At 41.8% G+C, this 60,948-nt stretch overlaps 1 protein-coding gene across 1 annotated transcript; it reads right to left on the bottom strand.

Annotated features, from left to right (window-relative positions):
* Positions 1–700: 700 nt before the first annotated feature.
* On the bottom strand, positions 701–57,776 carry LOC135507826 (guanylate cyclase soluble subunit beta-1-like). The gene is made up of 13 exons (XM_064927507.1): positions 57,505–57,776; positions 57,104–57,177; positions 55,288–55,388; positions 54,977–55,095; positions 54,274–54,471; positions 52,285–52,515; positions 51,934–52,050; positions 51,533–51,666; positions 45,360–45,557; positions 35,744–35,981; positions 14,370–14,510; positions 5,061–5,215; positions 701–4,832 (listed from the first exon to the last, which is right to left on the bottom strand). The coding sequence occupies exons 1-13, from the start codon at positions 57,505–57,507 to the stop codon at positions 4,700–4,702; spliced, it is 1,842 nt and encodes a 613-aa protein (XP_064783579.1). The 5' UTR covers positions 57,508–57,776; the 3' UTR covers positions 701–4,699.
* Positions 57,777–60,948: the final 3,172 nt, after the last annotated feature.

Raw genomic sequence — 60,948 nt, 5'->3', positions numbered from 1 at the left:
ATATTGCACAGTGATAGTTTAGGCCCTAACAGATTACTTCTTGTGACGTCTTTACTGTCCTATAGGAGAAGAGCAGATGATATTTTCTCTTAAGATGCCCTCAGTTTAGGTGGTCACAATAAGAGCCAATGGGGAAATAATCTGACTGACGTGTAGGAGAACATTGGCTGTAATGAATGGATTGATGTTTGTGTGGCACTGGGTTGCTGTGTTTCTACTGTCCATTTCTACAAATTTGTGTAGCTTTCTTTAAAATGAAAATATAAGTTAATAGATAGAAAAATGATTCCCTGTCTCGCACCATTTCAAACTTGTATGCTACCTACAGTATGTCAGTTTCTTTCCAATAAAGAATTGTACCATATTCACCATGGTACACACTGATTTAGTCCAGAAGTCTCAAAATGAATGAATGAATTAACGAGTACTATACAATATGCAGACATGACACAACTGTCATCCTAAGAGATCCTTCTGGACACCGTTTGAAATTAGCAAACTTCACATGACCTTTACATACTCCTCAAATAAGCTGTTTTTGGAAGATACCTTTCTATTTTAGCTGTGGTGATGTAATCAATCAAGGGAACATTACTCAACAACGTAGATGTGGGAGGTTAATCATTAACAGCATTATACTCAGTAGTAGTGATAGGCATCAATAAGGAAAGGCCATATTGATTATGTGTAAATCATTTTAATAACTATTTCGATATCAAGCATCCAATTGCATTTGAGCACGACACATAAAAAGCTCAGAAGAAAGGCCAAGAGTACGCCACGTTGTCTAAGCTTGAATAAATAAGTCACACTAGCAAGAACAGCGTGCTGGTTTTTATTTTCTTTGAAGTTATCGAATTATTCTCATGAAAACCTGCAACGAGATAACTCAGAAGTGTGAGTGCTTTTATAAATTGTGAATCACAGCACAATAAAAGGACATTGAAACATAATAATACTTCATATGAATGTTTGTAAAGCTGATAAATGTGCACATCTGGTTTAAAACATTTTACTATTTTTTATTTAATTTAGTTGCTTATTGAGATATAACAGTTACAGGAGATGGTGAATGGAGAAAATACTAAGACCGATCCGATTGCGCTTTTTCGACAATGCACAATTTGAAAGGTAATTTCCAATTGAGCCAACATATGCAGAATTGACAGTGAATTTTGTCTCTGCAAACGCGGGAACATTGCCTTAAGGGTTAATTGTTGACAAGGAACAATCGGATTAAATCATGGCCTGAGTTACACTATAAAAGTATAATATCTTCCATCCTATTTGGTGTTGCTTATCTAAAGGCTAAGCAATATGACAGACCCCTCAGGTTATCTTTGGTGCTGATGGATAACACCAGAGACTCAACTTCAGGGTCACAACCTGAGTCACACATCAGGAGGGCAAAAATATGTGACTCATTTCATAAAGGCCTCCCTGTGCATTCGGAAAGTATTCAGACCCTTTGAAAGCCTTATTCTAATGGATTAAGGTACATGTCTTCCTCATCAATCTACACACAATACCCCGTAATAACAAAGCGAAATAAGTATTTATTTAAAAATTGCACCGAAAAAAAAAAACTTAATTACATAAGTTCAGACCCTTTACTATGAGACTCAAAATTGAGCTCAGGTGCATCCTGTTTCCACTGATCAACCTTGAAATGTTTCTACAACTTGATTGGAGTCCACCTGTGGTAAATTCAATTGATTGGACATTGGATTTGGAAAGGGACACACCTGTCTATATAAGGTCTCACAGTTGACAGTGCATGTCAGAGCAACAAAAAAAAAAGCCATGAGTTCGAAGGAATTGTCCGTAGAGTTCCGAGACAGGATTGTGTCGAGATCTGGGGAAGGTCTGGGGAAGGGTACCAAAAAATGTCTTCTGCATTGTAGGATCCCAAACACACAGTGGCCTCCTTCATTCTTAAATGGAAGAAGTTTGGAACCACTAAGACTGCTCTAGGAAGTGAGAAATCGGAGGAGGAAGGGCCTTGGTCAGGGAGGTGACATTCTGACAGAGCTTCAGAGTTCCTCTGAGTTCCTCTGTGGAGATGGAAGGACCTTCCAGAATTTGTATTATTTTATTTTTGCAAAAAGAGTAGAGTTTACTTCCAGCAGTTAGCTACACCACTACATGGCAAAGAATGTCATTAACTACTGAAAACACTACCTAGATTTTAATTTAGTTCAACTACCACCAAGCTACTGCAAAATGTAGTTGAATTACTAGTTGAACTACATGTAGTTCACAACTACACAACACTGCATATTGGTGTTAAAATGTATTTGGAAGGTTAAGTGAAATATTTAATGTGTTTAATACATAATACCAAAAGTTCAGTGTGTCCTACAGAATATGGAATTCACAGCTGAGATTATGATTTTGGCCTATACATGTATGTTACACCACAAATAAAAATAACAAAAACAATCTGTCATGTCTTGTTATGTCTGTTCCTGTCCTTTCTCTTCACTCTGTCTCTCTCTGCTGGTCTTTTTAGGTTACCTTCTCTGTCTCTCATTCTTCAGCTGTTCTACATTTCCCCTAACTAGCTCATTCACTCTTTCCCCACCTGTTCTCTCTTCCCCCTCTGATTAGGTCTCTATTTCTCTCTCTGTTCCTGCTACTTTCAGTGTCTGATTCTTGTTTGTGTTTTTGATACCAGAAGCAAGCTGTCGTCCCGTTTGCTTCCACCTTGTCCTATCCTGTCGGAGTCTGCCTGGCAGGTGCATCCTGCATTATACTATGTTCTTTTGTTCCATTGACTACGTTGGAAGAGGATTTATGCCATTCCTGTTTTTTTATTAAAGAACTCTGTTTTCTGTTAAAACCGCTTTTGGGTCCTCACTCAAGTACATAACACAATCCGTGCACAGATACAACATCAGTCAATAAATATATAGAAAACAGAATACTTTGAGTGTAAAATACTATTTCAAATGCTGGAATGGATAGAGAAAAAAATACATGACATTGTATTTCAATACCTGCCCTACAGGTATATCCATTAAAAAAAGGTTCTTCATCTGTGTCATATCACACTAAATTAAACCTATAAATGTACCTCATTTGTCACTTGAAACAAACAGAGTTGAAGTTGGAAGTTTACATACACCTTAGCCAAATGCATTTACATTTTTCACAATTCCTGACATTTAATCATATTAAAAATCCCCTGTCTTAGGTCAGTTAGGATCACCACTTTATTTTAAGAATGTGAAATGTCAGAATAATTAGTAGAGAGAATGATTTATTTCAGCTTTTATTTCTTTCATCACATTCCCAGTGGGTCAGAAGTTTACATACACTCGATTAGGTTTTGCATTAACTTTAAATTGTTTAACTTGGGTCAAACGTTCCAGGTAGCCTTCCACAAGCTTCCCACAATAAAGTGGGTGAATTTTGGCCCATTCCTCCTAACACGGACAGAGCTGGTGTAACTGAGTCAGGTTTGTAGGCCTCCTTGCTCGCACACGCTTTTTCTACGGGGTTGAGGTCAGGGCTTTGTGATGACCACTCCAATACCTTGACTTTGTTGTCCTTAAGCCATTTTGCCACAACTTTGGAAGTATGCTTGCGGTCATTGTCCCTTTGTAAGACCCATTTGTGACCACGCTTTAACCTGACTGATGTCTTGAGATGTTGCTTCAATATATCCACATAATTTTCCTACCTCATGATGCCATTTAGTTTGTGAAGTACACCAGTCCCTCCTGCAGCAAAGCACCCCCACAACATGATGCTGCCACCCCGTGCTTCACAGTTGGGATGGTGTTCATCGGCTTGCAAGTCTCCCCCTTTTTCCTCCAAACATAACGATAGTCATCTCTAGGAGACAGAATGTCTCATGGTGTTTATACTTGCGTACTATTGTTTGTACAGGCATTTGGAAATTGATCCCAAGGATGAACCAGATTTGTGGATGTCTACATTTTTTCTGATTGGCTGATTTATTTGGATTTTCCCATTTTCCCATGATGTCAAGCAAAGAGGCACTGAGTTTGAAGGTAGGACTTGAAATACATCCACAGGTACACCTCCAATTGACTCAAACTATGTCAATTGGCCTATCAGAAGCTTATAAAGCCATCATTTTCTGGAATTTTCCAAGCTGTTTAAAGGCACAGTCAACGTAGTGTATGTCAACTTCTGACCGACTGGAATTGTGATACAGTGAATTATAAGTTAAATAATCTGTCTGTAAACAATTGTTAGAAAATTTACTTGTGTCATACACAAAGTAGATGTACTAACTGACTTGCCAAAACTATAGTTTGTTAACAAGAAATGTGTGGACTGGTTGAAAAACTAGTTTTAATTACTCCAACCTAAGTGTATGGAAACTTCCAACTTCAACTGTACATACCAACAATAAGAATAAATGTTGGTGAAGGAGAGAACAAGGGATATTTCTAGATGGTAAAATTGTTATGTCTTCAGATAGAGCAGCTTCTTGAAACTGACAAGTGACCCAGAGAGCAAAACTGTTCAGGTGTACGTCATGGTCCGGTTTTATGCTGATTGTAAAACGTTTTTTAACATCTCTTTTTAGCGACCAGAAAATGACATCTACTCTTGGTTCTAATTTGGTTATCTGACATCTCTTCAACCCATAAAACCAAAGTAGAACCCCAAAATTACACCTTTATGCATTTTGCCCACTGGGGAAAGGGGAATGCTTTTATGATCAAACTATGCTTTCAGTACTTTTGCGCAACAGAAAGTACACATTCATGGGCTCCTTCTTGCCTTTCATGGTGATGGGTCCTCGGTACTCCAAACGAAACTGGGGGTCAGCATTCTCTGCTGACTGCAAACACCTGAAATCAAAATGTATTTCCCACATTTTCACAGAATTCAACAATATGTTGTTCCCAAAGGCTGCTTCAAAAGAAGGTGTTTTTTTCCCCTTTAGCCCAACCCCCAAGACGCACACATACAGGTGTCAGCAACAGTAATATAACATGCCATGCACAATCTTACAAAGGATGGTTCAGCACTTCACAACAATGTCTCATTCATCTAAATAAAGCTGTTATTTTCCTTACCTGTAAGTATATTCTGAAATGTTGATTTTTCCCTTCTCTCCCGTGGTTTCTGTACGACTGGTGAGGTTGACAGTATTTCCAAACAGGCAGTAGCGGGGCATCCTTTGACCTATGACCCCAGTTACCACCTCTCCTGTGTGGATCCCAATGGTTATCTAGGTAGAGAAGAGGATGCTCAAGAAAACAGGGTTTCCCATATAGAGCCACGGTCGAGTAAGTAACACTATGTGCAGGACAACAATCCTTGTCCCCATGAGTAGGGCAGACGGATCACATATCTCAGCTGAATGACTGATCTCAGTGAGACTGAGGTTGAAGAAGATAATTCCTCGTCTCCCAAGGACAAAGACGGAGTGAATGAAACATTGGAGTTGGTACCTGGCGAGCCAGAGTCTGCAACAGTGACCTCTCATTCCGAGAAAAATAAGGAAAATTGCTAAAAAAATTAAGCAAGGAGAGTAGCTACTGAGACCAGTGACAATCATGACCCAATAGAAAATCTTGAGGTTAATAAGGGACCCCGAAGAAAGCGCAACTCTTTGGGGAATACAATAGAAGGCAGTCAAACATCAATGCTGGCAAACAATCCGGAATCAACATACACCCAAGCGGCATATCATGCTCAAGAAAAGCACCTCCAAGATAACAAGGGCAGTAACTAGAGGGGGTTGCGTTGTCCCTTTTCAACACAGTAAAATCGGCCAATCGGCCTTCTCTGTTAGAGCTACAGCATACTGGACTGCAATGCCCATGGACTTGAGAAGCTGCACTGATTATTGTACTTTTAAACTTTAATTGAAAACATGGCTAAAATCTATCCAAACCTGTACACAAGTTATCTGATGTTCCTCATATGTAAGACTACAGTTGATGATAGTGTAGTGTCTTTGTTAAGGGAATTTTTATCAATGATGACTAATTATGTATACATTTCAATCAGGACTGACTAGTCCAAATGCTATCATGTACTGTACATATATGAATTTTCTCTCTTGCTCCCATTCCCAATTGTATATAATATAGTCAGGAGTTTAGAACAGTGCCTTGGTACAAATGGATGAACTATCTCCAGATGGCAGGGACGGACTATCTCTAGACTGTCTAGAATGCTATCTACATGGACTGACCTTGGCTACAGGCGAGGAGGGAAGGCTCGAGAACTATAGGGCCTCTCTACCGGTGTCATGAAGAGATAGAACATTAGAAAACGCTGACGTTATTTTCAGTTTATAACCTGTGGAAAAATGTGTATATACCAGTACTCTCTTAAAATTAAACGCTGTTACCTGACTTTTAAGACCGGGGCTCTGTCCATTCTTATAAAATATATATAGGGTCTTACAAACCCTTAAATGCATTGACGGAGTATTTAATTCTGATTGGGAAACAATACAGAGGAATTTAGAATTCCACTAACAATTGGTCCTTCGAAGCCGGGATCTAAAAATCCATCTCTGCCATCTAGAGGTCGTACACTGGAAAGAATCGTGCACGTTATTAAAGACCTGGCCCCGGAATGGAGGTTAAAAACAGGCCTGTATACTCTCCAGATTGCAGATACGGTGACAGATCCAAACGAACAGTGCTTTTCCCAGTTGGCAGCAGGTCAGTAGCCTTTATTCTCGAATTTGGGAGGGATTATTTAGGATATTATTGATTAAAATGTTATAAAGGAGTTGAATTTGATAGGTGCTTGAATATTCTGAACAAATAAAATGGGTTTCTACCTTGGGTTTTAACCAAAATCGATAGGAAGGAAACAGGTCTGAAATTGACCTGTGGTAAGGTGCACTACCATAAATAAACTAGAGCTTAATAAATCCTGGTTTTGCAAGCCAGAAGGTTATTAAGGAGAGATATAGTACGCATTGGAGAATTAGGACGCTTGTTCCGTACAAATAGGATAGCCATTAATTCAGAAAAACATACCTAAATAAAGTTTGAACCTGAGTAGTCAATCTGTATATGGGAAGTAGTCTGACTATCAAGAAGTAGCAGATAAGATATATATATATATATATAACAGGTGAGGATAAATTAGGCTTGGTGAGAAGGCAGGGTAATCCTAGGCGAACAGAATAATTGAACCTGTACAATGCTGAAAGAAATTAATATCAAAGGATGAGGTGAACTTAGTCTAGAGTAGTGAGATATGAGACATTAACGTTGAAAGTCCCAAAAAGAATATCCTATGGGTGAAATGTGATGTCCGATCAAAAGTCTTCTATGGACGCGGTTCACAGGAAGGAAAATACATACAGATTATTTTTAAAGAGACACACACATAGTCAGACAGAAAAGGACTATAAGTAACGGTAAATTGCTAATTCGTAGAAAGACACGCACATAGAATTTAAAATTAAATATAGTAAGGCATAGATAAGTGATTAAATACCATAGCTACTAGTAACGATAAGGATTAAGAATGGGAGGAAATGCCTCAAAAGAAGCCCCGGAACTAACGGGAGACGAGCGTTATATGGAACAGAAAGAAAAGAGAAACATCGATTTCGGTCTAAGATGGAGAAAGAAATACGATTTTGATGGCCGTCTAAATGTAGAAAAGCTGGAATCCCTTGTAAAACAGATACATAAGGAATGTGGAAATAATGTGAAAAACCAGAATAAACAGGGGTTATACACAGCCAGAGTTTGGCTTTCGGAAGCAAAAAAGAGAATTGGACGCGCAGGAAAAAAGGTTAAATCTGACAAGACTCGAGAGGCGCTGCCCTCCACTCCCGCAGATGAAAAAGTTAACCAATTGGGTGGGCGTGAGGGTAACAAACTATATTTTCCTCGATTATGCCAACAATACAGAGATAATCCAGTCGACAAAATAGTGGTTATAAGAATACGGCTGCATGAGCTACCTGTGAAATTACCACCCAAGTATGTGGATCCCGCTGAAGCCGAGGGAGGTATAATGGAGTTAGAGAAGGGAATAAAGTCGAGAAAAGTGGATAAGGTGAGTCAAAAGAAAAATACAAGATGTTTTAATTGTAACGAAATTGGACATTTCGCCCTGGAGTGTAACACTCCCTGCAAACGTCATTAACAAGGTTGTAATTTAACTGTGGGGAAAGTCAGAGGCGACAATTGGGAAAAAAATTAAATAAATACAATGTCTTATCTTAAAGGGACAGTGCACGGTTATCACAGTGGTTTGAGAGTATGGCAGAGTATAAAATATTTTGGGATGACAATTTGAAGATAGACTGAATGAGTTACATGAAACATCGAGAGATTTAAAACAAATGATATGAAGGGATTATCAGAATTTTTAGGTTTCGTTGTTGTAGTAAAAGTTTGGGTTAAGGGGATTTCCCTGTTAAAAAAACAAAACAACGAAAAGACAATTACGATTCATGTCCATCGAAATGTTTTATAAAATTAGCGAATTTAGAGATATTGGTTGTGTGTTGTAAATTATAATTCAAGATTCGAACAGAGGTGATAAATTAGGTTTGGTTTATCGAACAACAATTATTTAAATTCATGCCGAGATTGAGCGCTTGTTGATGACGTCACCTGCAAAGCACTTTTGGTCGCCACATAAATTACGTTGTGACTGGGGGCAACGGAGAAAATTGTTTGTTAGAAGGAAAATGGGTGCATTAGTTTCGAGTCACTTTTCAGAAGTTGATAAAAATGACAAAATACATTTTTAACAGTAATTTGAGAGTCGCCAGGATAGTCAGGAAAGATGCTAAAAACTAGCAGCTGATACGTTAGGTAGGCATCATAAAATTTGTGGTGTTTGTTTGGATTGAATTAGGCTATGGGAGAGAGAGACTGGATGTCTGAATCGTAAAACATTGTGGTAATGGATTCCGATGGTTGTGATTCCAGGTTTGATTGTTTATGTAACACCAGTGAATTTGAGCACTGTTTTCCAATGTGTGGAACCATGTTAGGGTATTTAAAGTTGAAAAGCAACCTCTATAGAAAAACAACTGCATATGTTTCGGGAAATTAGCTAGGTTGAATTTGGTTATTCAAGCTTTTCCCCTGATACGTAGACACCCGTAACAGGGGCAAGTTTTTTTTTCTTGAGGAACTAACAGATGTAAACGTGAGTCTGAGTAATTTTGCCATCTGAAGCATTATAGTGGTGAGGTTTTGTATAGTTTGTTTTAAGCTGATAAAAGTGGTTTGTTTATTTGTTTACTGGTTATGGTGAATTTTAGGGTTTGATTTAAACATTGTGTTCTGGCGTGTTTAGGTAGGATTCATTGTTCCGGGACGGATGGGAGTTACCTAAAATAAGTAAATTAAAGGAGCCATGGGAGAATGCGAATGCATATTTATTAAATATCGGGGATTAAATTACGGATTTCTTACACTGAGAAATGTACAACATTTGCGGCAGAGGGGAAAAGTAATACATTGGATAATAATGTTATCAGGTTTAATTGTATCTAAGGGTAGCATGTTCATTTAAGTAAACACATACGTAGACGATGTTTAAAAAAACGTATGATTAATGATTTGAGTCAAAGGGGAATTATAATTAGGTTTTAGCTATAGTTCACTTATTGAGTTTCTGAATCGAAGTAGCATAGTGAATGCTAGTTAGGTGTGTTGTGTCTCTCTTTTAGAAGTCTCCTGGGATTATAATTTTGGGGAGAGTGGGGGAGAGAGCGGCCATAAACAACCAAATTGAAAAGGTTAAAAATTGAAAAGGTCTGCAAATATATACACATAAAACAATTAGTCAGAACTATTTGTTTTAGTACAAAGGTATTTTAAAGAGGACGCTCACATATGGAACCTTAGGAGTTTTTATTTTATGGGTTTTAATTACACAGGTGATTATTTTTATTTTAAGGATAAAGGGTGAGAGCCATTTGTATAATGAATTGTGGTCAGTTGGGTTACTAATTTTAAGGTAAATTAGTTATAATGGAATGCTAGTTTGGGGTTAGAATTATTGGTTGAATCACTGAAGCTGATTTACAATATTAGCTGGGAAGTTTTTGAATTGGCTATTATGGATTTGATATTACAGAAAATAGTTCTCTTTATCATAGAGAATAAATAGGGGTGATAAATTACTGTAGATAAGGTATTCCATGTTATTGTCAGATAGAACACTTGCGGATCCCTGAAGTAGAGAGCTGGTAAAGTGTAGGAAGGATTTCGATATGGTTAGCATTTGTTCAGGCTCTGGTTAACCATTAGGAGGTCTTTTAAATAGTATTACATTTGACAGGAATATAGGACATCTGTGGTGATTTAGGATTATTGTAAGGATTAAGATAGATTGATTAAGGAAATGTAAGGATTTAGAGATGGCCACTTATAGACATGTTTTTTTTCTTTCTAAAATGCAAGGATTTTAGAGATAGCAGAGAAAGGAATTACTGTTTAAATCGGTAAATATATACAGTGCCTTGCGAAAGTATTCGGCCCCCTTGAACTTTGCGACCTTTTGCCACATTTCAGGCTTTAAACATAAAGATATAAAACTGTATTTTTTTGTGAAGAATCAACAACAAGTGGGACACAATCATGAAGTGGAACGACATTTATTGGATATTTCAAACTTTTTTAACAAATCAAAAACTGAAAAATTGGGCGTGCAAAATTATTCATCCCCCTTAAGTTAATACTTTGTAGTGCCACCTTTTGCTGCGATTACAGCTGTAAGTCGCTTGGGGTATGTCTCTATCAGTTTTGCACATCGAGAGGCTGAATTTTTTTCCCATTCCTCCTTGCAAAACAGCTCGAGCTCAGTGAGGTTGGATGGAGAGCATTTGTGAACAGCAGTTTTCAGTTCTTTCCACAGATTCTCAATTGGATTCAGGTCTGGACTTTGACTTGGCCATTCTAACACCTGGATATGTTTAATTTTGAACCATTCCATAGTAGATTTTGCTTTATGTTTTGGATCATTGTCTTGTTGGAAGACAAATCTCCGTCCCAGTCTCAGGTCTTTTGCAGACCATCAGGTTTTCTTCCAGAATGGTCCTGTATTTGGCTCCATCCATCTTCCCATCAATTTTAACCATCTTCCCTGTCCCTGCTGAAGAAAAGCAGGCCCAAACCATGATGCTGCCACCACCATGTTTGACAGTGGGGATGGTGTGGTCAGGGTGATGAGCTGTGTTGCTTTAAGCCAAACATAACGTTTTGCATTGTTGCCAAAAAGTTCAATTTTGGTTTCATCTGACCAGAGCACCTTCTTCCACATGTTTGGTGTGTCTCCCAGGTGGCTTGTGGCAAACTTTAAACAACACGTTTTATGGATATCTTTAAGAAATGGCTTTCTTCTTGCCACTCTTCCATAAAGGCCAGATTTATGCAATATACGACTGATTGTTGTCCTATGGACAGAGTCTCCCACCTCAGCTGTAGATCTCTGCAGTTCATCCAGTGATCATGGGCCTCTTGGCTGCATCTCTGATCAGTCTTCTCCTTGTATGAGCTGAAAGTTTAGAGGGACGGCCAGGTCTTGGTAGATTTGCAGTGGTCTGATTCTCCTTCCATTTCAATATTATCGCTTGCACAGTGCTCCTTGGGATGTTTAAAGCTTGGGAAATCTTTTTGTATCCAAATCCGTCTTTAAACTTCTTCACAACAGTATCTCGGACCTGCCTGGTGTGTTCCTTGTTCTTCATGATGCTCTCTGCGCTTTTAACGGACCTCTGAGACTATCACAGTGCAGGTGCATTTATACGGAGACTTGATTACACACAGGTGGATTGTATTTATCATCATTAGTCATTTAGGTCAACATTGGATCATTCAGAGATCCTCACTGAACTTCTGGAGAGAGTTTGCTGCACTGAAAGTAAAGCGGCTGAATAATTTTGCACGCCCAATTTTTCAGTTTTTGATTTGTTAAAAAAGTTTGAAATATCCAATAAATGTCGTTCCACTTATGATATGAGTAATGTAGGGTATGAAAACATTATATGAAGTGGCATTGTTTAAAGTGACTAGTGATACATTCAATTTTTAAATTATTAAAGTGGTTAGAGATGAGTCCGTATGTTGGCAGCAGCCACTCAATGTTCGTGATGGCTGTTTAAAAGTCTGATGGCCTTCGAGATAGAAGCTGTTTTTCAGTCTCTCGGGCCCAGCTTTGATGCACCTGTACTGACCTCGCCTTCTGGATGATAGCGGGGTGAACAGGCAGTGGCTCGGGTGGTTGTTGTCCTTGATGATCTTTTTGGCCTTCCTGTGACATCGGGTGGTGTAGGTGTCCTGGAGGGCAGGTAGTTTGCACCCAGTGATGCGTTGTGCAGACCTCACTAACTTCTGGAGAGCCTTACGGTTGTGGGCGGAGCAGTTGCCGTACCAGGCGATGATACAGCCCGACAGGATGCTCTCAATTGTGCATATGTAAAATTTTGTGAGTGTTTTTGGTGACAAGCCAAAATTCTTCAGCCTCCTGAGGTTGAAGAGGCGCGATGTGTACGCCGTGTGTACGCATGATGTGTACGCCGAAGAACTTAAAACTTTTCACCTTCTCCACTACTGTCCCGTCGATGTGGATAGGGGGCAGCTCCCTCTGCTGTTTCCTGAAGTCCCCGATCATCTCCTTTGTTTTGTTGACATTGAGTGTGAGGTTATTTTCCCGGCACCACACTCCGAGGGAGGGCCCTCACCTCCTCCCTGTTTGCCGTATCGTCATTGTTGGTAATCAAGCCTACCACTGTAGTGTCATCTGCAAACTTGATGTTGGAGTTGGAGGCGTGCATGGCCATGCAGTCATGGGTGAACAGGGAGTACAGGAGAAGGCTGAGGTTGCACCCTTGTGCGGCCACAGTGTTGATGATCAGCGGGATGGAGATGTTTCCTACCCTCACCACCTGGGGGTTGCCCGTCAGGAATTCCAGGACCCACATCCACAGTCCAGGGTCGAGACCCAGCTTAATGACGAGTTGAGGATATTAATGGTGTTAAATACTGAGCTTTAGTCGATGAACAGCATTCTTTCTTAAGTATCCCTCTTGTCCAGATGGGTTTGGGCAGTGTGCAGTGTGATTGTGATTGCGTCGTCTGTGGACCTATTGGGGTGGTAAGCAAATTGGAGTGGGTCTAGGGTGTCAGGTAGGGTGGAGGTGATATGGTCCTTGACTAGTCTCTCAAAGCATTTAATGATGACGGAAGTGAGAGCTACGGGGAAGCGATAGCAATTTAGCTCAGTTACCCTTTCTTGGGAACAGGATTTTTTTTACCTTTATATAACTAGGCAAGTCAGTTAAGAACAAATTCTTATTTTCAATGATGACCTAGGAACAGTGGGTTAACTGCCTTGTTCAGGGGCAGAACGACAGATTTTTACCTAGTCTGCTTGGGGATTCTGTATTGTGGCACTGTATTGTCCTCAAAGCGGGCAAAAAAGTGATTTAGTCTGCCTGGGAGCAAGACATCCTGGTCCGTGACGGGGCTGGTTTTCTTTTTGTAATCCGTGATTGACTGTAGACCCTGCCACATACCTCTTGTGTCTGAGTCGTTGAATTGTGACTCTACTTTGTCTCTATACTGACGATTGCCTTGCGGAGGGAATAGCTACACTGTTTGTATTCGGTCATATTTGTATTCGGTCAACTTAAAGGCACTGGAGATGTTTTGCCTTGAAAAATGGGCAAAAATCCGTGGCTAGATGTGCCAAGCTTATGGAGACATACACCAAGAGACTTGCAGCTGTAATTGCTGCAAAAGGTGGCTCTACAAAGTATTGACTTTGGGGGGGGTGAATTGTTATGCACGGTCAAGTGTTAGTTTTTTTTGTCTTATTTCTTGTTTGTTTCACAATAAAAATATTTTGCATCTTCAAAATGGTAGATATGTTGTGTATATCAAATGATACAAACCCCCCAAAAATCAATTTTAATTCCAAGTTGTAAGGCAACAAAATAGGAAAAATTCCAAATGTGCTATTTCTGTTTTTAATTTGCAAACATTTCTAAAATCACTGTTTTTGCTTTGTCTTTATGGGGTATTGTGTGTAGATTGATTAGAGGAAAAAATGATTTAATCAATTTTAGAATAAGGCTGTAACCTAATAAATATGGAAAAAGTCAAGGAGTCTGAATACTTTCTGAAGGCACTGTATACTTTGAAATAAAACCTTTTTCTGGCACCAAAATTGATTTTAACAAACAAATTGGTCCCCCAAAAACTGTGGCCCTCAGTTGAATTTTGAAATCCCCATGTGGCCCTTGAGCTAGGGCCTAGGGGTTATTTCTAGACAAGGCTGATGAAATGGTTCAGCCGGCACCAGCATTTCACATTTGCTGCCTTTCCCAATTGATTCTAGTAAAAATGTTGGAAAAAGGAAACATATCCCATCCTCACCTGTACTGGTTCTTCATCCACTTTGACCTGTCCAGCAATTTCCATCATGTCCAGGGCCAGGTGGCAGATAGACTGAGCATGGTGGGTACATGGTTCTGGCAGCCCACTGACCGTCATGTACTTATCGCCCACTGTCTCCACCTGTAGAAAGAGAGATGTTTTGGTCGCTAGGCAGAACATTATATCAGAAAATGCTGTGTGACGTAAGTGGTTATATGTTAAAGGAACGTGAGGTCTAGAAAACTGTCATTTTTAATACTTTATATCATTCATTGTTTCCATCTATAGATAGATGCAGATCTTGATATCACACAATATAATTTCCCCTTTAAATCCTTATGATGAAAAGGATCTTTGGCTTTCACTGGTTCATCAAACTATAAAGTGCCACTTGGGGCCACAAATCATAAAATAATGTCAGGACCCGGTTTCGAACCCGGGTCTCCGGAGTGAGAAACAGTCACTTAACCAACTGAGCCACGATTAGTCAGCAGAACCCAGAAGATGAGGCAGACACAGCAGTACTTGAGACGGTGTATTTAATAAAGTAAAAAGTGAAGTCCTTCAGGAAAACATGTAACTCCACAACCCCAAAAGGAATTCCACAAGAACAAGGTAATCCACAAGGTAATCCTCCAAGACAAAAAGGTAAATCCACAAGGTGGTAGGTAAAGCATAAAAGCCTCAAAAGATACTCAAAAATAAATAAACAAGAACAAAAAACAGAATTCCACAAGAGCGTCCACCGGGATCAACAAGAGTACACAGAATACTAGGGCTGGGTGCTAACATACAAACACAGAGCAAAGAACTGAGGGAAACTAAGGGTTTAAATACAATCAGGGTAAACGAGGCACAGGTGCAAATAATAATGGGGATCAAGGGAAAGCAAAAGGTCAAAAAGCACAATGGGGGCATCTAGTGACCAAAAACCGGAACAACCCTGGCCAAATCCTGACAGAATCCCCCCCCCAGGAACGGCTCCTGACGTTCGTACCAGCCCTCTCGGGATGGAGGGCCCTGAACTGACGAATGAGGTCAGGGTCCAGGATGTCTTTGGCAGGAACCCAGGAGCGCTCCTCGGGACCGTAGCCTTCCCAGTCCACCAGATACTGCCAGGACCGCTGCACCCGGCGGGAATCCAGTATCCGATGGACGGTATAAGCCGGCTGGCCTCCAATGACACGAGGCGGAGGTCTGTCTGCCGGGACAAGGGGAGAAAAAACAACAGGTTTTAAAAAGGAAATGTGAAACGTGGGATTAATCTTAAGGGATCTGGGTAAGTGTAGGCGATAAGAAACTGGGTTATCTCTCCTGGCAACCTTAAAGGGACCGATGTATCTTTGGGACAGCTTGCGAGACTCCACCCGTAGTGGTAAGTCTCTTGTGGAGAGCCAGACTCTCTGGCCGGGGCGCAGGGTAGGCCCGGGACGGCGACGTCTGTTGGCTTGTTGTTGGTACCTCTGTGAGGAACGCATAAGATTAAGACGGGTCTTCCTCCACATAAGCCGACAGCGTCTGACGAACTTCAAGGCTGAAAAGGCACTCTGACTTCTGCCTCCTGGTCCGGGAACAATGGAGGGGCATAGCCAAACTGACACTCGTGCGGGGACATACCAGTGGAGGAGGAGCGCAAGGTGTTGTGCGCGTATTCAGCCCAAACAATAAAGGACGACCATGTGGACGGGTTGTTACGAGTCATACATCGGAGGGTGGTTTCCAGCTCTTGATTCATCCTCTCTGTTTGGCCGTTGGACACCGGATGGTACCCTGAAGATAGACTGGCAGAAGCTCCCATGAGTTGGCAGAAGGCCTTCCAAAACCTTGAGGCGAACTGGGGACCTCTGTCAGAAACCATATCTTGAGGAATGCCGAAGACTCGAAACACATGATTAATTACCAACTCAGCCGTTTCCTTGGCAGAAGGTAACTTAGTCAGAGGGACGAACCTGGCCGCCTTTGAAAACCTGTCGATTATGACTAGGATAGTAGTATTGCCATGGGATGGAGGAAGGCCAGTAATAAAGTCCAATGAGATATGGGACCAGGGTCTGTGGGGAACAGGTAAAGGGTGAAGGAGTCCTTGAGGGCGGAGGTGAGAAGATTTGCCCTGGCAGCAAACGGAGCAGGCATTGACGAAAGTGGCAACGTCTTCTCTTATGGTAGGCCACCAGAACTTACGCTGGATGAACTCCAAGGTGCGACCTACGCCCGGTTGACAGGTGAGGCGAGAGGAGTGCCCCCACAGAAGGACCTGAGTCCTCACTGCCTTGGGGACAAACAACCGATTGGCAGGACCTCCTTTCGGGTCCGGTTCGATAGCTTGAGCTCGTCTCACGGTATCCTCAACTTGCCACGAGATCGGAGCGACGATCTTAGCAGCAGGAAGGACAGGCATGTCCGTGTCATCTCGAATGGCAGGAGCGTAGACTCGGGACAGGGCATCCGATTTGAGATTCTTCGACCCGGGCCGATAGGTGAGGATAAACTGGAATCGACTGAAGAAGAGAGACCATCTAGCTTGTCTAGAGTTCAACCGCTTCGCCTGCTGGGTATACTCCAGATTTTTGTGGTCCGTAAGCACTTGAAACGGGTGAGAAGCCCCCTCGAGCCAGTGTCTCCATTCCTTCAATGCCATCTTAACCGCTAGGAGTTCACGATCCCCCACATCGTAGTTCCTCTCAGCCGGTGTGAGAAGAAAGCGCACGGATGAAGCTTCTTGTCTTCACCCCTCTGAGACAGGACAGCTCCAACACCAACCTCTGATGCGTCTACCTCCACCACAAACGGTTCATCCGTAGTCGGTAGTATCAGGATGGGAGCAGAGAGGACGCGCTGCTTGAGTCCTTGGAAGGCCGTCTCAGCTTCTCTTCCCCACAAAAACCTTGCATTGCCACCCTTGGTTAAAGCTGAGAGAGGGGCTGCCACCAAGCTGAAGTTCTTGATGAACTTGCGGTAAAAGTTTGTGAAGCCCAGGAAACGCTGAACTTCCTTAATGGATTTGGGAGTGGGCCAATCCGCTACCGCCCCTAACTTCCTGGGGTCCATTTGGACTCGAACAGGTTCCACTACAAATCCCAGGAATTGTACTCGGGATGAATGGAATTCACATTTTTCCGGCTTAACGTACAGATGGCTGTCTAGGAGGCGTTTGAGTACTCGTCTGACATGCTTTGTGTGTTCTTGAAGGGAGCTCGAAAAGATGAGGATGTCATCCAAGTAAACGAAAACAAATATGTTAAGCATATCCCTAAGCACATCGTTTATGAGTGCTTGGAACACCGCTGGGGCGTTGGTCAGGCCGAAGGGCATCACCAAGTATTCATAGTGACCAGTAGGCGTGTTGAAAGCGGTCTTCCACTCGTCACCAGGTCTGATCCGCACAAGATGGTATGCGTTCGGCAGGTCAAGCTTAGTGAAAACAACTGCTTCCTGGAGCAGCTCGAAGGCTGTGGCCATAAGGGGTAGCGGGTAACGGTTACGGACGGTTATGGCATTGAGTCCCCGGTAGTCGATGCAGGGACGTAATCCACCGTCTTTCTTGGCCACAAAGAAAAACCCTGCTCCCGCCGGGGAGGTGGATGGACGCATGAGGCCTGCTTCCAGAGCGTCCTTGATGTAGGTATCCATAGCAGCTCGTTCGGGTGGAGATAGGGAAAAGATCCGACCCCTGGGGGGGCAAGTGCCCGGAAACAGGTCGATGGGGCAATCATAAGGTCTATGGGTTGGTAGCATGGTGGCCCTCTGTTTGCTAAACACCAGTTTGAGGTCATGGTAACACTCGGGAACTCGGGTCAGGTCGATGGATTCTAAAGACTCGGGAGTAGAACTCGGGGAATTCGGGAAAATACAAGTAGCTTGGCACGTAGGACCCCACTGCTTGATAGTGCCCACAGACCAGTCGATGTGAGGGTTATGGCTGTGAAGCCAGGGGTATCCAAGGACGAGAGGGAACTCGGAACAGGAGATCAAATGAAAGTTCATCAATTCCTGGTGTTGTGAAACTGAAAGTCGCAAGGAGGTAGTGACATGAGTGACAAGTCCAGATCCCAAAGGGCTTCCATCCAATGTAGTAACCCTCATGGGGTCACTTAGAGGTTCAGAGGGAACGCCATTCTCCTTCGCCCAGACACCATCCATGAAGTTACCTGCGGCTCCAGAGTCTACCAAGGCTTGAAGGTGAAGCTTGTGGTTGTCCCAGCAAAGGGTGACTAGAATGAGCAGACGGGAGTTGGACGGATGAGAGGAGGTTATGTTTCCCGTTACAGTTCCTCCAGCTCTTTCAGAGTGACTAAAGGGTTCTTGGTCACCTCCCGGTCACCTCCCTACCTTTAAGTCTTTACTGAAGACTCATCTCTTCAGTGGGTCATATGATTGAGTGTAGTCTGGCCCAGGAGTGGGAAGGTGAACGTAAAGGCTCTGGAGCAACGAACCACCCTTGCTGTCTCTGCCTGGCTGGTTCCCCTCTTTCCACTGGGATTCTCTGACTCTAACCCTATTACAGGGGCTGAGTCACTGGCTTACTGGGGCTGTCTCATACCGTCCCTGGGAGGGGTGCTTCACCTGAGTGGGTTGAGTCACTGATGTGATCATCCTGTCTGGGTTGCCCCCCCCCCCCCTTGGGTTGTGCCGTGGCGGAGATTTTTGTGGGCAATACCCAGCCTTGTCTCAGGATGGTAAGTTGGTGGTTGAAGATATCCGTCTATTGCTGTGGGGGCTGTGAATTGGCAAAGTGGGTGGGGTTATATCCTTCCTGATTGGCCCTGTCCGGGGGTGTCCTCGGACGGGGCCACAGTGTCTCCTGACCCCTCCTGTCTCAGCCTCCAGTATTTATGCTGCAGTAGTTTATGTGTCGGGGGGCTAGGGTCAGTTTGTTATATTTGGAGTACTTCTCCTGTCCTATTTGGTGTCCTGTGTGAATTTAAGTGAGTTCCCTCTAATTCTTTCTTTCTCTCTTTCTTTCTCTCTCTCGGAGGACCTGAGCCCTCGGACCATGCCTCAGGACTACCTGACATGATGACTCCTTGCTGTCCCCAGTCCACCTGGCCGTGCTGCTGCTCCAGTTTCAACTGTTCTGCCTTATTATTATTGGACCATGCTGGTAATTTATGAACATTTCAACATCTTCGCCATGTTCTGTTATAATCACCACCCGGCACAGCCAGAAGAGGACTGGCCACCCCACATAGCCTGGTTCCTCTCTAGGTTTCTTCCTAGGTTTTGGCCTTTCTCGGGAGTTTTTCCTAGCCACTGTGCTTCTACACCTGCATTGCTTGCTGTTTGGGGTTTTAGGCTGGGTTTCTGTACAGCACTTTGAGATATCAGCTGATGTACGAAGGGCTATATAAATACATTTGATTTGATTTGATATAGACAGGTGTGTGTGTCTTTCCAAATCATGTCCAACCATTTGAATTTACCACAGGTGGACTCCACTCCAAGTTTGAGAAACATCTCAAGGATGATCAATGATAACAGGATGCACCTATTATGGCTAACATTGCAAAATGTGTAAAAAAAGGGGTCTGAATACTTTCTGAATGCACTGTGTGTACATACATACATACATACATACATACATACATACATACATACATACATACATACATACTGTACCAGTCAAAAATTTGGACACACCTACTCCTTCCAGTGTTATTCTGTATTTTTTACTATTTTCTATGAAATCATGTAATAACCCTAAAAAGTGTTAAACAAATCCAAATATATTTTATATTTGAGATTCTTCAAATAGCCACCCTTTGCCTTGATGACAGCGTTGCACACTCTTGGCATTCTCTCAACCAGCTTCATTCCAGTAGTCACCTGGAATGCATTTCAATGAACAGGTGTGCCTTGTTAAAAGTTCATTTGTGGAATTTCATTCCTTCTTAATGTGTTTGAGCCAATCAGTTGTGTTGTGACAAGGTAGGGGTGGTATACAGAAGATAGCCCTTTTTGGTAAAAGACCAAGTCCATATTATAGCAAGAAAAGCTCAAATAAGCAAAGAGAAACGACAGGCCATCATTGCTTTAAGACATGAAGGTCAGTCAATACGGAAAATGTCAAGAACTTTGAAAGTTTCTTCAAGTGCAGTCGCAAAAACCATCAAGCTCTCTGATGAAACTGGCTCTCAAGAGGACTGCCACAGGAAAGGAAGACCCGGAGTTACCTCTGCTGCAGATGATGAGTTCATTAGAGTTACCAGCCTCAGATTGCAGCCCAAATAAATGCGTCACAGAGTTCAAGTAACAGACTCTTATCAACATCAACTATTCAGAGGAGACCACGTGAATCAGGCCTTAATGGTCGAATTGCTGCCAAGAAACCACTACTAAAAGGGCACCAATAAGAAGAAGAGACTTGCTTGGGCCAAGAAACACAAGCTGTGGACATTAGACCAGTGGAAATCTGTCCTTTGGTCTGATGAGTCCAAATGTAAAACGTTTGGTTCCATCCGCCGTATCTGAGTGAGACGCAGAGTCTGTGTGAGATGCAGAGTAGGTGAACGGATGATCTCCGCATCTGTGGTTTCCACCGTGAAGCAAGGAGCAAGTGTGATGTGTGGGGTTGCTTTGCTGGTGACACTGGTCTGTGATTTATTTAGAATTCAAGGCACACTTAACCATCATTTGCGCTTAATGGGACTATCATTTGTTTTCAACAGGACAATGACCCAACACACCTCCAGGCTGTGTAATGTCTATTTGACCAAGAAGGAGAGTGATTTTGCCTGTGTTCAGCTCCATTCCATTTATTGTTTATCATGAAAAACTGCCCAGTCCTTATTCAGGCTGGTATGGCCGTAAGCAATGGAATGAGAGTCGGATAGACTATTTCAAGTTCATGTAACTCAATAATAAACATTGAGGAACTAGAACTATCTGATCTCAGAACTGTGCTAGTCTTTGGAATGGGTTCAGTTGGTAGAACATGGCAGACAATGACAAGGATACCCATAACATGATGCAGCCACCACCATGCTTGAAAATATAAAGACTGGTACACAGTGATGTGTTGTGCCGGATTTGCACCAAAGATAACCACTCTGTATTCAGGACAAAAAGTTCATTTCTTTGCCACATTTTTAGAAGTACTACTTAAGTGCCTTGTTGCAAACAGGATGCATATATTGGAATATTTTTTATTCTGTACAGGCTTCCTTCTTTTCACTCTGTCATTTAGGTTAGTACTGTGAGGTAACTACAATGCTGTTGATCCATCCTCAGTTCTCAAACCACAATCATTAATCTCTAACTGTTTTAAAATAACCATTGGCGTCATTGTGAAATACCAGCGAGGTTAGGAAGGACGTGTGTATTTTTGTAGACTGGGTGTATTGATACACCATCTAATGTATAATTAATAATGTAATGTATAATTAATAACTTCACCATGCTCAAAGGAATATTCAATGTCTGATTTATGTTTTACCCATCTACCAATAGGTCCCCTTCTTTGAGAGGCATTGAGAGGCCCTCGACTGAGGGACCTTACAGATAATTGTATGTCTGGGAAAAAATCATGTTAAACACTATTATTGCACACTTAGTGAGTCCATGCAACTTATGTGACTAGCTCAGTAAATGTTTACTCCTGAACTTATTTAGGCTTGCCTTTACAAATGAGTTGAATACTTATTGATGCAAGACATTTCAGCTTTTCATTTTTAATTAATTTGTAAAAAGTTCAAAAAACATAATTTCACCTTGACATTATGGGGTATTGCGTGCAGGCCAGTGACAAAAACATCTAAATCCAATCCAATTCAAATTCAGGCTGTAAAACAACAAAGTGTGGAAAAAGTTAAGGGGTGTGAATACTTTCTGAAGGCACTGTATATATCTCTCAAACCAATAAACCATTTATGGGAGATTCTGGAGTGGTGCCTGAGACAGCGTTTTCCACCACCATCAAATCATGGAATTTCTCATGGAAGAATAGTGTCGCATCCCCCAATAGAATTCCAGACACTTATATAATCTATGCCAAAGTGCATTGAAGCTGTTTGGCAACTCGTGGCGGCCCAACACCCTATTAAAATACTTTATGTTGGTGTTTCGTTATTTTGGCAAACAGTATGTTAGTGGGTATTTGTGTTAAAGGAATGTGAGGTGCTTAAAATAATATTACACTCATTATTGTAATATTTTAGTGAGTCCACTGTTAATGCAATCCTCAGGTGTGTATGTCAATAGTCAAGTTGTCAAGATGAAGCCCTTTCAGTACTGTAGTAACCTGGTATATTTATGTTTACCAATAGATGGCAGCATTGACTCAAGACGGGGGTTTGCTTTCCACTATCATATATAACCATGCTTGAGAAAGCCTCAGGTAGTTTACTCTAGGTGCATTACAGGCTGACTCCACTACTCGAGTCACATGCATGAGTTTTGCAAAATAAATTTAAACATACATGTTATTTAATTTTAACCCACACTGCTCGTGCGCGCCAACGAGCATTTGCGTTGCCAAGCGTTAAAATAGAAGTCAGTTCGATTTGTGTCACAGATCGTGCTGCAAGTCCTGTCTATCCCATCTCCTCATTGGTTTATAGAAGCAGGTACCCACGTGCCATCTCCTCATTGGTTATACCCACGTGGTGATTGAAAGACAAACTGTTTTGCCGGTTGTAGTGGTAATACTATTAAAGTGTAGATGGCAATCACCATATAAGTTAAAATATGAAAAGGCCTGGAAGGACGAGAGATGACTGGAAACGATTTGGTTGGCCGTTTTATGTGTGGATTAATTGTCGGAGTAGAGGACCTTGTTCATTTCAGTTAAAATAACAACTCAATGTTTATATCCCAGGACAAATTAGCTAGCAACAGCAAGCTAGCCAAATAGGCCAAAATAGCTAGCAAGTGCAAACTAACTAGCTAAATTGCCATACATGTTTAATGCATTTCGAGCTGTCATTTCGACCTGTCATTAGTTCAGAGTTTGTTTTGATATTTTAAACTGCGTGTCGTGATCGCGTTTGGTGTAGGGGGACAAAATACATTTGCGCACGATGGTGCACGCGCACGGCCAGTTTGGATTCTGTGTAAACCGAGAGACCCCCCGTTAAACTCAAAACGTACACAGGAGAGATGACCACTGTGATTGCTGATGTTCGAGTGGAATATAATGGACAAAAGAAAAGTCTGCCTCTTACTAGTGGAAGGTACTGGCTCCAGCTAATTAGTGAGAGTGGTTGGAGGAAATACAATTGAACTGGGATGAAATAAAACATGTCACCACAGAGACATTGACACTGCTTCAGGTGCTTTCAAATCATGAGTGTGTTTTCAAAGAAGAGCTATGGATATTGAAAGTTGTCCAAGCTACCATTCATGTTGCTGCAGATGCTACTCCCAGATTCTATAGGCCAAGATCAGTTCCATATGCCATGAAGCCTAAAATGGATATGGAAATTGAGAGACACTTAGCAGAGGATATAAGTATTCCTGTAAATTTCTGCGTGGGCAGCACCAGTTGTTCCCATACTCAAACCAATCAGATTCAATCAGATTATGCTGTGATCACTGGAGCAGTAACCTATACCCAAAGTGGAGGATTTGCTTTCAATGTTAACCGGAGGGCAACAGTTCACAACTGGACACGAGTCACACATATCAGCAAGTGCTAATGGATGAAGTGTCACCATAAACACCCACAGAGGGATGTTCACCTATAAACATTTACCTTTTTTGGGGGGGGGGGCTTCCGCACCAGCTATCTTCCCAAGAACCATGGAGGGAGTTCTGCAGGAGATACCCATGGTAGCAGTGTACCTCAACATTCTTGTCACATAGGAAGAGCATCTCAGTAACTTGGGTGAAGTTTTGAGGATGGAGGAGGCTGTTCTCCGGCTGAAGAGGAGCAAGTGTACACTGTCAGCTGATGAAGTGCAGTACCTGGGTCACAAGGTGGATGCCAAGGGGTTACACACAGTCAAAGCTAAAGTGAGGGCTGTCATGGAAGCTCCAGCTCCGACAAGCGTTACAGAGCTGAAAGCCTATCTAGGCTTACTGAACTATTACAATCGCTTCCTCCCTAATCTCTCTACCATCTATAGCTCCACTGAATCAACTGTTATGGAAGGATGTGGCCTGGAAATGGTCAGAAATACAGGAAGAATCTTTTGCAAAGTCAAAGGTGTTACTGCAATCAGCAGAAGTGCCTGTGCACTACTCAGCAGACAGAGATCTTATCGTGCGACGACTCATTGTATGGTGTGGGTGTGGCGCTATCACACTGGATGGAGAAAGGTTTCTCTGCACCAATCAGGTTCATGTCAATAACATTGTCGCCAGCGGAGAAAAAATACTCCCAACTGGACAAGGAAGGACTGGCTGTCATATTTAGAATACAGAGATCCCACAAGTCCTTATACGGAACAACATTCACTATTGTGATCTCTCTGTTCCATGAACAAAAGCCAGTACCACAAATGGTCTCTCCAAGAGTTCAACATTGGGCTGTGTGGCTCAGGGCCTACGAGTACAGAATAATTTACAAGCCAAGTAGATACCATGGGAATGCTGATGCTCTGAGTAGGCTGCCTATTCCAGAAAGCGTCGCTCAGGAAGGAGAAAATGACCAAGTCTTGATGATCAACGTGTTAGAAGATCCAACCGTGAACACAGCACAAATCAGGAAATGGACTTCAAAGGATGTGAAGTTATCACAAGTGCATGAATTTATTCTGAAAGGATGGCCTAACGTGACAGAGCCTCAGATCATGCCTTACTACGCTCGCCGCTTGGCCTTGAGTATTTGAGATGGGTGTGTTCTGTGGGCTTCAAGAATAGTTATCCCACCACAAGAGTGGGGTATGCTACTAAAGTTGTTGCACCAGTCGCTTTCAGGTATGTTGAGAATGAAAGGCCTATCGAGGTCCTACGTCTGGTGGCCAAAGATGGTCCAGGATGTGGTAAATGAGGGTAGCCTGTGTGCAGATTGTCAGAGTAACAGGAAGTCACCCCCCTCCACTACGCCATCACATCCATGGAAATGGCCGGGAAAATGTGGACTACGCTGGACCTTTCCTAGAAAAAATGTTTCTTGTGCTGATTGAATAAGAATCAAAGTGGATGGATGTCTACCCCATGAACACGTCGACATCACAGGCTACGGTTGAGAAGTTGAGACAAAGCTTCAGTGTCATGGGATTGCCTCGTGTTGGTTAGCGACAATGCTACTTGATTCACAAGCACTGTTTCATGAAACAAAATGGAATTCAGCAGGTAACGTCAGCCCTTTTCACCCATCTTCAAACGGATTAGCAGAATGTGCGTTTCAGACCTTGAAGGAGGGGATGAGGAAGATGCAAGGGGGCAGCATTGAAAGGTGTCAAGATTAGTGTTTAGCTACAGGATCACTCAAGCTACAACTGGGTTGTCACCTGCAAAAATGCTGATGTCAAGGAGGTTAAGGTCAACCTTTTATCTCACCAGGCCAGACCTAAAAGTGAAAATACAACAAAAAGCAATGGAAACAAAAATAGAAACATGACAGAGCCAAACTCAGAAATTCAGATCCTAAGTGAGATCATGTTCGGGAAAACATGTAAAAAAAAGCATGTGATTTGTTATGAGAAAATTGGCAGCTTTAGCTCAGAAAGGATTGTGTTATTAGCTTTAAAGAGTGGAATGTAGTAACCTGGTATAATTGTTTACCAATAGTTGGCAGTATTGGGGGTTTTCTGTCTGCCATATAACCATGCTTGAGAGAACCCCCGGCAGCTTACGCCAGGTGTATTAGGGAATGTTATTCTAAGTTACCATTAAATACTAAAACGTACTTACATGTCCGGCGTCAATCTAAGAAGCCTCTTAAGATACTACAAGTACAGAGCAAAAATTGTCATGATAGTGCAATTTGCAGTAGTATTTCTTTAAGACACTACCCTTTTGGCCTCATCTAGCCCAACTCAGAACCCTTCAGGAGCGGACCATGATGATGGCAGTTATTTTAACAAATGCCCTGCAGTTGAAACATCTCTACTTAAACACTTATGCCAGTTTATAGACAATCACGGCTCTTCGGAGCCAGTTAACAACTTGGACCACCTAGTCATTCAGGATGGTAGTGTACATTTGACTTATTTTGGTGACCCAGTGCTGAAGTCCTTCCCTTGGATGTAGTAAGGTTTGTTTGACTTCTTAAAGTGCATTCTTGTCTGAAAGCCTAAAGTGCCCCAGTGATAATGAATATGAATTCTTGCTCGATAACAAGTTTACCCAGTGAGTCGATTGAATAGAGAAACATCCAAATTAATCAATTCTACAGTGCATCACACTTGTGACAATACGACATTCAAAAAAGTTTGAATTGATTATCTATTAAAGGAGCAAGGGGTGGGGATGGAGAAATGCAACCACTTTCAAACTCATGGACAGGGCTATGGATACAAGGATTGACTATCCATTATAGCAACATTATAGTTTTAACCATGTTTTAACGCTATACAGTATTTTTCCCACATTTACATTGTTTGTAAACAAAGGAGTAAAAACAAGCTTATATTTTGGATTCTAATGGGGTACGACAGATGAATCTGTAAGTTAAATTCTTCAAGAATCAATGGGTGTATATACCATTTAATACAATCTAAAAAATGAATGCAGAACTGCAGATTGCCCTTTTTAGTTGATGTAATACTGTATACCACAGATTTAGATGAGATTCCGATTAATCTCAACCAACCATTCTGCAACAAACTGAAGCTTAAAATTCACTTGATTTACATAATGAAAGCATATCTTTAATGTAAATGTTTATAGAACATACCATTTTTCAAACAGCTTGGCTTTTATCCTGTAAAGTCTTGACATTCAAAAAATGTACATTGTTTAGTAGTAATTTAAGCCTTAGCCTACAATTTCCTCACTGAGCCAAAATCGAATTAACATTAAAAAAAACTCCATCACAATCATTTTGTTTAAGCATGAGTTAAGCATCAATCCACAACATTTGCCAATATTGCTCTTCCACATCTGGGGTGAAAGGAGACAGAGCTAGACAGTGTTCATCAGACCATAAGACATCCCGAAAATCAGTATTCTCACACAAATGTCTGTAGCATCTGAATGGTTTGGGCTACACAATAAAATTACACCTCTGTGGAAAGCAGAGACTCTCAAACACAATGTTGTTCTCTAGGACGCACACAAGACTCATCTGAAGGTCCCTGGTACCAGTAAAAAAAATGTTGAGGTCGGATGTTTACATACACTGTAGCCAAATACATTTAAACTCAGTTTTTCACAATTCCTGACATTTAATCCTAGTAAAAATTCAATGTTTTAGGTCAGTTAGGATCACCACTTTTATTTTAAGAATGTGAAAATTTCAGATTAATAGTAGAGTGATGTATTTCACCTTCTATTTCTTTCATCACATTCCCAGTGGGTCAGAGGTTTACATATACTCAAATTAGTATTTGGTAGCATTGCCTTTAAATTGTTTAACTTGGGTCAAACATATTGGGTAGTCTTCCACAAGCTTCCCCCAATAAGTTGGGTGAATTTTGGCCCATTCTTCCTGACAGAGCTGGTTTAACTGGGTCAGGTTTGTAGGCCTCCTTGCTCGCACACACTTTTTCAGTTCTGCCATCAAATGTTCTATAGGATTGAGGTCAGGGCTTTGTGATGGCCACTCCAATACCTTGACTTTGTTGTCCTTAAGCCATTTTCGCACAGCTTTGAAGTATGCATGGGGTCACTGTCCATTTGGAAGAACCATTTGCGACTAAACTTTAACTTCCTGAATGCACCAGTCCCTCCTGCAGCAAAGCAGCCCCACAACATGATGCTGCCACCCCCGTGCTTCATGGTTCGGGATGGTGTTCTTCAGCTTGCAAGTCTCCTCCTTTTCCCTCCAAACATAACGATGGCCATTATGGCCAGACAGTTCTATTGTTATTTCATCAGACCAGAGGACATTTCTCCAAAGAGTATGATCTTTGTGCCCATGTGCAGTTGCAAACTGTAGTCTGGCTTTTTTTATGGCGGTTTGGGAGCAGTGGCTTCTTCCTTGCTGAGAGGCCTTTCAGGTTATAGGACTCGTTTTACTGTGGATATAGATACTTTTGTACCTGTATCCTCCAGAATCTTCACAGGGTCCTTTGCTGTTGTTCTGGTATTGATTTACACTTTTCGCACCAAAGTACATTCATCTCTAGGAGACAGAATGCGTCTTCTTCTTGAGCGGTATGACGGCTGCTTGGTCCCATGGTGTTTATACTTGCTTACTTTTGTTTGCACAGATGAACGCGCTACCTTCGGGCATTTGGAAATTGCTTGTGGAGGTCTACAATTCTTGGCGGATTTCTTTTGATTTTCCCATGATGTCAAGCAAGGAGGCACTGAGTTTGGAGGTAGGCCTTGAAATACATCCACAGGTACACCTGTGACTCAAATGATGTCAATTAATTAGTTAATTTATCAAATGATGTCAATTAGCCTATCAGAAGCGTCTAAAGCCATGACATTATTTTCTGGAATTTTCCAAGCTGTTTAAAGGCACAGTCAACTTAGTGTATGTAAACTTATGACCCACTGGAATTGTGATAAAGTGAATCATAAGTGAAAATATCTGTCTGCAAAGAATTGTTGGGAAAATTACTTGTGTCATGCACAAAGTAGACGTCCTAACCGACTTGTCAAAACTATAGTTTGTTAACAAGCAGAAGCTAGCCAGAAGCTAACCAGAAGCTAGCCAGAAGCTAGCCAGAAGCTAGCCTGAAGCTAACCAGAAGCTAATCAGAAGCTAGCCAGAAGCTAGTTAGCTCCGTTACTGGCTAATCATTAGTATTCAGCTAACCACGGTTTGTGGTCATCAGCTATCCTTTAGCTCGAACATCTATCGCCAGTTTTGTACGGCGCGGCTCAGACCGGACCATACCGGACCTATTTTTCTCTCAATGTCCCCGGATTTTAACTGCATGCTCTGGACATTTATACCTGGATCTCGCAGCTAGCTAGCTGCTATCCGTGTGACTATCGGCTTACGTCCATTCCGAAGCAAACATCAATTATTCCGGAGCTAGCCGGCTGAAGAGTTCCATCAGTCACTCCTGGACTACAATCACCTATCCGGACACGTTTTACTGCCAACGCGGAGCCCAACCGGTCCGCTAATCGTTAGCTGTCTTATCGGCTGCTATCTGTATAGACCTATCAGACAATTTTATTATTATTTATTTTATTTTATTTTTTCTTGGGCCTCTATAACTATATCTTTTTTTTTTTTTGCGAAATGGATTGATCCCCTCTACCACACGGAACCCCACTAATCCTACCGACGGAAACGCACGTGGTGGCTAAAAACAGACCTCCATCCTATGCTAGCTTGCTACCGATGGCTGTCTGAATCGCCGTGACCCCAACCAACCTCACATACTCACTGGACACTTTTGATCACTCGACTAAGCATGCCTCTCCTTAATGTCAATATGCCTTGTCCATTGCTGTTCTGGTTAGTGTTTATTGGCTTATTTCACTATAGAGGCTCTTGTCCTGCTCACTATACCTTATCCAACCTATTAGTTCCACCACCCACACATGCGATGACATCTCCTGGTTTCAATGATGTTTCTAGAGACAATATCCCTCTCATTATCACTCATTACCTAGGTTTACCTCCACTGTATTCACATCCTACCATACCTTTGTCTGTACATTATACCTTGAAGCTATTTTATCGCCCCCAGTAACCTCCTTTTACTCTCTGTTCCAGACCTTCTAGATGACCAATTCTCATTGCTTTTATCCGTACCCTTATTCTACTCCTCCTCTTTTCCTCTGGTGATGTAGAGGTGAATCCATGCCCTGCAGTGCCTAGCTCCACTCCTATTCCCCAGGCGCTCTCTTTTGATGACTTCTGTAACTTCTGTAACTAACTGCCAACCCGGATGTTCTAGCTGTGTCTGAATCCTAGCTTAGGAAGACCACCCAAAAAAAAAATGTTAATCCCAAACTACAACATTTTCAGATAAGATAGAACTGCCAAAGGGGGCAGTGTTGCAATCCACTGCAAAGATAGCCTGCAGAGTTCTGTCCTACTATCCAGGTCTGTACCCAAACAATTTGAACTCTACTTTTAAAAATCCAACTCTCTAAAAACAAGTCTATCAACGTTGCCGCCTGTTATAGACAACCCTCTGCCCCCTGCTATACTCTGGACACCATATGTGAACTGATTTCACCCCATCTATCTTCAGAGCTTGTGCTGCTAGGCGACCTAAACAGGAACATGCTTAACACCACAGCCATCCTATAATCTAAGCTTGATGACCTCAATCGCACACAAATTATCAATGAACCTACCAGGTACCTCCCCAAAGCCGTAAACACGGGCACCCTCATAGATCATAGATCATCCTAACCAACTTGCCCTCTAAATACTTCTCTGCTGTCTTCAACCAAGATCTCAGCGATCACTGCCTGCATCCGTAATGGGTCAGCGGTCAAACGACCTCCACTCATCACTGTCAAATGCTCCCTGAAACACTTCAGCGAGCAGGCCTTTCTAATTGACCTGGCCGGGGTATACTGGAAGGATATTGATCTCATCCCGTCAGTAGAGGATGCTTGGTTATTTTTTTTTAAATGCTTTCCTAACTATCTTAAATAAGCATGCCCCATTCAAGAAATTTAGAACCAGGAACAGATATAGCCCTTGGTTCTCCCCAGACCTGACTGCCCTTAACCAACACAAAAACATCCTATGGCATTCTGCAATAGCATCGAACAACCCCCGTGATATGCAGCTTTTCAGGGAAGCTAGAAACCATTATACACAGGCAGTTAGAAAAGCCAAGGCTAACTTTTTCAAGCAGAAATTTGTCTCCTGCAACACTAACTCAAAAACGTTCTGGGACACTATAAAGCCCATGGAGAAAAAGAACACCTCATCCCAGCTGCCCACTGCAATGAAGATAGGAAACACTGTCACCACTGATAAATCCACTATAATTGAGAATTTCAATAAGCATTTTTCTACGGCTGGCCATGCTTTCCACCTGGCTACCCCTACCCCGGGCAACAGCACTGCAACCCCCACAGCAACTCGCCCAAGCCTTCCCCATTTCTCCTTCTCCCAAAACCAGTCAGCTGATGTTCTGAAAGAGCTGCAAAATCTGGACCCCTACAAATCAGCAGGGCTAGACAATCTGGACCCTTTCTTTCTAAAAAATGATCTGCCGAAATTGTTGCCACCCCTATTACTAGCCTGTTCAACCTCTCTTTCTGTCATCTGATATTCCCATAGATTGGAAAGCAGCTGCGGTCATCCCCCTCTTCAAAGGGGGGGAAACTCTTGACCCAAACTGCTAGAGACCTATATCTATCCTACCCTGCCTTTCGAAGGTTTTCGAAAACCAAGTCAACAAACAGATTACCAACCATTTCGAATCTCACCATACCCTCTCTGCTATGCAATCTGGTTTCAGAGATGGTCATGGGTGCACCTCAGCCACGCTCAAGGTCCTAAACGATATCTTAACCGCCATCGATAAGAAACAGTACTGTGCAGCCGTATTCATTGATCTGGCCAAGGCTTTCGACTCACCACATCCTCATAGGCAGACTCGACAGCCTTGGTTTCTCAAATGATTGCCTCGCCTGGTTCACCAACTACTTCTCTGAAAGAGTTCAGTGTGTCAAATCGGAGGGTCTGCTATCCGGACCTCTGGCAGTCTCTATGGGGGTACCACAGGGTTCAATTCTTGGACCGACTCTCTTCTCTGTATACATCAATGATGTCGCTCTTGCTGCTGATAAGTCTCTGATCCACCTCTACGCAGACAACACCATTCTGTATACTTCTGGCCCTTCTTTGGACACTGTGTTAACTTCTTGGATATAGGGGGTGCTATTTTAATTTTTGGATGAAAAACGTTCCCGTTCTAAACAAGATATTTTGTCACGAAAAGATGCTCGACTATGCATATAATTGACAGCTTTGGAAAGAAAACACTCTGATGTTTCCAAAACTGCAAAGATATTGTCTGTGAGTGCCACAGAACTGATGTTACAGAAAAAAACCAGATAAAAATCCAATCAGGAAGTGCCACATTTTTTATATGGCTGTGAAGGAGCTAGGAGTCAGCTTACGTTGTCCACGTTTTCCCCAAGGTGTCTGCAGCATTGTGACGTATTTGTAGGCATATCATTGGAAGATTGACCATAAGAGACTACATCTACCAGGTGGTCGCTTGGTGTCCTCCGTGGCAATTATTGCGTAATCTCCAGCTGCAGTATTTTTCCGTTTGCTTCTGATGAGAAGCCAACTGCCACCACTGATAGATTATCGAATAGATATGTGAAAAACACCTTGAGGATTGATTCTAAACAACGTTTGCCATGTTTCTGTCGATATAATGGAGCTAATTTGGAAAAAAGTTTGGCGTTGTAAGTGACTGCATTTTCCGGTCTTTTTCTTAGCCAAACGTGATGAACAAAACGGAGCTATTTCGTCTACACAAATAATCTTTTTGGAAAAAAATTAACTAACTAAGAGTCTCGTCATTGAAAACATCCAAAGTTCTTCAAAGGTAAATGATTTTATTTGAATGCTTTTCTTGTTTTTGGGAAAATGTTGCCTGCTGAATGCTAGGCTTAATGCTATGCTAGGCTATCAATACTTTTACACAAATGCTTGTGTAGCTTTGGTTGAAAAGCATATTTTGAAAATCTGAGATGACAGTGTTATTAACAAAAGGGTAAGCTTGTGTTTGAATATATTTATTTCATTTCATTTGCGATTTTCATGAATAGGAAACGTTGCGTTATGGTAATAAGCTTGAGGCTATGATTACGCTCCCGGATACGGGATTGCTCGACGCTAGAGGTTAACAACCCCCCAGTCAAGCTTAAATGCAATACAACTCTCCTTCCGTGGCTTCCAATTGCTCTTAAATACAAGTAAAACTAAATGCATGCTCTTCAACCGATCGCTGCCTGCACCTGCCCGCCTGTCCAACATTACTACTCTGGACGGCTCTGACTTAGAATACGTGGACAACTACAAATACCTAGGTGTTTGGTTAGACTGTAAACTCTCCTTCCAGACCCACATCAAACATCTCCAATCCAAAGTTAAATTTAGAATTGGCTTCCTATTTCGCAACAAAGCATCCTTCACTCATGCTGCCAAACCTACCCTTGTAAAACTGACCATCCTACCAATCCTCGACTTCGGCGATGTCATTTACAAAATAGCCTCCAATACCCTACTCAACAAATTGGATGCAGTCTATCACAGTGCCATCCATTTTGTCACCAAAGCCCCATATACTATCCACCATTGCGACCTGTACACTCTCGTTGGCTGACCCTCGCTTCATACTCGTCGCCAAACCCACTGGCTCCATGTCATCTACAAGACCCTGCTAGGTAAAGTCCCCCCTTATCTCAGCTCGCTGGTCACCATAGCATCACCCACCTGTTGCACGCGCTCCAGCAGGTATATCTCTCTGGTCATCCCCAAAACCAATTCTTTCTTTGGCCGCCTCTCCTTCCAGTTCTCTGCTGCCAATGACTGGAACGAACTACAAAAATCTCTGAAACTGGAAACACTTATCTCCCTCACTAGCTTTAAGCACCAACTGTCAGAGTAGCTCACAGATTACTGCACCTGTACATAGCCCACCTATATTTTAGCCCAAACAACTTCCTCTTTCCCTGCTGTATTTAATTTATTTATTTATTTTGCTCCTTTGCACCCCATTATTTTTATTTCTACTTTGCACATTCTTCCACTGCAAATCTACCATTCCAGTGTTTTACTTGCTATATTGTATTTACTTTGCCACCATGGCCTTTTTTTGCCTTTACCTCCCTTATTTCACCTCATTTGCTCACATCGTATATAGACTTGTTTCTACTGTATTATTGACTGTATGTTTGTTTTACTCCATGTGTAACTCTGTGTCGTTGTATGTGTCGAACTGCTTTGCTTTATCTTGCCCAGGTCGGAACTGTAAATGAGAACTTGTTCTCAACTTGCCTACCTGGTTAAATAAAGGTGAAATAAAATAAAATTAAAAAATTAAAAACAAGAAACGTGTGGAGTGGTTGAAAAACAAGCTAATGACGCCATCCTAAGTGTATGTAAACTTCCGATTTCAACTGTATATGGTAGCATATATGGGGATGGTTTAGTGCTTAAAAGAAGGGTATAAATGCATGTCAAATGTTTTTTTAAATAGTTTCCTGCTATTTCAGATATAGGACAGACACTTCACAACAAACTTAATTTAGTTTTTTTGGGGAACTGTTTGTTGTTCCATGTAGTGAATCTGTTATTAAATGTGTTTCTATTGGCCAATAGCAGTAATGCAAGATTCTGTTTCAACCCACCCTCCCCAACATCATAAACTTGATCTCCACTAAAAAAAGCATTCTCACATTTCTTTTAGAATAACATTTAGTTTTTAACAGCGGAGATTTGTATAAACCTTGTTGTATATGTCTCCGACATTTGCAACATTGTTTCAATATTCAAATTCGATCTCCTACTGTCCCATAGTAATGAATGTGTCAGGACGAGACAAAGGCAGGCAGCCTGTTGAAATCATGAATCAGCTGGCATAATTTTTATGGATATATATAAAGACATTTCAATTCAAAAAAGGTCCAACTAAACGAAGTGCAGCTAGTTTGCAGTCTTTCCAGCTTCGTTGTTCAGCTCCTCTGAACGAGAGCATATTTTCTATGCCAGGTGAAATCACGCCTCATTAGCTCATTGTTATGGATGTGTCCAAATATATTTCACTAGAAAACAACTTAAACAAATGCAAATGCCGCTGCTGCTGTTATTCTGGCTGCAGTGTTTGTAAGTTAGTGACTGTAAGTTAGCCGTAGTTGGCTAGCTCGCAAGCAAGGGATAAGAACGTTGCCAGCCAGTATGATAAAGGAACATTTAGAACTAATGACTGGGTCGGTCCATAAACAGAACAAAAAGACTGAACAACTGGGTTGCATCTCTGGCAGCCGGCTTGGGTAGCAAACCTAGATTTGTGGTCGGGACTATATCTTGTAGACGGATGAAGTGGTATTAATAAATTAATCAAATAACTTATTCAAATAATTCAAACATTTTCATTATGTTGCTAACCCGTTGTGTAAAAGTGATAATGCCCTCGAAGCCTGTGTTTGAGGATATATTGGCACATGCCAATATATCCTCCAAACACCGGCTTCGAGGGCATTATTACTTAAATAATGCATGCTCTAGAATGCCCTTCAAGCCAATCAGAAAGGAGTATTCAAACAATGCCATGGTATCAGGTGTGATAATGGTGCATCTGACTGTTGCACGTGTCAATGTTTTAATTTTATCTGTAAATAAGAGTAGAGAAAAACAAAATATCCCTTCACACCTTGTACACGTAGGGGTTCTTTCTCGAGTCAGTCAGGATGTCAAATCGGGTGTAGACGTCGTTGAGCAGGTTGACTATCTTGATGGCACCCTCGGCTGACGCGTGTTTGCTGCAGAAGGCATTGAATCCCACAATGCCGCTGAAGAGGATGGTCACATTGTCGTAGCGTTTGGCCGGGACTGGACGCTTGTGGCGCAACTCATTGGCCACTGATGGTGGCAGGACTGAATAGAGCAATCTAAAGAAAAGTGAAAAGAAAACGTCTTGTATAGATTATTTTGTCTTCTGGAGATGTTTTTATTCCCATGTTTTTCACCAAAACATACTGAGTGTGGTCCTGTATGGCTCAGTTGGCAGAGGATAGTGTTTGCAATGCCAGGATTGTGGGTTCAATTCCAAGTGCCATCCATAGGTAAATGTATGCATGACTGTAAATCATTATGGATAAAAGTGTCTGCTAACGGGCTTAAACACTGAGTGTAGTCTAACCAATACCCAAAAGGATATTCAGTGAAATGAATTACATTTGGAGGAATCTAAATGCAATATCTAAGGGGGATTTTTAATTAGGGCAAATCTGATCTTTGAGAATATGTAAGTGGCTTTTTATATAATAATAATAACAACAACAACAACATGCCACCCTATGGGACTCCCAATCTCAGTTGGATGTGATACAGCCTGGATTCAAACCAGGGACTGTAGTGATGCCTCTTGCACTGAGAGCCATGATTAATATGAACAATATATAGTCCTGCTAATAGCCCATCCTAGAAACGTTTGCCTGCGAAAAACAGGATTAATAATAACACTTCTTCCCCTTTCCACTTGTAAAGGTTCCAATAGATATTTTTAATTAATTAGTATATTTGAGTTCAACATATTTGTTCAATCTTTCTGGTGGATTAAACTGAAATTGCAAACAACTTTCTATGGCTTGTTTAAAAAATATATTTTGAGATTTCGTTTTCAAATAACCTAAAGTGAGCGAGGAAAAAGCCCATTCTTGAGGTGAGACATTGTTACTAATTTGTAAATAAAGCCTGTTTGTTATTTAGAAATATTTCTGTTTTTAGAGGGAGAGAAACCAAAAGCCTACCGTCGCCTCATGGGTCTCCCTGTTTCGTCCGACACAGGTTTTCAACCAGAATCTGTAGCAATGCAGTGTGCACTGCATAGACTCGGGTGCTGTACAACGTGACCGGTCAGAAGTAGACTACAGTACTACAGTAAGAGCAAAATAATCTTAACATTTCCACACCTTAATTGTAGTCTAAGTTTATCTTAGAATAAAAACCTTAGTGTAATAACAGTTTTAGTAAGTTTTAGTGGTAACAAAGTGTTTTTCCAGGTGTGCGCGTGCAGGACAGAGGAATATCACCTTCTTCATCCTCATCATTCAGTTGAAATCGTGCACGATTATCAGTTTCAATTTGGTTTATGTTGCCCATTCATTGTCAGACATGTAAGCGCCTAATTTTATTTTTGGCAGTGAAACATTTAGAAAATCTAAATGGACTGTTTGAAAATGTGAATCACATTTTTATTTGCCGTACGGCATTGCGCGTACCCCAGTTTGGGAATAGCTGGTCTAGATGAAGGGGAAGAGACAGGTTAAATAAGGATAATTGAGACATGGATTGTGCATTTGTGACATTCAGAATGGGAAAGACAAAATATTTATGTGCCTTTGAACAAGGTGTGGTAGTGTCAGGATTTGGCCAGGGTTGTTCCGGGTTTTGGTCACTAGATGCCCCCATTGTGCTTTTTGACCTTATGTTTTTTCCCTTGTTCCCCATTATTATTTGCACCTGTACCTCGTTTTCCCTGATTGTATTTAAACCCTTAGTTTCCCTCAGTTCTGTGCTCTGTGTTTGTATGTTAGCACCCAGCCCTAGTGTTCTGTTCTCTTGAGGCTTTTTTGTGCTATTCCTACCACCTTTTGGATTTGCCATTTTTGTATTTAAGGACTTCTCTTTTTTACTTTATTAAATACACCGTCTTAAGTACTGCTGTGTCTGCCTCATCTTCTGGGTTCTGCTGACTATTGGTGGCTCAGTTGGTTAAGTGACTGTTTCTCACTCTGGAGACCCAGGTTCGTAACCGGGTCCTGACAGAAAAATAATAATGGGGAACAAGGGAAAAAACATAAGGTCAAAAAGCACAATGGGGGCATCTAGTGACCAAAACCCGGAACAACCCTGGCCAAATCCTGACAGGTAGGCCCCCAGTTTGTCATTCACACTCAATAGTTTCCAGTGTGTATCATATCTCCAGAGGAAACGTCATAAAATAGGCTACCTGAACACACCTCCCTTGAGCAAATACAGCTGTATCTGTTCTGAGCTCATTGGTGTGAGAAACGGTGAGCACCCAGTTGAAACAATGTTGCAAGTTTGCTATACCTAAAGCTCAAGCCAGATGGAGAGAGGCAGACAGGAGGAGCATTAACTTATTTGGGCTGGGGGGCAGTATTGAGTAGCTTGGATGAATAAGGTGCCCAGAGTAAGCTAGGATATGCATATGATTAGTAGATTTGGATAGAAAACACACGGAAGTTTCTAAAACTGTTTGAATGATGTTTGTGAGTATAACATAACTCATATGGCAGGCAAAAACCTGAGAAAAAATCCACCAGGAAGTGAGAAATCTGAGGTTTGTAGATTTTCAAGAAATGGCCTATCCAAGATACATTGTAAATTTGGTTCGACTGCACTTCCTAAGGCTTCCACTAGATGTCAACATTCTTTAGAACCTTGTTTCAGGCTTCTACTGTGAAGGGGGAGCGAATAAGAGCTGTTCGACTAAGGGGTCTGGCAGAATGCCATGAGCTAAATCAAGCGTGCGTCCGTGAGAGCGAGCTGCGCTCCCTTTAATTTTTAAAGACAAAGGAATTGTCCGGTTGGAGTTTTATTGAAGATTCATGATAAAAACATCCTAAAGATGTCCTGTTTGGCCCTGTCCGGGGGTGTCCTCGGATGGGGCCACAATGTCTCCTGACCCCTCCTGTCTCAGCCTCCAGTATTTATGCTGCAGTAGTTTATGTGTCGGGGGGCTAGGGTCAGTTTGTTATATCTGGAGTACTTCTCCTTTCCAATTCGGTGTCCTGTGTGAATCTAAGTGTGCGTTCTCTAATTCTCTCCTTCTCTCATTCTTTCTCTCTCTTGGAGGACCTTAGCCCTAGGACCATGCCCCAGGACTACCTGACATGATGACTCCTTGCTGTTCCCAGTCCACCTGGCCGTGCTGCTGCTCCAGGTTCAACTGTTCTGCCTTATTATTATTCAACCATGCTGGTCATTTATGAACATTTGAACATCTTGGCCATGTTCTGTTATTATCTCCACCCGGCACAGCCAGAAGAGGACTGGCCACCCCACATAGCCTGGTTCCTCTCTAGGTTTCTTCCTAGGTTTTGGCCTTTCTAGGGAGTTTTTCAAAGCCACCGTGCTTCTACACCTGCATTGCTTGCTGTTTGGGGTTTTAGGCTGGGTTTCTGTACAGCACTTTGAGATATCAGCTGATGTACGAAGGGCTATATAAATAAGTTTGATTTGATTTTTGATTTGATTTGATTTAAAGATTAATTCTATACATTGTCTGACATGTTTCTACGAACTGTAATGGAACCGTTTTGACTTTGTCTGGACTAAGTGCTTGCGCCTTGTGAATTTGTATTTGTGAACTAAACGCGCAAACAAAAAGGACTTAGATTATGTGGACAACTATAAATACCTCGGTGTCTGGTTAGACTGTAAACTCTCCTTCCAGACTCACATCAAACATCTCCAATCCAAAATTAAATCTAGAATCGGCTTCCTATTTCACAACAAAGCATCACTCATGCTGCCAAACGTACCCTTGTAAAACTGACCATCCTACCGATCCTAAACTTCGGCTGTGTCATTTATAAAATAGCTTCCAACACTCTACTCAACAAATTGGATGCAGTGCCATCCATTTTGTCACCAAAGCCCCATATACTACCCACCACTGCGACCTGTATGCTCTCTTTGGCTGGCCCTCGCTTCATACTCGTTGCCAAACCCACTGGCTCCAGGTCATCTACAAGTCTCTGCTAGGTAAATCCCCGCCTTAACTCTGTAACAATACAGAGGCGGATGCAAGATGCAAGCAACGATGGTTTAATGAATATAGTTCACAGCAGCAACAGGACAGACAGACTGTACTCAGACGGAATCCGACCCAGGGACTCGGGCGCATCTTCCTATGATAGCGTGCTGAGAAAACCCAGGGGAGTGTGTCCGGAAGAGTAGGAAGGAGCACAGCAGATAATCCACACAAGAGAAGAGCATGGACACACGACACAACCTCAGGGAATAAACAACGATCTGACAACAAGAAACACTGGTTACAGAACATATAAAGGGAAGATAAGTGGTTCCAGCTGGCGCAGACAATCAGGCCGAGATTGGGAACCACGCCCACACAAACACGAGAGAGAGAGAGAGAGAGAGAGAGAGAGAGAGAGAGAGAGAGAGAGAGAGAGAGAGAGAGAGAGAGAGAGAAAGAGAGAGGGAGGCAGTGGATTCATGAACCGTGACAAACTCAGCTCACGGGTCACAATAGCAGCACCCACCCGTAGCACACGCTCCAGCAGGTATATCTCACTGGTCACCCCCAAAGCCAATTCTTCCTTTGGCCGCCTCTCCTTCCAGTTCTCTGCTGCCAATAACTGGAACGAACTGCAAAAATCACTAAAGCTGGAGACTCTTACCTCTTTAAGCACCAGCTGTCAGAGCAGCTTACAGATCACTGCACCTATACATAGCTCATCTATAAATAGCCCATCCAATATACCTCATCCCCATACTGTATTTATTTATTTATCTTGCTCCCTTGCACCCCAGTATCTGAGCTTGGGGCGGCAGGGTAGCCTAGTGGTTAGAGCATTGGACTAGTAACCAGTACAATCCTAGGTTGTCATTGAAGATAAGAATTTGTTCTTAACTTACTTGCCTAGTTAAATACAAATAAGAACTTGCACATCCGACAATTCCGTTGTTTAATTGTAATTACTTTGCCACCATGGCCTATTTATTGCCTTACCTCTCTTATCCTACCTCATTTGCACATGCTGTATATAGATTCTACTGAATTATTGATTGTATGTTTGTTTATTCCATGTGTAACTCTGTGTTGTTGTATGTGTCAAACTGCTTTGCTTTATCTTGGCCAGGTCGCAGTTGCAAATGAGAACTTGCTCTCAACTAGCCTACCTGGTTAATAAATGTGAAATAAAAAAAGTCTTCAGATTACCTGAGATTAGACCTGGTATCCAAACAGGTCGGATACAAAATTCAGTAGTTGCCCCTCGGAACCCAGATTGGATCACGCTTGGTGGCCACGGACCTTGGATCTGTCTGAAAATATGATAAACCGACCAGATTGTAAAATTATATTTGAAGAATATATCCTGAGGAAAATAAATATCCTCCATAAATCACGTTTGCTTCGCATTGCAGTTAGTGCTCTGCCTGTCTGCCTCTTGGTCTGGCTTGAACTCTTGCCATAGCAAACTTGCAACATGGTTTCAACTGGGCTCTCACGGTTTCCCACACCAATGAGCTCAGAATAGACCATGCTGGATTTGCGCACGGTAGATGTGTTCAGGTAGCCTATTTTATGACGTTCCTCTGGAGATATGGGATCAGCAATATGTTGCTATAGCACACCGAGGTGCAGTGGTTACTTAGGCCTATCTGGAAGGAGAGTGTTAGAAAGATTTTTCAAATACAGTGGGGAACTATTGTCATTCGAAATGGATGTAAAACTCGCTAGCAGACATTCCCAAATGGGAACTTTTTTATAGGCCTATTAGTGCACGTCAGCCCAGGTACTTCTATGCGTGCTCAAGCAAAATAAACATTAACAAAGGGACAAACAATTCACACAATGAAACAATGAATGCGCATGAACGAGCAGGAGCAGAAAGCGCATTCTGGAGAGAGAAGCTCCTATAGTGCGTCTTCATCACACACTCCTTCGCTTGTGTTTGACATTTTAAATTAGGGATGTTATTTATGAAGATACTAAGTTCTTGTGTACACCATAACTCAATTATTTTAGATATGTGTTAACGTTCACTGCCTGCCAGACAAGTCAAAACAATTCTACTGGCTTGCACATCAATAATGAATTTCTTTCGGATCCATTTGAGTCCGATAGACATTATCCAATTTGGATTAGATTCTCCCTCCATTCTGACATATTGGGTCGAATCTGGTCCACCTCGGATACGTATTGATTTATTATTATTTTTATTATGACCGGGTTCTGTCGTTGTCAGATTACAATTATGGATTCAATTTAAAGATCCGAGAAGACCTAATTTGGCAATAACATTTTGAATTAGGGTACATTTTTTTTACCTACATGCTTGATAAAATTGGACTTCGGATTTTACGTACAGTATCAGTCAAACGTTTTGACACCGTCTCATTTAACATTTTTTATTTACATTGTACAATAATAGTGAAGACAAACTATGAAATAAAACATATGCAATCATGTTGTAAACAAAAAAAGATTTAACAAATCAAGATATTTTAGGTTCTTCAAAGTAGCCACCCTTTGCCTTTGACAGCTTTGCACACACTTGGCATTCTCTCAACCAACTTCACCTGGAATGCTTTTCCAACAGTCTTGGAGTTCACACATGCTGAGCACTTGTTAGCTGCTTTTCCTTCACTCTTTGGTCCAACTCATCCCAAACCATCTCAATTGGGTTGAGGTCGGGTGACTGTGGAGGCCAGGTTCTGATGCAGCTTTCAATCGTTGGACTAGGAGCCGGAAGGTTGCAAGTTCAAACCCCTGAGCTGACAAGGTACTAATCTGTCATTCTGCCCCTGAGCAGGCAGTTAACCCACTGTTCCTAGGCCGTCATTGAAAATTAGAATTTGTTCTTAACTGACTTGCCTGGTTAAATAAAGGTAAAATTACAAAATTAAAATCACTCTCCTTATTATTTTAACCAGGCAAGTTGAGAACAAGTTCTCATTTACAATTGCGACCTGGACAAGATAAAGCAAAGCAGTTCGACACATACAACGACACAGAGTTACACATGGAGTAAAACTGTCATGCCCTGACCTGATTATTCTTTTGTTTTCTTTATATATTTTGGTTAGGTCAGGGTCTGACATGAGTGATGTATGTGTTTTGTACTGTTTTGTCTAGGGGTTTTGAAGGTTTATGGGATTGTTTACCATCTAGGTGTTTATGTAGGTCTATGGTTGCCTAGATTGGTTCTTAATTAGAGGCAGCTGTTTATCTCTGATTGGGAACCATATTTAGGCAGCCATCTTCCTTGGGTATTTCGAGGATGATTATCTATGTCTAGTTGCCTGTGTCTGCACATTTAGATTATATCGCATTTTGTAAGTATGTTTCAGTGTTCTTTCTTCATTAAATATAGAACATGTATTCATATCATGCTGTGTCTTGGTCCCCTCACTACGACGATCGTGACCAATACAAACATCCAGTCAATAATACAGTAGAAACAAGTCTATATACGATGTGAGCAAATGAGGTGAGATAAGGGAGGTAAAGGCAGAAACAGGTCATGGTGGCAAAGCAAATACAATATAGCAAGTAAAACACTGGACTGATAGATTTGCAGTGGAAGAATGTGCAAAGTTGAAATAAAAATAATGGGGTGCAAAGGAGCAAAATAAATAAATAAAATAAATACAGTAGGGAAAGAGGTTTGGCCTAAATTATAAGTGGGCTATGTACAGGTGCAGTAATCTGTGAGCTGCTCTGACAGCTGGTGCTTAAAGCTAGTGAGGGAGATAAGTGTTTCCAGTTTCAGAGAATTTTGTAGTTTGTTCCAGTCATTGGCAGCAGAGAACTGGAAGGAGAGGCGGCCAAAGAAAGAATTGGTTTTGGGGGTGACCAGAGAGATATACCTGCTGGAGCGCGTGATGCTATGGTGACCAGCGAGCTAAGACAAGGGTCTTGTAGATGACAAGACTTCTTGGTTAAATAGCCCTTACACAGCCTGGAGGTGTGTTTTGGGTCATTGTCCTATTGAAAAACAAATGATAGTGGGACTAAGTGCAAACCAGATGGGATGGCGTATCACTGCAGAATCCTGTGGTAGCCATGCTGGTTAAGTGTACCTTGAATTCTAAATAAATCTGACAGTGTCACCAGCAAAGCACCCCAACCTCCATGCTTTATGGTGGGAACCACGCATGCGAAGATCATCCGTTCACATACTCTGTGTCTCAAAAAGACAGTGGTTGGAACCAAAAATCTAAAATTTGATCTCCAATCAAAGGACAGTTTTCCACCAGTCTAATGTCTATTGTTTCTTGGCCCAAGCAAATCACTTATTATTATTATTGGTGTCCTTTAGTACTGTTTTCTTTGCAGCAATTTGACCATTAAGGCCTGACGCAGTCTTCTCTGAACAGTTGATGTTGAGATGTTACTTGAATGCTGAAGCATTTATTCGGGCTGCAATCTGAGGTGCAGATAACTCTAATGAACGTATCCTCCTCAGCAGAGGTAACTCTGGGTCTTCCTTTCCTTTGGTGGTCCTCTTGAGAGCCAGTTTCATCATATTCATCATGTCTTAAAGTAGTGATGGACTGGCATTTCTCTTTGCTTATTTGAGCTGTTCTTGCCTTCTATTATGGACTTGGTTTTACCAAATAGGGCTATCTTCTGTATACCACCCCTACCCTGTCACAACACAAGTGATTGTCTAAAACTCATTAAGAAGGAAAGAAATTCCACAAATGAACTTTTAACACGGCACACCTGTTAATTGAAATGCATTCTGGGTGATGACCTCATGAAGCTGGTTGAGAGAATTCCAAGAGTGTGCAAAGCTGTCATCAAGGCAAAGGGTGGCTACTTTGAAGAATCTTAAACACTGTTTGGTAACTACATGATTCCATACTGTGTTATTTCATAGTTTTGATGTCTTCACTATTATTCGACAATGTAGAAAATTGTGAAAATAAAGAAAAACCCTTGAATGAGTGGGCGTCCTAACTTTTGACTGGTATTTTATATGAGTTGTACCTCACACATTCATTGGCATATTGCAATAAAATAGAAAGACTGAGTTATTGACATTACATGAGGTATAATGTAGTGCAGTATATTTTATAAAAATATGTTAATGTTCATGAGGGTCAAGGATCAAGGGAAGCCACCCCTTTTCTGATTTTCAATGGAAGAGCGGTACATTTTCCTTCTGAGGCAATCCGCACTACTGAGCAGATTGGCACTGCTGCGCTCAAAGTTCAAAAAATTTGTTGTTAAATAGGTTTCACATTCACAAAAGGCATTTTGTCAATTTTAAATAAATGTGTAAGTGATCATTTTTGACAGTACAGTAGGAAGTTAGAGGGAGATAGATACAGAGAAAAGTGGCCACAACAGAGCTCAGGGAGGTGGGGGGTGGGTGGGGTGGGGGGGGGGTCAGAGTCAGGAGTTTAGAAAGCTACACCAAAGACTCCAACACTGCTGAAATTCTATTTGGAGTGGACCAACCCTTTACATTAAAACAAAAAAGTAAATGGGTGAAGGACGTCTATCAAACAGTGAGGGCGATGGATTGGGAGTCTCTACGAACCTGTCCGTCTTCTTCTTCTCATCCTCCAGGGCCCGAAGGGTGTGCTGCAGACGGTCAGTCAGGATCTCCAGTTCCTGAGTCAGCTTGTACTCCTCACGGAACTGTTCTCCCAGCAGCACCAGGTCACGTGTGGCATCGTGCAGCGGGATGTCACTCAGATAAAGGCCTCTCCGCGTCAGGTCATCCAGATTCATCACACTGAACACAGTGTTGGTGACGCATCAGAGACTGAACAGTGGTTGAACACAACTCAACAGGGGCTGTGTTCAGTAGGGACAACATATTGCATTATGATTAGCATGTATGCCCGTCTTATAAAAACTAATAATGATCATCTTATAATGATTGCGTCACAACCTGATCTGTTTCACCTGTCTTTGTGCTCGTCTCCACCCCCTCCAGGTGTCACCCATCCTCCCCATTATCCCCAGTGTATTTATACCTGTGTTCTCTGTCTGTCTGTTGCCAGTTCGTCTTATCAAGCCTGCCAGCGTTTTTCCCATTTTTTCCTCTAGTTTTGTCCATTCTGCCTGCCCTGACCATGGGACTGCCTGCCGTTCTGTACCTTTCGTACTGCTCTAGATTACTGACGTTTACATACACTTAGGTTGGAGTCCTTTTCAACCACTCTACACATTTCTTGTTAACAAACTATAGTTTTGGCAAGTCGGTTAGAACATCTACTTTGTGCATGACAAGTCATTTTTCCAACAATTGTTTACAAACAGATTATTTCACTTATAATTCACTGTATCACAATTCCAGTGGGTCAGAAGTTATACACTAATTATACACTAGTTATACACTAACATACACTAAGTTGACTGTGCCTTTAAACAGCTTGGAAAATTCCAGAAAATTATGTCATGGCTTTAGAAGCTTATGATAGGCTAATTGACATAAATTTGAGTCAATTGGAGGTGTACCTGTGGATGTATTTCAAGGCCTACCTTCAAACATCTCCAAGATGGCATAGCAGTTCAGACGTCTTTTGTCCTCGTCTTGTCGTGTCCCGTATATATATATATATATATTTACAACTTTTTTCACACACCTTTTTATATATATTTTTTAAATTTTCCATAAACTCATCTTCAAAACACTCTCCTGCAACCCGCCTCACCAATTTATATTTATTTTTAAAAAGTATTATTTACCTCAAATCTGTAATCCTCCAAGAAGCTAGCCAGGAGCTAGCCAGAAGCTAACCAGAATCTAATCCAGAAGCTAATCCAGAAGCTAATTAGAAGCTAATCAGAAGCTAGTTAGCTTCTTTACTGGCTAATCGTTAGTATTCAGCTCAAAAATCTATTGCCAGTTTTGTACGGCGCAGCGCGGCTCGGAAAGGAACATACCGGACCAATTTTTCTCTCCATGACCGTGGATTTCAACCGCTAATTCTGGACATTCATACCTGGATCTCAACGCTAGCTAGCTGCTATCCGTGTGACTATCGGCTTTCGTCGATTCCGGAGCAAACATCAATTATTCCGGAGCTAGCCAGCTGAAGAGATCCATCAATCACTCCTGGGCTACAAACACCTATCCGGACCCGTTTTACTGCCTAAGTGTAGCCCCACCAGGCCTTCACAACTGGACTGCCGACGTTATCTACCCGAAGGAGTTATCCGGCTGGCTCCTCCGTCGCGACCTTATCTGAACGCCCATCTGCGGCCCGCTAACCGTTAGCTGTCTTATCGGCTGCTATCTGAATAGACAATCGGACAATTTATTTATTTATTTTTATTATTATTATTATTACTTTATTATTATTTTTTTTTTCTTCTTGGGCCTCTAACTATATCTATTGTTTTTTGTTGTTGTTGTGTGATTTGGATTCATCCCCTCTAACACACGGAACCCCACTAATCTACTGACGGAACGCAAGAGGCCAATGGCCTGGCTAGCTGTCTAAATCGCAGTGACCCCCAACCAACCTCTCTACTCACTGGACCCTTTTGATCACTCGACTAAGCATGCCTCTGCTTAATGTCAATATGCCTTGTCCATTGCTGTTCTAGTTAGTGTTTATTGGCTTATTTCACTGTAGAACCTCTAGTCCTGCTCACTATACCTTATCCAACCTATTAGTTCCACCACCCACACATGCAATGACATCTCCTGGTTTCAATGATGTTTCGAGAGACAATATCTCTCTCTTCATCACACAATACCTAGGTTTACCTCCACTGTATTCACATCCTACCATACCTTTGTCTGTACATTATACCTTGATGCTATTTTATCGCCCCCAGAAACCTCCTTTTACTCTCTGTTCCAGACGTTCTAGACGACCAATTCTTATTGCTTTTAGCCGTACCCTTATTCTACTCCTCCTCTGTTCCTCTGGCGATGTAGAGGTGAATCCAGGCCCTGCAGTGCCTAGCTCCACTCCTATTCCCCAGGCTCTCTCTTTTGACGACTTCTGTAACCGTAATAGCCTTGGTTTCATGCATGTTAACATTAGAAGCCTCCTCCCTAAGTTTGTTCTATTCATGCTTTCCACCTGGCTACTCCTACCCCGGTCAACAGCACTGCACCCCCCACAGCAACTCGCCCAAGCCTTCCCCATTTCTCCTTCTCCCAAATCCGTTCAGCTGATGTTCTGAAAGAGCTGTAAAATCTGGATCCCTACAAATCAGCCGGGCTAGACAATCTGGACCCTTTCTTTCTAAAACTATCTGCCGAAATTGTTGCCATTCGTATTACTAGCCTGTTCAACCTCTCTTTTGTGTCGTCTGAGATTCCCAAAGATTGGAAATCAGCTGCGGTCATCCCCCTCTTCAAAGGGGGGGACACTCTTGACCCTAACTGCTACAGACCTATATCTATCCTACCATGCCTTTCTAAGGTCTTTGAAAGCCAAGTCAACAAACAGATTACCGACCATTTCGAATCTCACCATACCTTCTCTGCTATGCAATCTGGTTTCAGAGCTGGTCATGGGTGCACCTCAGCCACGCTCAAGGTCCTAAACGATATCTTAACCGCCATCGATAAGAAACATTACTGTGCAGCCGTATTCATTGATCTGGCCAAGGCTTTCGACTCTGTCAATCACCACATCCTCATCGGCAGACTCGACAGCCTTGGTTTCTCAAATGATTGCCTCGCCTGGTTCACCAACTACTTCTCTGATAGAGTTCAGTGTGCAAATCGGAGGGTCTGCTATCCGGACCTCTGGCAGTCCCTATGGGGGTGCCACAGGGTTCAATTCTTGGACCGACTCTCTTCTCTGTATACATCAATGAGATCGCTCTTGCTGCTGGTGAGTCTCTGATCCACCTCTACGCATTAGACACCATTCTGTATACTTCTGGCTCTTCTTTGGACACTGTGTTAACAACCCTCCAGGCAAGCTTCATGCCATACAACTCTCCTTCCGTGGCCTTCAATTGCTCTTAAATACAAGTAAAACTAAATGCATGCTCTTCAACAGATCGCTACTTGCACCTGCCCGCCTGTCCAACATCACTACTCTGGACGGCTCTGACTTAGAATACATGGACAACTACAAATACTTAGGTGTCTGGTTAGACTGTAAACTCTCCTTCCAGACTCATATCAAACATCTCCAATCCAAAGTTAAATCTAGAATTGGCTTCCTATTTCGCAACAAAGCATCCTTCACACATGCTGCCAAACATACCCTTGTAAAACTGGCCATCCTACCAATCCTCGACTTTGGCAATGTCATTTACAAAAGAGCCTCCAATACCCTACTCAACAAATTGGATGCAGTCTATCACAGTGCAATCCGGTTTGTCACCAAAGCCCAATATACCACCTACCATTGCGACCTGTACGCTCCCGTTGGCTGGCCCTCGCTTCATACTCGTCGCAAAAACCCACTGGCTCCATGTCATCTACAAGACCCTGCTAGGTAAAGTCCCCCCTTCTCTCAGCTCGCTGGTCACCATAGCATCTCCCACCTGTAGCACACGCTCCAGCAGGTATATCTCTCTAGTCACCCCCAAAACCAATTATTTCCTTGGCCGCCTCTCCTTCCATTTCTCTTCTGCCAATGACTGGAACAAACTACAAAAATCTCTGAAACTGGAAACACTTATCTCCCTCACTAGCTTTAAGCACCAACTATCAGAGCAGCTCACAGATTACTGCACCTGTACATAGCCCACCTATAATTTAGCCCAAACAACTACCTCTTTCCCTACTGTATTTAATTTATTTATTTATTTTGCTCCTTTGCACCCCATTATTTTTATTTCTACTTTGCACATTCTTCCATTGCAAATCTACCATTCCAGTGTTTTACTTGCTATATTGTATTTACTTTGCCACCATGTGTTTTACTCCATGTGTAACTCTGTGTCATTGTATGTGTCGAACTGCTTTGCTTTATCTTGGCCAGGTCGCAATTGTAAATGAGAACTTGTTCTCAACTTGCCTACCTGGTTAAATAAAGGTGAAATAAAATAAATAAATAAATAAAAACTCAGTTCCTCTTTGCTTGACATCATGGGAAAATCTAAATAAATCAGCCAAGACCTCAGAACAAAAATTGTAGACTTCCACAAGTTTGGGTCATCCTTGGGAGCAATTTCCAAATGCCTGAATGTACCCCGTTCATCTGTACAAACAATAGTACGCAAGTATAAACATCATGGGACCACCCAGCCGTCATATCACTCAGGGAGGAGACGCGATCTGCCTCCTAGAGATGAACGTACTTTGGTGAGAAAAGTGCAAATCAATCCCAGAACAACAGCAAAGGACCTTATGAAGATGCTGGAGGAAGCAGGTACAAAATGATCTATATCCAAAATAAAACAAGTCCTATAACCTGAAAGGCCACTCAGCAAGGAAGAAGCCACTGCTCCAAAACCGCCATAAAAAAGCCAGACTACGGCTTGCAACTGCACATGGGGACAAAGATCGTACTTTTCAGTCCTCTGGTCTGATGAAAAGAAATAGAACTGTTTGGCCATAATGACCATCGTTATGTTTGGAGGAAAAAGGGGGAGGCTTGCAAGCCGATGAACACCATCCCAACAGTGAAAAACGGGGGTGGTAGCATCATGTTGTGTGGCTGCTTTGCTGCAGGAGGGACTGGTGCACTTCACAAAATAGATGCCATCATGAGAAAGGAAAATTATGTGAATATATTGAAGCAACATCAAGACATCAGTCAGGAAGTTAAAGCTTGGTCGCAAATGGGTCTTCCAAATGGACAATGACCCAAGCATACTTGGGGAAAAATGACTTAAGGACAACAAAGTCAAGGTATTGGAGTGGCCATCACAAAGCCCTGACCTCAATCCTATACACAATTTGAGGGCAGAACTGAAAAACTACGTGCGAGCAAATAGGCTTACAAACTCGACTCCGTTACACCAGCTCTGTCAGGAGGAATGGGCTAACTTGTGGCTAAGGTGTATGTAAACTTCCGACTTCAACTGTATGTATGCATGTATGTATGTATGTATGTATGTATGTATGTATGTATGTATGTATGTATGTATGTATGTATGTATGTATGTATGTATGTATGTATGTATGTATGTATGTATGTATGTATGTATGTATGCATGCATGCATGCATGCATGTATGTATGCATGTTTGTATGTATACACTGATTCTTGAATATCACTTAAAATCCTAATGAGCTTAGTTCAACTGTGACACCCTGTCAGAACCCAAATAGAACCTTGTTTTACTCCAATGTTATTAAACATTTTGAATGTAAACAAACACTGTATAGTCTCAAAGTTATAGTTAAAACTATACTTTTTATATAATGGATGGTCAGTCATTGCAGCCATAGCTCTGACTGAATCTGAGAGTAGTTACATTTTTAGATCCATCCCTCAGCTTTTTACCAAAGCAAAGGCGGGGTTAGACTTTTGTTTCCACTGTAGATTGGCCCCGTAAGACCAGACCATCTGCTGCACTGCAGTAGCTGTGGTTTTGAATCCAATTTAGGTTTCACACACCAACCAAGAGACATCCATCCAGCCCAGCCATCCACCCCAAGTCTAGGACTACATCCCAAATGGCACCCTATTCCTGATACAGTCCACTACTTTTGACCAGGGCACATGGAATCTTATTCCCTACATAGTGCACAACTTCTGACGAGAGCTTTATGTGCCCATTTGGAACGCAGCCTAGAACAGCACATTGTTTTTGTCTAACATCACAGCAGCAGAACCTGGGAGAACAGAGGAAGAGGATGTTCTCTGCCTCGGGCAGGTAGATCATCTGTCCCTTCAGCCTCAGGCAGCTGATCTCAGCACCAGTCAGCTCGTCCTCGTTCTCCGAAGTCTCCACGTTCAAGAGGCCCTCCTGGAAAGACATAATTTACACACACACACACACACACACACACACACACACACACACACACACACACACACACACACACACACACACACACACACACACACACAGGCAGAGACACACACAGACACACACGCATGGACACACAAGCAGCCAGGACACACAGAAAATATAAATGTAGTTTTCTATCTAGTTCCTCAATTTTTTTTGTGATGGAATTTTAACCTTAAATTAAAATGCGAAAAGTTTCAGTAGTGAGTATTCTTGGCATACCTTGCTTCGCAGAACGAAGACAGTGTTGATGTGGGAGAGCATGCCTTGGAAGCTGAAGTCTATGTGTGGACGCACCAGAGAGAACACAGAGGGCAGGTTACAGATGCCTGGCTGGAGCTAAGGAATACAACAGCAAAACACTTCATAAGGGGGTCATACATACTTGTGCCAAGTCTTACAATAGATTATAACCACATATTTGCATTACAACTGCAGGCTACCTGTGAAGCCCATATCTACAGTGCATTATAAACACACTCCTACTGAGTTATAATGCAGTCATAATGCAGTATAAGAGTAGTTATTTACACACATAAAATCTCAATGTCCTATAGATAAATAGACATAAACCTGCGGCAGCACACGGAAGATAGCGTTGCCGCACTGAGTAAGCATCAGGTTCCTGTCGAACATGAGGTGAAAGGGAAAGGCCTTGCAGAAGGTGTAGGGGCTGATCCGGGTCTCCTGCGTGCCGTTCTCCTCGAAGCCGTCCAGATCCTCATAGAAGGCCTCCTCCTCCGAGTCCTTCTCCTCGATCAGGAACTTGATGTGGTCACACTCCTCACTCTTGTGCTGGATCACCTGGTGAAGGAAGAATGGATTTCATAAAAGGGAGGAAGGTGCAAACATAAAATTAGAATGAGTGCATGCTATGCTTCCTGTGTTTATATCCTGCTTTACTTTATGGGGACACTCAAAATGTACGCCAGTCCACCCATTATGGCAAGAGATAATGTAAGAGATACCGGTGGGTGATTGGTAAACACATAGACATCGAAATACTGTATGTCTTTATGTAAATATCTAAGGTGATCTAAGGTGTGATGGTTTTAAACACAGTGATGTTCTTGTGAGGGTTACTGCCTGGCCACAACAAGTCATTTTTAGTCTATACACTGACGTCAATGGCTTGACGCACACGGTTTCCGTGGCAACAATGAATAACACTTCCAGAAAATCTGGTGTCATATTTGCAGGGTCTGTCAATTCAGCTCCCCCATTGAATTTTACGCCGAGCTTGGGAGATAAAAAATACATACGGACACCTATCTCTGCGATATGATTAGGATTGAAAGTATAGTTGGCTTTCTCTGAAAATGAGGAGGTAACCTATGTGCTCAGAGACAAGATTTTTGAAAGGACTATCCAAGTCTATACCAATGGTATATACTAATTCCACCTGGTGTTTGCTGCATGGACTACTATGCTATAAAGAAGGTACATAACTTATTCACATATTCCTAGCTTTAAAACTATCATGACACTTATATCAGTCTAATAATGGTTAGACACTTTAACATACCGTATCTTACACTATAACTACTAGCTATTTGGCAGTTGTATTACGTCACCCTCTGAGTGTACTAACATTCTGCCCCTTTCATAGACATCTGACCCAAGTCAACAGAGACCCACCAGCATCTCAGGTCAAAAACTGCCCAAGGAGTGACCAACACTAGCAGTTGCTCAGACCCAAACAACTCCTGAATGGAGAGGGGCATTTGAAAGTCGGCCACTGTCCCATTTTGGACTGAAGGTAAGAACCCCAAGCAGCACAGAATCCGGATAACTTCAAAGGCACACAAAAAACAGTGCCCGAGTTAGGTCTAGCAGTAGTTAGCATTGGCTCGCGAAACCACCTCTAACTTCCTTCATACTGAATACAGAGACATATAAATGGTATCCAGGAGTTCATCTGACTCTGGGGAAGTAGATAAGGGGCCTCATTGCCAAAATCCCGAACTATCCCTTTAATTTCTTAAGGATCTACGAGATTGGTGTCCCTATACCGGATTGGTTGTTGCTAACTAGAAAGACGTAAGTAACCGCAAACTTTCCAGGACATAGACATGTCTTATATGGCCAGAAAGCTTACATTCTTGTTAATATAGCTGCACTACCCAATTTACAGTAGCTATTAAAGTGAAAAAAATACCATGCTATTGTTTGAGAAGAGTGCACAACAACAAACTTGTATCACAGCAACTGGTTTTATACATTCACCTCTGAAGGTAAATAATGTACTTACATTCAGTAATCTTTCGCTGATTTGTCATCCTGAGGGTCCCAGAGATAAAATGTAGCATAGTTTTGTTTGATAAAATCTATTTTTTAATTCAAAAGTAGGAAATGGCTTCTACAGTTTGAACCCCTGCTGTCTCTACATTAATTTCACATTTCTACAAACTTCAAAGTGTTTCCTTTCAAATGGCATCAAGAATATGCCTATTCCTGAGCTACAGCCAGTTAGATTTGGGTATGTAATTTTAAGCTTTTTTTTTAAAGGGTCCAATCCTTTTAAGTAATAATATACTTATTATTTTATTTGAAACAGCACACCTTCATTTCTATTTCTGTGCCATGGATCTGTTGGGCCACCGTCTTGATGATGCCGATCACAATGTCCTGGAGCCCCTCCCTCTCCGAGTAGTAGTGCAGGATCAGATTGTTGCCCTTCTCCGCGTCTGTGCAGCGGAAGGACGGAGCCCTCATCCCAGGGTAGATGGTACCGAGGTGGTCGTGGAGGGCATCCAGATTCTGTATGGGGGTTGAATAAATTATTGAAATAGGAGGTTCTCTCCATTAAGATTCCATTTAGACTGGTCCCATATCAGTTTGTGTTATATAGCCAACTCCTGTGGTCATTGTCATACCAAACACCATAGGAGTTGGCTACACAGCATAAACTGATCTGGGAGCAGGCAAGGCAGGCCTAAAGCAGGCCTTTAGAACAAGGTTGCATAACTCCAGTCCTCACTCCTTTATCTCTGTTTCAACCCAAAGTGAAGCCCTACATTTTGTATTTGTAAATAGAGGGTTCGGTCTTGGCAAATCAAACTGCCACTGTCTTATTTGAATGACATGGTCAACTCCCCCATATTCAAAGACGAGGGGTCGGTCACAGAATTGTTTCGGCACTGTACATTGAAATATAGGTCATATTTAATTTACGTTGAAGCATTCATGACATTGAAGAGGACATTGTTTTTTCATGAGTATCTGTTAACTGAAGAAAGATTAAGAAGGGAACTGGAGTGCTTACCTGCAAGAATTCACGGACATTGGAGCCTAAAACACGCAGGATGGTGTCATACCCTGATTCTTGGCAAAACTCAAAAAACATCTTCCCAAACATCTGTAGGATACACCCTGCATCAATCTCTGCAAGATAAAAAAAAAAAAAAAAAAAAAACACTTGTTGCATACACCATCTCAGTCCCATTGGTAACACTTTAAAATAAGTTACCCTTTAGAAAGGGTAGCATATTTTAAAGTGATGCCATACAATTATGTTATGAATAAACTGGTTCAAGTAAAGCATCTTGCATTTCAAAACATGATTAAAAAACATACTGAGAACTTTGCTTGCAGCAGCAACAAGGTCGTATGTTTTGGCATCTTCATATATGATTCTGACAAGGAACTGACCCTCTACATCGAGTTGCGCCTCCCTCCTGATAACAGGGAAGAAAAAAATGTAATTATTAGATATCATATTAACATGTGATTATTACCTATGTAATAAAGAGGCAGTTGACAAGAGCATACAACAACATATTCGCTTGTCGTCTATAGTATTCATTAAAACTAGCTTCATAACATTGTATGCCGTTGTTTATGCCTATGGCTGATGTTATAACATCTTAAATACCCGTTATAAAAGCCTTAAATTAATCATACATAAGGGTCCTTCAGTAAAGTGATAGCTACACTTATTTGGTCCAAACAAAGACAATCAGTATCACTTTACTTTATGGGGGTATACATAAGGCATTCATAACAACGTTATGAAAACAGTCATGACACCTTCATGAATGTTGCAGTACCCTTAATCTACCTTTGAGCACTAACTGCATCGTAGGATTATCTATATTTAGAAGTTACAATGAGAAAATGTATTTGACATGCTAATAAATAAGCCTGTTATATATACTAATGAGGTCTATTTGACCTGATTACCGAGTTGATCTGAGAAAACAATACTGATTTGCTGTGCTGGCTAGCAACTACTTTCTCTGAGCATGTGATCTGCTGAACAAACATAAAAATGTAGTGAAAATAAGAATTACTTTTTCAATTGCTCTGAGATGCAAGATCTGAAAATAAAACCTAGCTTGAATATTTACGCATGTAATAATGTTGAATTACGTCAGCCAAGATAAGGTTGAGAAATATTGCAGCACAATGTTTTTGGCCGATAAAAATGACCAGAATCCTCAAAACACGTTTTTTGGAGAGGCAACTGTGCCTCTGTTCTTATAGCATAGGATGGGATGAAAGTCTGGGTCCTGGAACAGCAAAGACTGAGGAAGAAAAATAAACGTGGATCTTGCCAAATATTTGAGCACTTTGAAAAGTGGGGATTGTTATCATAATGCAACAACCTCCCTTTATCACCACTATTAGAAAGCTAATGAAAATGAAATGATGAGTAAAAATATGGCTCGCCTTCCCATAATAGTGGTGTCATTTAATAATGAATTGATGAATTATATATATATAGTTTTATTTTATGTTTGCTGGTGATTTATGGTGATTTATGGTCACATGGTATAAGTTAGATAGGCCCACTATATCTGCTGGTCATGGCATGGCCATTCGTTATCCACTCTGTCTAGCGATAGGGGGAGATTATTGATTTCAAACTATAATATGGTTAATTGACATATTTTTGCATTATTATCCATGTCATATTGGTAGGTTACATAAAGTTGTGGTCAAGACAATGTAGTAAACAAAATTAAAGTGTAATAACAATGTAAAGTAACAATGTAAAGTAAGCAATTGTTATTACATGGTAATTACTTAAGCAGTAGTGTAATTTGTATTTATTAAGTAACATTAAGGCAGTTATATACAATTTAAACTTTGCACAACACATTGTCTGCCCTCAAGCCACTAAGCTACTCTCCTACCACAAATCTACAATACAAAATATATGCGTTCATGTGTGTAAAGTGTGTTACAACAATGCTGCTACACACAGTTATAGGAGCAACTTAATGTGAAGCGTTACTAACATATCTATCTACTGAACATACCTGCTGATTCCTTGTTTTGCATTTTGCAACATGGCCACATTTAGTTTTTATTTTCACTTTCTGCTTTGAACATTGGTATACAAATGCCCTGTGTCAATCACAAATACAAAACAAATCTTTGAACTCACTTGATGTCTTCCCACACGTCTTCGCCATAATTTCTTAATACAAGTAGTTCCAAGGCGTGATTGACAAAACCATACTAAAAACGGATATAAAACAGAAATAGAGAAACATAAATCAGAAAATACAATTATGTCAATAAATGTAGAGTGATGATAGTGTTATGATTCCACTGTAAATTGGAATGACTTGTTCAACAGCAAATAATGTTTTCATTGATGCAACATGAATGTTAGAACGATAACATCGCACTCGCAAAACGAATATCAGTGTTAATTTACAGTGAACGGATTTGTAGCCATAAACTGATAGCTCGTTCTCATACGGGAAAACGCACTACTACACATCAAAATAACTATGGCAATCAAATGTCGCCGTGAAATCTAATATGTTAATGTTTACATACCATTTTTACGACCAGTTCTTCACGATTCCTTATCAATGTAAACTGTTATGTCTCAATCAACGCCGCACCTTCACAGTTTGCAGATGTTACGTTGCGGCTCCATTCTTGAAAACATTCCTCATCAAATTGCCATCGAATGTGTTCAATGGGAGCTCAAGGACAAAAATACTCACTCGGCAACTGACCACTGAGGAAGAAATGAGGGTTGATCGCTGAAGACAGCGTTATTTATGAAAACAGTACCATCAAACGTTATTATACACTGTAAAAGAAAGACTACACAACGAAACCAGCCTATTTAAATTCCACAATCAAATGATAGAAACAAACCCTAGGTAGAATAGATTATAAACTGGGTGGTTCGAGCCCTGAATGCTGATTGGCTGTATATCAGACCGCATACCACAGGTATGACAAAACATGTATTTTTACTGTTCTAATTACGTTGGTAACCAGTTTATACGGCACCTCGGGAGTTTGCGACATATGGCCAATATACTCCGCGTTGCGTTGTACCGGAACAACCCTTAGCCGTGGTATATTGGCCATATACCACACCCCTGAGGTGCCTTATTGCTTAACTATATCATGGCATTGTTGAATACTCGTTTCTGATTGTCTTGAAGGGAATTATAGAGTGTGCATTATTTCCCTATAATGCACAGTATACTCGATAATCATGTAATAAGGAATTCTCCTCAACCACACCCACTAAACACATTTTCTTTCTTATCGACCCCAATTGTAAAAGAGCCAACTCTTTTACAATGGTTAATAGTTGTACAGAAATAACAAAACATGCCGAAAGCTACTGTGTTGTTCAATGTACATGTAACCAGGTCATAAATCCCGACCTACGGGTCACAATGTTCCCAAGTAGGGAAATAGAGCCTGCAAGAAGAGCTCTGTGGATTCAGGCTATTCAAATCAAATTGTATTGGTCACATACACATGGTTAGCAGATGTTATTGCGAGTGTAGTGAAATGTTTATGCTTCTAGATCCGACAGTGCAGCAGTACCAAACAGGTCATATCTAATAATTCCACAACAAACCCTAATATCTAACAAATTCCACAACAAAACCTAATATCTAACAAATTCCACAACAAAACCTAATACACACAATGTAGTAAAGGAATGGGATGAGAATATGTCAGTATAAAATATATGGATGAGCAGTGACAGAGCAGCTAAGATGCAATAGATAGTGAAGGATACAGTATATACATATGAGATGAGTAATGCAAGATATGTAAACATTCTTAAAGTGGCATTATTAAAGTGACTAGTGTTCCATTTATTAAAGTGGCCAATGACATCAAGTCTGTAGGTAGGCAGCCACCTCTCTGTGCTAGTGGTGGCTGTTTAACAATCTGATGGCCTTGAGATAGCCATTTTTCAATCTCTCTGCCCCAGCTCTGATGCATCTGTGCTGACCTTACCTTCTGGATGGAAACGGGGTGAACAGGTAGTGGCTCGGGTGGTTATTGTTCTTGACTATCTTTTTTGCCTTCCTGTGACATCAGATGTTGCAGGTGTCCTGGAGGACAGGTAGTTTTCCCCCGGTGATACGTTGTGCAGACCGCACCACCCTCTGGAGAGCCCTGGGGTTGTGGGGGGTGCAGTTGCCGTACCAAGTGGTGACACAGCCTATAGGATGCTCTCAATTGTGCACCTGTAGAAGTTAGTGAGGGTTTTCGGTGACAAGCCACATTTCTTTGGCCTCCTTAGGATGAAGAGGCGATGTTTTGCCTTCTTCACCGCACTGTTTGTTCGTGGACCATTTCAGTTTGTCGATGATATGTACACAGAGGAACTTAAAACTTTCCACCTTCTCCACTTATGTCCCGTCGATGTGGATAAGGGGGTGCTCCCTTTGCTGTTTCCTGAAGTCCATGATCATCTCTTTTGTTTTGTAGATATTGAGTGAGAGGATATTTTCCTGAGTGCCCTCACCTCCTCCATGTAGGCTGTCTCGTTGTTGTTAGTAATCAAGTCTGCCACTGCAGTGTCGTCTGCAAACTTGATGATTGAGTTGGAGGTGTGCATGGCCACGCAGTCGTGGGTGAACAGGGAGTACAGTAGAGGGCTGAGAACGCACCCTTGTGGGGCCCCAGTGTTGAGGATCAGCGGAGTGAAGATGTTGTTTCCTACCTTCACCACATGGAGGCGGCCCATCAGGAAGTCCAGGACCCAAATGCACAGGGCGGGGTCGAGAGCCAGAGTCTCAAGCTTAATGATGAGTTGAGGGTACTATGGTGTTGAATGCTGAGCTGTAGTCAATGAACAGCATTCTTACATAGGTATTCCTCTTGTCCAGAAGGGATAGGGCAGTGTGTAGTAGGATAGTGATTGCATCGTCTGTGGACCTATTGGGGCGGTAAGCAAATTGAAGTGGGTCTATGGTAACAGGTAGAGTGAAGGTGATATGATCCTTGACTAGTCTCTCAAAGCACTTCATGATGACAGAAGTGAGGGAATAGTAATTTAGTTCAGGTACCTTAGCTTTCTTGGGAACAGGAACAATGGTGTCCATCTTGAAGCATGTGGGGACAGCAAACTGGGATAGGGATTGATTGAATATGTCCGTAAACACACCAGCCAGCTGGTCTGCGCATGCTCTGGGGACGCGGCTAGGGATGCCGTCTGGGCCGGCAGCCCTGCATGGGTTAACACGTTTAAATGTTTTATTCACATCGGCCACGGAGAAGGAGAGCCCACTGTCTTTGGTAGCGGGCCATGTTGGTGGCACTGTATTGTCCTCTAAGCACGCAAAGAAGTTGTTTAATTAGTCTGGGAGCAAGATGTTGATGTCTGCAATGGGGCTGGTTTTCTTTTTGTAATCCGTGATAGTCTGTAGACCCTGCCACATACAGTTGAAGTCAGAAGTTTACCTACACCGTATCCAAATACATTTATACTCAGTTTTTCACAATTCCTGACATTTAATCCTAGTAAAAAGTCCCTGTCTTAGGTCAGTTAGGATCACCCCTTTATTTTAAGAATGTGAAATGTCAGAATAATAGTAGAGAGAATTATATATTTAAGCTTTTATTTATTTCATCACATTTCCAGTGGGTCAGAAATTTACATATACTAACTGAGTGTTTGGTAGCATTGCCTTTAAATTGTTCAACTTGGGTCAAACATTTTGGGTAGACTTCCACAAGCTTCCAACAATGAATTGAATTTTGGCCCATTCCTCCTGACAGAGCTGGTGTAACTGAGTCAGGTTTGTAGGCCTCCTTGCTCGCACACGCTTTTTCAGTTCTGCCCACAAATGTTCTATAGGATTGAGGTCAGGGCTTTGTGATGGTCACTCCAATACCTAGACTTTGTTGTCCTTAAGCCATTTTGCCACAACTTTGGAAGTATGCTTGGGGTCATTATCCATTTGGATACCCATTTACGACCAAGCTTTAACTTCCTGACTGATGTCTAGA

The sequence above is a fragment of the Oncorhynchus masou genome, chromosome 21, assembly GCF_036934945.1.
Source record: "Oncorhynchus masou masou isolate Uvic2021 chromosome 21, UVic_Omas_1.1, whole genome shotgun sequence".
NCBI lineage: Eukaryota > Metazoa > Chordata > Actinopteri > Salmoniformes > Salmonidae > Oncorhynchus > Oncorhynchus masou.
The sequence above is the reverse complement of the archived record's forward strand: the minus strand, read 5'-3'. Positions and strand labels throughout refer to the sequence as shown.

What these genes read in the sequence shown, in the direction of transcription:
- LOC135507826 (XM_064927507.1), bottom strand. An exon ending in CTCTTCCTCTGTTCTCCCAG is followed by an intron (nt 45,558 to 51,532) that starts GTTCTGCTGCTG and finishes CACTGTGTTCAG; the next exon opens with TGTGATGAATCTGGATGACC. An exon ending in TGGATGAAGAACCAGTACAG is followed by an intron (nt 5,216 to 14,369) that starts GTGAGGATGGGA and finishes TTCTCTACCTAG; the next exon opens with ATAACCATTGGGATCCACAC.